Raw genomic sequence first — 72,089 nt, forward strand, 5'->3', positions numbered from 1 at the left:
CGAGCAATGTGCACTGAACAGAGGCAAAGCTAAGTGTGAGCTAAGGTGTGGAGACTTACCGTTGGATGTGGCCACTCCCTCCATTGTAGAGATTATTAGACTTCACAAGTTGTCTACAGAACTTAATTCTATTTCTGGGTTTCTTTCTGAAAAGAGAGAAAGAAAAACAACAACAGCAAATAATCTAGAATAAAGGGAAAAAAACGGCTAGGGCTGGGTGCATGGCTCAGCAGGGAGACATTGGCATGACATACACAAGACCCTGGGTTTGATCTTCAGCACTGGAAAGAGAATTTCCCTATCTGGTGGAAAATACAAGGTGTATTGAATTGTTTATAATTCTGAAAGGCCGTAACTCTTCATTACTTCTAGCATCTGGGAGACACTCACTTGACAGCCCAGACTGACATCTGGCAGACGTTGAGATGAATATGGTCTGATCTTGTTTGAACACCAAGAAATGTCAACAGCATGAGCCCAACCAGCAGGGAACAAATGGGCAGGAAGAGCTTTGAAGAAACCCAGGGACCTCTACAGCATTCTGCTGAGGTGCTGGGATGTCAAGTAGACATGGCCTTCGATGTTTCCATATATCCAGATGTTGATGGAAGTCTAGTCAGGGAAAATGGTACAACTGCAGCAGTCCAGGATGAACATAACCAGGGGCAAATGGCAGTCACCATCTGCTGGTCGATTCCACATACACTCAGGAACTGGTCAGGAGGCTTATTTCCCCCAGGGGGAAAAACAAACAAACAAACCAGAAGCAAAGGGAAGCGATGTCTGTTCAGTAGCAGGACCCAGACTGGAAGGGGTGACCATAGCAGAGGTCTGGTATCACAGCCAATCATTGCCAACTTGTCAGGATTTGGAATGACTGGGGGTGTCGGTGAGGGCATCTCCAGAAAGGTTTAACCGAGGAGAGAAATACTATCCTGAATACGGGTAGCAACATTCCATGGGGTCGGGTCTTGGATTGAATGAAAGTGGAAATGAGAAAAGGAACTGAGAACCTGCATCCTACACTTTGCTTTCTGGCTCTGGCCACAATGTGACCAGCTGTCCCATGCTCCTGACACCACAGAGCTACTCTTGCCGATGCACCTCCCCCACTTCATGGACTGAGATTCACTCTGTGAGCCCAAACAAGCTTTTCCATCCTTGGGTTACTTTTCTCAGATATGTTGTCACAGCATCGCTGGGGAAGTGGCCTCAGGGAGGTGGAGATAACTTCTAGCTGTCTGCCTGCAGCCAGATCCTGTCAGAAGCAAAGCCATCCAGGAAGATGGGTGCTAAGGGGCCTCTCACATCTCTCGGCAGCCTGGGCTTCCACAGAAGCAAGACAGCTCAGAGGGCAGCCTGAATGACAAGGCTGAGTCACACTGGGCAGTGCTGTCCCCAAGTCCCTCCCTAGTCCTGTCTCTCCAGTATCCTCCAGTTCTGCCACTTGCTGCTTGTGTGGCTTTGGACAAGGGCTTTCAACGGAGTTATGTTGTCTGTACATAACAGAGGATAGACACCATGCTCATTTCCAGGGTTTTTATGACAAATTACAGCCATGGACCTTGAACTATCAGAGTGTTGGCATCTCTTAGCTGTGGAAGCTACATGCTAACATTTGGAGCTTTGGCAGGGCTGTGCTTCCTCCAAAGGCTCAGAGGCAGATCCTTCCCTTGCTGTTTTCTAGTTTAATGTGGTTGCTGGCAATCCTTGGTACTCCTTGGCTTGTGGCAGCATCACTTCTCACCACATAAGCATGCTCTCTCTTGACATGATCCCCTTCTTTCTGTGAGTCTTTCTGTCAAAATTTCCCTCTCCCTATCAGGGTACCAGGCTCTAGAATAGCCTCATAACCGGATAAAACTCCATATTAACTAATTAATTCCATCTGCACAGACCTTGTTCTCAAATATGGTCACATTCTGAGGTTCCAGATAGACATGAATTGGAGGAATGGGAGCTTTTCCACCCAGCGCAGTTGGGACAATAGATGCACCTAGATCACATGGTTGCTTTAGAAAATGGGTTATTCTATGCCACCCACTTGGGACAGATCTCCACATATAGAAAGTTCCATCCAAGTGGTGCCAATGACTTCTCTCCAGCTGCAGCCTGAACTACCATATGGAACTTTCCTCACCTCAAAGATGCAGACCAAATAGTCCAGCCATAGACGGCACCAGTCCAGTTTTACTGCCTGTCACCCAGCTGTCCAGTTTCTCTTCCTTTATTGTTGGATAAGAGTGGACAAAGGAAGAGCTGACCCCCAGGAACCCCCTTGGTCCTCAAGCCTGCATCTGAATACTTTCCCCTCTACGGGAGATGTGTCACAGCATCCGAGAACATTCTGCTTCTTTAAAAAATCATTATGTGTGAGTGTCTGAAATATGTGTTATACACATGCATGTATAATGCATATCTGCGTGAGTCATGATGTATGCATGGAGGTCAGAGGGCAACCTTGGGCTTCAGTCCTAGCCTTCCACCTTGTTTGAACTAAGGACTCCTTGTTGCTTGCCACCATGGGCACCAGGCTAGCTGGCTGCAGAGCTTCTGGGGATGCTCTTGTCTTTGCTTCCCATCTCACCGCAGGAGCATGCCTCTGTACCCAGTTCTCAGGGGGTTCTGGGGACTCCAGCTCAGGTTCCCACCCTATCACAGCCAACACCTTATCCACTGAGCTCTCTCTCCTTGGGCCCCTCTTTGCTTCTCAAAATGCTGTTTATTCCCTCCTGAGCCTTCAGAAAATTTGAACATTCAAAAAGTCACCCTTGGCTATCTAGCTGCTTCTAACATAGTTTTGGACAAAAATAATCTAAAATCTTGATTCCCCCCCCCCTCAGCCCTCTGATGGGCTCACATCCATTGCATTTGTCCACCACACATGCATGAAGCATACGGGTGACAAATTAGAAACGATTTCTGAGTTTTTCTCTGACAGATGGTACAGCATAAAGTGGTGGCCTTCATTGGCCTACCATGAACACCTGACCTCCTTGGGATTTGTTCATGTCTGGTAAGACTCCTTTGCAAGTAAACCAACAAGAAATGAGGGGGGGGTCACAGTATTGGTCACCATGTTGTCTACTAGACTAATGGAACCAGCACAGAGAGAGAAAGAAGTGGAATGCTGCAAGAAGCAAGGTGATGGTGTAAGGAGGGGACGAATTCCAGTCCTGTTCCCAGATATCGGCACAGACAGACACCACTTATGGGGACAGGTGCTCCCTGACTCAAAGTGATCTGTAACCTCTCCCATCTCCTCAAAGCATTCTCCCCCTCTTTTGCATGACCTAGTTTTTTTTTTAAATGGGTTATAAAGACAAATATTCTTGTTAAGTTACCTGGCTCTGTGCCAATGTAGTCTCTAGGTATAGCCCCTGACTCTTGGAGTAGATCTGATGGGGCTGCAGAGGCCGGGGGGGGAGGGAAGGGGGTAGAAAGTCGAATAACTAATTCTAACTGTGGCAGAAGTCTGAGATAGAAACAGAGAGACAGAGACAGAGAGACAGAGACAGACAAGCCAAGACAGACAGAGACAGACAAACTGAAGTCTTAGCATGTGCTGTTTCCTAGAGGGAAGAAAACAAAGGCATGGGTGTCTGTGGGTCACAGACAGTGTCCCACACAGCCCGGATGAATATTCAGGAATGACTGAGCTGTTCTCACAGACAGCAGTGAGCAAGCACAGCAGGCTTGTTTCTTGGGCTTTGCCAAGTGGCAGGTCTTCTCTGTATGCAGACCTCTGGCTGGTAAAATTTTTCTAACCATCTTCCATAAGGAAGAAGATTAAATTGGGGAGATATGTGGGAGGCCCCTTCAGCTTGGAGAGGGGTGTGTGCCTGTGTGGCACTGCTATGTAATGACTGAAGTGTTGTGCACACAGTTGCACATTGACCTGACACATGGCCTCCATTCCCAGCTTCTGTTGGTGACATTCGTTTGCAGACAGAAGCACCTATCACCTTCCTGGGGCCTTTAAAAACCTTCTTATGGATGTCTCTTGCTTGTACCAAACCCTGAAGCAGGGCTGGGGCTGGGGATATGGCTTACTCGGTGAAGTTTTTTTTGCAGAGGCTTCGGGACTTGAGTTTGATTTCTGGAAACTATGTGAAATGTTGAACATGGTACCACATACTGTGGACTTATGAGACTTGGTGGCCAGCCAGCTTAGCCTAATCAGCCAGGCCCAGGTCCTAGTGAGGGACCCTGCCCATTGGAAGGTGCTGCCTAAGTTCAGATTGGTCTTCCACTTTGTCAACCCCACTGCACCCCAAGACTCACAAGTGGATTTATGCAATCCTAATATCTCTTGATCCACTCAAGTTGACCTCCAACACCATCATACCAGTGAACCTGCACTTTCCTAGATCCCATGACTGTTCATGGTGTCACAGAGAAAGTATCAGTAGATGAAGCTCGGATGAATGGATGGTAGTTAAAAAACAAAACAAAACAAAACAAATCCAGTGTCTTCTCTTGTACCTGTGGCATAGAGCCTCTCTGTAGGCTTCTTTTTGCAGAACATCACAGTAGTGAACTGTGATCTTTCTTGGACAGTGAAAACAAAGCTTATTGTGGTCTTGACAGCATCTTAAACCTTCTTAACACAGTTCTTTGTATCCAAAGTAAAACTTACTATGGTCCAAGTGTGCACAATAGTCCCTGCCTGAGAGACCCTCATGCTGAAGGTGGCTGCCATCCTGGGTGGTTCCCCTGGGGTCCTTGGTGCTGCTCGGCACTGGCCAAGTTTTCCCAACCGAGCTTCAGTGTTTAGAACTAAAACGCTTCTTTGTGAGCACTTCGTGTTCTTCTCTGACCAAAACAGCTTCTTGGCCAGGGTCAGTGGCAGAGAGCACAGGCAGTTGTTATCTTTTGCTTTTATAGACAGCGCAGCCAGTCAGGGCAGGTTTTTGCATTGCACTGCACAAACATGTCTCTTCTGCGTGTTCTGAGACTCCAACTTTGCTTTTTCCTTCTTTTCACTGTTTTCTGCCTCCAAGCCATCTATCTCTCAACGCTTCTGTTATGGCTAATTTCAACTGTCAATTTAGCAGGATTTGTAATCACCTGGAAAGAGGGTCTTCAGGAGGGACTCTCTAAATTAGGTTGACCTGTGGGCATGTCCACAAGGGACTTTCCTAATGGATTAACTGTGGTGGGAATGTGGTGTGTGTGCCACATAAATGTGGGCAGTGCCATTTTATGGTATGGGTCCTGAACTGAACATTAAGGAGGGAGAGGAAGCTGAGTACAAACATACAGAAATTGGAAAGAGAAAAGATTACTTCCCAACTATTTTTCCCAGGCTAGCACACTCCTGCTACTAAAACTAGGCAAACACATTATTAAAGGAGCAATATAAACAGACATTCTTCATGAATACAGATGCCATAGTCCTGGATGTCACATGGGCCAATAGCGTCTAACAGTTTACAAAAAGGATGATACATGTAGACAAGGTGTGATTTCTTTCAAGGAGGGCAAGACTGGCTCAACCCTCAGAACTTAATGTAAAATAGTAAAACTGAAGGAAAATTTCACACAATTGTTTCTATGGACACAGCAACTGGACTTGAGGAAGTCAACACCCATTCATCATGCCCCACCCCCTTGAATAATAGAAATTAACCTTAAAATAAGATCAACCTTAGCTTGATGAGTGTTGTTAGGACAGCTACAAATTACCTACAGCCAGACATTGTAATCCATGCTGAGGGACCAAATGCTGCCAAACATCAGCACTCCCATATCAATAGAACTCCCAAGTCAATAGAACTCCCATGTCAATAGAACTCCCATATCAATAGAACTCCCATATCAATAGAACTCCCATATCAATATAACTGGTGACTCTCCCTGTCTTTTTCTGTCTCTCTCTGTCTTTCTGTCTCTATCTATTGATCTATCTATCCATCCATCCATCCACTTCTATCTATCTATCTATCTATCTATCTATCTATCTATCTATCTATCCATCCATCCATCTATCTCCCTTCTTTCTTTTTCCATGTAGCCCAGGCTGGCCTAAAACTTGCTAAATAGACAAGGAAGACCTTGGTCTCTTGATCCCCCTACCTCCACCTCCCAAGTGCTGGATCACAAGTACACATCCCCAAACCTGGCAAATCACTCTTTCCTAGTGTGATGAAAAACAGGTTACAATGAATACTACGGTGTATAAAGAACGAAATCCAACCGTTTCTCTGAAAATGGGAGCAAAATGGAAATCTCTCCACTGTCATGTGATGTGCATGTGATTTGGCACAAGAAGCCATGGCCAGCGGCATGACCAAGGAAGCAAAACTATTGTTTTGGTTGAATTCATAGACAGCAGGATTATGTATACACAAAAACTGAAAAATTCATGAAAACATCCTACACTCAGTCACATGTGGCTTCCGTGAAGGCCCCACCTCCTTCCCCAATGCATACCAGCTGTATTTGTGTTCTCTGGCAGTGAACAAATCAAGAACTAATTTACAAGACAATGGCACAAATGCTAGCATTAAAGCATAAAATGTGCAGAGATTAAAAAGGAAACACAAGACAGAAAATGAGTGTTGCTGAAAAGGAGGTCGAGGAACACTAACAGACAAAATTCCCTGTTCAGAGACTGGAGGACTCGATGTCTTAAAAACATCTCAAATTAATCTATGGATAAATGTTATCCAGTTAAAATTCTAGGATATATGTATACATGTCCAAGAAATTTGTAAAATATATAGGAAAATTGAAAGAATGATGAAATGGAAACTTCATATCATGACATTGGTTTTTAGAAGTCTTAAGAAAGATTATTGAATTGACTTTTATGATGTACTGTGAAGGAAAATAACCGAGTCCATAGACTGATGTCAAGATGCACCAAGGAATGGAATAAAACAAAAGATAGAGCAAGTGGTAAGTACTCGGGGGTTTATCAAAGCTCCTAAAGCACCTTAATGTAGGGAGCAAAGTAGGCTCAACCCAAGCTGCTTGATAACAATATCAAATTAAAGCAATAAACCACCCTCACACCTCATACCACACAGAAGGACTAATTTGAGTGAGTCCTTTGCCCAGGTATAAAAGTTAAAGACACCAAGTTTCTAGAAGAAAACAAACTGTTTTCAGCTTGTAATGGTTTGGGAAAATGTTTCGGAGAACTCATAGAGCAGTAATCATAAAAATCTGATACTCTCGACTTCATGAATATTAATAAGTTGAGCTCATGAATATTAAAACTTTTGAATTTATGAATATTAAACACCTCCTCATCAAAACATACCATTATGAAAAGAGACAAAGGGAATAAGTAGGTAAGAGCACTGGCTGCTCTTGCAGAGGACCCAGGTCCAGTTCTCAGCACTACTCACATGGTGGCTCACAACCATTCATAATTCCAGTTCTAGGTGATCTGAAATCCTCTTCTGACCTCTGTGGGCACCAAGCATACATATACATACATACATACATACATACATACATACATACATACATACACACATACATACATACTTACATACATACAGGCAAAACACTCACACAATGGAATAAAATAAGTTTAAAACCTTTGTTTTAAAGGAATAGAAGACTGGCAAGATGGCTCAGTGGATAAAGGCAATTGCTGCATATACACAGCAGTCTGAGTTCAACACTGGAATCCATGTAAAGAAAGAGAGAATTGAATCTAGCCTCTCTATATATGCCTTGGCATGTATGCCCCACCAATCATGTGCATGCACATTTGTACACACACATGTACACACACAATCATAATTATTTAAAATAACTTTTAAAAGTAGACAATCTACAAGTTAAAAAGTATTTAGAGCTCATTTATCTAATAAATGTTTGGAATATAAATATATCTTAAAACTCTTAAAATTCAGTAGGAAAAAAGACAGTCTGGTTTACTATAGGTTGCATGGTAAAATTGCGTTGACACTTTTAAAATTGGCATTTTTTTAAAATTGAAAATGTTCTTTAATACATTATATCCTGATTGTGTTTTCTGCTTCCCCACTCACCCAAATCCACATCTTTTCTTTCTCTCATTGGGATAAAACAGGCATCTAAAGTAATAATAATGATAATAATAATAATAATAATAATAATAATTGGATAAAAACAAACAGAAGAAAAATAACAACAACGAAAACCTCAAGAAGCACATGCAGACCCAGAGATGTACACATTCTCACATAAAAACACAAAACCAGCAACCATACTATATAAGCAAAGGGTCTGTAAGGTGTGTAGGAAAAGGAAGGATGACAAAGCAATATGAGACAACGAACCCCCAAAATGCCCTTCTGTTGACCCTCTGTGCTGGGTACAGGCCTGGTCTTAAGAGTGGTTTGTATACCTAGTGAGACTCCATTGGAGAAAACTAGTTTTTCATCTGTGAGCAGTTATCAACTGGAGATAGCTTCCGTGTTAGGGATGGGCACGTGTGTCCATTTCTCCTCTCAGTACTGTGACTCTATCCGGCCCATGCCTTGTGCAGGTCTGTGCAGCTGCCACAGTCTCTATGAGTTCATATGTGCCCTGGACCTGCTGTGTTTAGAAGGCCTTGTTTCCTTGGTGTCCTCCATCCCCTCTGGATCTTACACTCCTTCTGCCTCCTCTTCCACAGGTTTCCCTGAGCCCTGGGGGAGGGAATTGTTGGAGAGTACTACAAGGTCGGCCGCTCTGCACACTGTCTGGCTGTGGGTCTCTGGGTTAGTCCCCATCTTACTGCAGAAGGAAGCTTCTCTAGCGATGGCTGAATGAGACACATCTATAAATGCAGCAGAATGTTGGTAAGAGTCGTTTTATTGCTGTGTTCTTTTAGTACAAGAGAGTATTTGGTTTTCCACCGGGTCTGCAGCCTATCTAGCCTCACGTCCTCGGTCACCTGAGCAGTGTCAGGTTCCATCTCATGGAATGGACATAAATTCAATCATTTATTGGTTGGTTACTCTCACAAGCTATGTGCCCTATCCTATGCTCTAATGCTGCTTGCAGGCAGGTTACCATTGCAGGTATGGGGTTTGTAGCCGACTTGGTATTTATCTTTCTCCTTCAAAGCAAGCAGAGTATCTTATAATATGGTGAACACTAGTCAGTAGGGGCTGAAGGCTGTAGGTAGGCACCAGCTCGACTGCTTTAAATCTACCACAAGAATGTCCATAGTAGCTTTTAGTCGGGATATTTACAAATTGGATCTGTGCAGGATATTATGTCAACCTGACACAAGTTAGAGTTATCTGAAAGGAGGGAACCTCAGTGGAGAAAATGCCTCCATAAGATCCAGTCGTATGGCATTTTCTTAATTAGTAGTTGATGGGGGAGGGCTCCGGGCTTGTGCTCCTGGATTCTATAGGAAAGCAGGCTGAGCAAGCCAGTAAGCAGCATCCCTCCACGCCCTCAGCATCAGCTCCTGCTCCCAGGTTCAGCTCTGTTTGAGTTCCTGTCCTGATTTCCTTCGATGACGAATAATTCTATAGAAGTGTAAGCCAAGTAAACCCTTTCCTCCTCGATTTGATTTTGGTCATGGTGTTTCATCACATGTAATAGTAAGCCGAAAACAGGATGTGACACAGATATCTTTCGAGATGATATTGGCTAAAACCCCATAGGTGTGTTCAGACAATAAGCAACAGAAGGAAGTGAACTTGCAAAGGATGCAGCAGGAGAGAGACACCTAAAATATATTACGCTGTGTAAAAGAAACATAATTAGCAGAACTCATGGCGTATAGTTCTGTTCAAGTAGAAAATTAACATATGATGAGTAAAGAATTGGGCGGTGGGCAGCTGGAGTGGATTGTCATGTGTTGGCTGTAAAGGGGCATAAAGGGCCTCTCTGGGGGGATAAGAATACTGACTCAGTAAATGTGTAGCTGACGTGAATGCTGGGCTTATCAAATTCATCAGATGTTGTACCCAGGACTTACCGTTTCATTACGTAAATGGAAACTTGATGAAGAAAACTCCATAATCTGCATAAGGGGAAATGCTTCTGATCTAAGAGCCACAGCATACAGAATAGGGGGATTTGATGGCCACTGCACTGACAGGTGAAGAGTGGGGACAAGAATTATGGGGTATAGAGGGAAGGCATGTCAACGCCAACCCATGAGGACACACATTTTGTGGCTCCGCCAAGTACCAAATCTTTCATCTGGCTGAGTGAGTGGGTCACTGATGTTAACAGTGTGTGAGTAAGGGACCGGGATCAGGAGAGCCCCAGTGGGCACAGCGTACTGGGTTTGTTTCTGGTTTTCCTTTTTCTTTTCTTGCCTTTTTTCCCTTCCCAAATAGAGGTTACAGGGTGTCAAAGTCACCATCATTCTTCCCCAGATTTCCAGAACAGCTGAGACCACAGGCACACCCCCCTGCATCAAGCAACATCCCTCTCACTCAGCATGGGCAAATAATTTGTTTTCCCTTTGAAGTTGCTCTCGGTATTCATGCAAATTAAGAACTATTTTTCTTACTTTCTAAATCTTGCTAAGCCTCTCAAAGAGTTGAGTCATTTAGAAAAAGACTCATGGCTGCCTTGGTTTCCCTGATCCCAAACCAGTTCCACAAGAATCCATGTCATTGGCTGGTTTGACTTCTCCCACACATACCTCCTGGAACACGCAAGCACACACGTTAGCTCTGCCTCCAGTGGACCTGCTGGCAGGCTTAGTCCTTGCATGTGCACATTGAACAGGGTCTAAAATGCATAGACCCTTCCCTGAGCTTGCTGAGGGCCAAGAGCTGAGCTCAGAGATTGTTCCCACTAGCTCACACTTGCAGAAAAGTGAATTCTCCCCCACATGTCCACCCACACGGCCCTCAAAAGCTAAAGTGGTACATGGGTTTCAGTTGCCACTGAGCAGAAGGGACTTAATTTCTACCATATGGGGAAAGAAGGTCTTTGGGGGCCTGTTTCTGGCCTTCTTTCCTCCTCTCTCCTCATCCATGCTCCTTGTGTGGCATTTTTAAACAACTTAAATTCACGGGTGAGACCACCTTGTCCACTTACCTCATTTCCAAGATAGTGAGAGAGTGAGGAGTTGTCCAAAGGTATATGGTCAAATAGGTTCAGGGACAAGACTACAATCCTGATACCCTTGGCTTCCAGAACAAAATTTTGCCAGCAACATGATGCTTCCAGACCAAGTTCACTCTTTATTGACAAGTGCTAGACAATGACATTAATGACTCTGCTCTGCTTTCCCTGACCTAGGGTGGGAACAAGTCAAGAAAAATTTTGGATGGCCACCAATAAAGGCGAGGAGGACCGTTCCTTCATTTATTCACTGGAAACATACACAAAATGCTGCAGATTCCATAAGCAGCCCCAAGAAGACAGAAGAGACATTTCAAGTCTGGTCATACATTGCACTGGTTGGGGCCCAAACTCCCTTCCCCAACTAGCTCTGGTCTTTGTGTATAGTTCCCAGCTTCTCTGAACCTCTGTTACCTCATCTGTCTGTAGCAGAAGCACCTCATATATACTGCAAAGATTAAATAAGATAAATCAAGTGTAGTGTCTGGATCCTGAAAAGACTCAGATAAATACTGCCTTGCATTCTGAATCCCATCAGACAGCACAGTCTTGCTTCTTTTTGTATATTACCAGACAAAGCTATTGGACAGTGGGATTTCTCTCCCCTCTTCCTGAGTTTATCATTTCACATAGCTGGTTTGTGTACTCTGGGGCCATCACAAAGACTTACAAATAGCAAAGGTTCATGACCCATGAGTGATCCAGTGCTCCTTTTTGATAATGAGCAAATGAGTCTGGTATGCTGATGCATGCTTATGATTCCAACATTAAGGAGGTAGAAGCAGAAGGGTCAGAAGTTCAAGGTCACCCTTAGCTGTACAGCAAGTTTGAGGCCAGCCTGGGCTAATTGAGATATTGTCCCAAAAGGCCACATGTTGTTGTTGTTGTTGTTGTTGTTGTTGTTGTTGTTGTTGTTGTTGAACTGAAACAGAGACTCTTTGGCCAGTTGAAAAAACAGAACGTGCAGTTGGTTTTGTTTACTCAGCATGAAGGATGACCAGAGTGTGTACAAACAGCCTTCTTGGAGAGAGCCCACCAGTCTTACATGTTAGTTGTAATAGGAAGAGTACTAGACATTGAGCTAGACCTTGGTCAGTATTTCAGGAGCTAGTCTGCCACTCTGACCCATAGATCTTTCTGCAAAGAGTTAACGACCTCTATAAGGTCTCAATGCCCTAATTTTGGTGATGAGACCATATCTGGTTATCCTCTAGGATACCCCAGCACTACTGTGACCACTTTAAATGCCAGTTGAGTAAATCTTTTAAAATGGAAAATAGTTGTTAGGCCCAGGTCTGAGGTTGATAGGCTGACTGGATACTCCAAGCTATGGAAGCCATCATTTCAATAGGCCTTATATTTTTGTGACTTCCATGGGGCTGGTACCTCTGTGTCTCCCATCTTCCTGAAGGTCTACTTTCTGCTACGGAGTCCCAATTCTTGAGGCTTTCTAGGTTCAGATCCATAGACATTTCCCAAGATACTTCTTTTCCTATGGAGTGTTCAGAATCTTAGCCCTCTCTCTTTAATTTATACAAAGCCAGAACCTCTGATCCTCACCCAAATAACCACCAAAGCTCCATATGCAACACTGGTGCCATTCTGGTTCTTGTTTAATTTATAAAATTTCATCACTCTCTAAGTGGAGGAGACCACAACTGTCAGTGACCTGTTAGTGTGTGTGTGTGTGTGTGTGTGTGTGTGTGTGTGTGTGTGTGTGTGTGTTATATCATGTTCATGGTATAGAGAGCAGTGCAGCAGGAAAAAATGTGGGGATTTATACCTACTAGATGTGGATCTCTAACCAATTCAACTTGATTTTGTCAACTAATGTGACTGAAAGTGACCTTGAGCAAATCGTTTACCTGCTCTGAAAGTATTTTTTCATGTGTCAGAATTCATACACTGGAGACTTCCTGCAAGGATTGACAAAGCATTCCTCTGCCCTGTGGAGTCCTGTTGTTGCGTTTCCCTAGGGGGCACAGTTACAGCATTCTATGAGTCATGTTAACACTGCCATCAACATTCCATCACTGCTGACTTCCCTCTGGCTTGAAAGAGTATGCTCTGAAGAGTCACCATGTGATTCTCTGGCAGACATACTCAGGCCCTTGCAGCCCCTGGCTGAGTGGGCTGGATTCTCAGATTCTCTTCTGGAGAATTAGCATAGGCTAGTATCAAGTCCCAGATAACCGCATTATGAGTGTGTAAGGCTATGCTAAACTTAAACTCTGGAGCCTGACCTGGCTAAAGCCAACAAGGCTGGGGACCTGGTTGCTATGGAGATCAGCCTTCGAACAATCCCACGGGGAGCAGGAAATTTTGTTTAAATAAGCAGAAGAAAATGAGCTTTGGTTCCTCTGCAAACTGAGTTATAATATTCTGAATTTCTATTCTGGCATTTTAACCTTTCAATGTTGCCCTTAGGAATTCAGAGAACAAATGATCTTCAATATGCTGTGTGTGTGAGGTGAGGTGGCTAGGAGCAGGGAGGGAGGGAGGGAGACACACACACACACACACACACACACACACACAGAGAGAGAGAGAGAGAGAGAGAGAGAGAGACAGAGAGAGAGAGACAGAGAGACAGAGAGACTGAGAGACAGAGACAGAAAGACTGAGAGAGAGGGACATAAGGAGAGAGAGAGAGCAAGAGAGAGAGAGAGAGAAAGAGAGAGAGAGAGAGAGAGAGAGAGAGAGAGAGAGAGAGAGAGAAAGAGAGAACTGAAATATTGATTTCTTACTGTTGGCCTAGTTACCTGGTTATCAACATCATTTGATACTGAGAAGTCGCAGCTCTTTCTAGTTATAGAACAAAGGCATCTCACTAAAAAGGTGACAGAGGAGCTCTGGAGCTCACAATAAAAGTCAGCCTTCAGAGCTGGGCATGCTGGCTTCATCTCTCAGCAATTCTGTCGCTTAATGTCTCTGTCTGTACTCTGCTGTCTTTATCTCTGAAATACCAGCTGTAGTTAACTCTTTCTCTTGTCATTCTTGCAAGAATTAAATCAGATGTGATGTTTGGACAGGTTTTGACAACTTGTATGCTACAAATATATTGGTTAATATTTTGTAGTCTGTCCTTCCTACAAACACTGGTGGTCCTTTTGAGAGGCCAGAGCACCAGGCCACTGTTGGAGGATATGACCGGGGCATGATTAGGCACTATCTATCTAGCCTGACCACTTCTGATTATCATTTGTAGAGCTAGTAAAGGAGGCAAATCTCAGACTCTCTGACTTTGAAACTGTGGGAGCAGGTGACCCCAGGGATCTGAACTTAGCCAGCACATAAAGTGATTCTGTAGAACACTAAAGTGTAAGAGAATCAAGGATCTACTGGTGTGTCCCAGAACATACTGGTTTACTCCAAAAGCAGTCCCTAAACACCTGTCTCATCCCTGGGAGAGGCTTGTCAAAGTAGGTCTGTGGAAGCAGGGAGACACACAGGTGAACAGCCCACGTTGTTGTCTCAACCAAGCAGGAGATGAAGGTGCACAGCCAACCTGAATTCTGTAGGCCACATGAGGAAGCCAAGGGCTGAGAAGGTTGCAGTATTCTGCTTGCATTTTTATTCCCTGAGAGGCAAAACCACTTCCACACAGTATCAACACAGCTCTGAAAAACAGATATAAGGAAGCCGAGACTCAGGGAAGATGGGTGCTTTGTGAGGTCAGTGAGTGGTGTGCTGGTAAATGCTATGAGACTATGGTCTCAGATTCGGGGTGGGGTGGGTGGGGCTGAGCTGTGGCATTTGCTTGTTTCTGTGGTATAAATGCCCCTAGAGTGTCAGGTTTCAATTATCAACATGCTGCCTCTTAAGGGAGGTTGCAGAAGAGCTCCCAGGCACCCTTGTAAGCTGGTAAGAAGTGGCCCCAGCCCCAGGCACTCTGCTGTGTATAGTTGTCATCCATTGCAGTGATGGTTAATGAGCATCTGTCAAGGTGCACAGAAGAGAGTCCATTGTTCTCCCTGACTTTCTGGTACTTTATATTAGCCCCCTTCATACTTGAATCTATGTGAGGGAAGATAGGGTGATGGGTGAGACAAAATAGTTCCCTTAGGGAAACTGTATATAATTGGCTTCTTTCAAACTGAGGTCTAGGTTTGAGCAATCATCACTGACCATCTCACCAGGTTCCGAGATATGGCATAGGTAGTCACTGGAGGAGGTAGCATCCCACAGAAAGGCAAGAGACTGAGGAAGCCCTGAAAGCTGTCACCTGTTTGTCCACCAAGCACCTTTGAAACTACAGAGTCTGGACTAGGGACAGAAGAGACACAGTCCCCACATGCTTGCCTGAGGAAAGTCTGAGACCATTTATGTCCCAAGCTCTCATGATCTGGATCAAATAGATCCACCAACATCCTCCCGTTCTCTGAACAGCTCGTCCACATGCCTAATAAGCTTACAGTCCCAGTCTCACCCAGAATGGGCAGGACAGCAGCTGGCACAGGACATCATGAGTGTCCAGCACCAGCCACACCAGGGCTACTTCTGATGAGTAAGGGCAGATATAGTGTGCTCTTGACTGATAGCATGCCCGAGGGATGTCCCAGTGAGCCTCAAGTGACCTCCTATCAGGTCTGAGAATGTAGCTGAGTGACAAGAGAGTGAAAAAAATGAAGCTCCGAGGACTCGGTGTCCAGCAGTACAGCAACTCTCTGCAGACAGATGGGAGGAGATCTCAGGAGATACCTGGTCCTAATGCAAGATAGAACTGTGAATTCCATCCCGGCTCAGCAGAAGCCTAGCCAAGCTCCCCGGTTCATCTTAGACAGCAGCAGCAACCCTAGATGCTGGGCAGCTGTGGTGGTGCAGGTAGGCTTGGTCAAGGTCTGGTCAGCTAGGCAGGGACAAGGAGCACTGAGACACGAGGGTGCCCAGGCATTCTCTTTCTTTAGATTTCTTGACTCAGCCTGTCTCCAGCTCATGTAGGGGAGGACAGAAAGGAAGGGAAGGAGGAGGGGAGCAACTGGGAGCCAGCCATTCTGCAAGGGAGCCGGGAGGGCTCCTTCCCTCCAAGGGTGTGTGTGTGTGTGTGTGTGTGTGTGTGTGTGAGAGAGAGAGAGAGAGAGAGAGAGAGAGAGAGAGAGAGAGAGAATCGGTGGGATTTCCTCCTCAGAAGCAGTCAGTTTCCTAAGAGAAAGAAGAGAGAAAGGAGAAAGAAAGGGAGGAGAAAATTGGAGGTGGGAGAGACAGAAGGGGGAGGGGGCAGAAAGTGAGAGCACACTGGAGATTGAGCACAGAGGCAGAGAGAGGGAGACAGAGAGAAAGCCACAGAGCAGGAGGGTGTGCAGAGCAGAGCCAGAGCTTAGAGGGACCCAGTGAGGGCGGGTGCAGGCAGAGGCAAAACCAGGGACCGCAGGCGCCTGCGACCCTGGATTCCAGGGCACTACAGGAGTTCAGAGGAGAACCGGGATACTGGCCAAGAGGTGGCGCGGGGCTAGGGGTGAGCACTCGCCCAGGTGCTCGCCGGTGAGGTGACCCCAGACTCCGAGTGTTTCGTGCCCGGGTGCTCGCCTGGGAGGTGGCGCGGGGTTCCGGGTGGCTGCGTGCCTAGGCGCTGGCCCAGGGGCTGGCGCAGGGTTCTGGGTTGCTGGATACCCTCTCCGTAGCCATGGCGACAGGGTCCAGGGGTCGCTGGGCTGCCGCGTCGCCGAGGGGCTGAGTCGGCAGCGGGCTGCGCCATGGCGGCGCGGGGTTGCGGGCCCTGAGCGCCAGCAGCGGGCGCGCACCATGAACTCGTGGGACGCGGGCCTGGCGGGGCTGCTGGTGGGCACAATCGGCGTGTCGCTGCTGTCCAACGGGCTGGTGCTGCTCTGCCTCCTGCACAGCGCTGACATCCGCCGCCAGGCGCCGGCGCTCTTCACTCTCAACCTCACGTGTGGCAACCTGCTGTGTACCGTGGTCAACATGCCACTAACACTGGCCGGCGTCGTGGCACAACGGCAGCCGGCCGGGGACCGCCTGTGCCGCCTGGCCGCCTTCCTCGACACCTTTCTGGCCGCCAACTCCATGCTCAGTATGGCCGCGCTCAGCATCGACCGCTGGGTGGCTGTGGTCTTCCCGCTGAGCTACCGTGCCAAGATGCGCCTCCGAGATGCCGCCTTCATGGTGGCCTACACGTGGCTGCACGCGCTCACCTTCCCGGCCACCGCGCTCGCCCTGTCCTGGCTCGGCTTCCACCAGCTGTATGCCTCGTGCACGCTGTGCAGCCGGCGGCCCGACGAGCGCCTGCGCTTTGCTGTCTTCACCAGCGCCTTCCATGCGCTTAGCTTCCTGCTCTCCTTCATCGTGCTCTGCTTCACGTACCTCAAGGTGCTCAAGGTGGCCCGTTTCCACTGCAAGCGCATCGACGTGATCACCATGCAGACGCTCGTGCTGTTAGTGGACATCCATCCCAGGTGAGCGGCCTCACCCAGGGCTCTGGGCACTGAGTATTGGGTTGGGAAGGTCCCAGCATCCAGGGTAGAGTTTGAGGAGGTCTCCGTTCTGCATCAACTGCATTAAGCATGGGTGGAAAGGCGGCTGTTGTCTAAATGAGTGCGTAGAGCTTCACTTTCTGAAACATGAGACTGAAACCCTAGCCAGAACTTCGTATCCTTATACTCATCCTGAGCAGTGAACTCTGTTCACTGCAAAACTTGAAAAAGGTTTGGATCTGAGAGGGGATCTAGAGGCTTGGAAAACCCTTAAGAACTCTTCAGATGGTGGGTGTTATTCCTCTGGGTCTTTGCCATCCTGGGTGTGGTACCACCTGAATCTCCTCTCCCTGTATGTGTGCTTGAGTCCTCATCAAACACAGCACCTTCTCCCAGTGATGGACTCTGAGGTCCCGGGTTCTTCCTGCCAACCTAGAAGGCTCCGTCTATTGTTTTCTAGACTTGGTGCTTTAAGGTCCTTTCAAGAATTTGTATCTCGGGCTCCTGAAACCAAGCCTGCCTACTCACTTCTAGTCTCTTGACTTGCTAGTTCTTGGGAGAAGAAGGGGGGAGGCAATTGGAAGAATCGGCTAGGAACCTCCGTGGTCCTTAATGTTCCTTAGGGAGAGGAGGAGGAAACTGTCAATCAGGCTGTCCTGAGCTCACCTCATCCTTCCTCTTGAGACCAGGACATCAAGTGGGAGGTTGCCTCTGTGGCCTCTGCCAATCTATATACATTAAAAGCAGGCTCACTCTCTGTTGCCTGGAACTCTAGACAAGGGCTTAGGAGTCCACTTGACACAGAAGACACAGCACAAGAGGAGTACTAGTGATGGAAGATTAGGCTTCTGTGTGTGAGCAGAGCCCCAGGATGCAGGGAGCCTTGGGGGACAGAGTGTAGACTCCAATGTATGTTCATTCTCCAAGGCACAGTGGACAGACTGAGCAAAGGCCTTTGTGAGGTTTCCCTGCCTTGAGCAATGTCGCTATGCTGAATGTCACTCTACCTGTATATCAGAAGGGCATGGCTGAGTGTCTACTGCTGCCCCTGAGTGCTCATTCCAGATGACGGGCTGGTCCAGTCTTCCCCAAATGACATCTTCCCCACAGAGGCTTAAACCAAATGTGCTTATATCAGCTCTCTCAGCCACGGCCTTTGCAGTTTACTCATTTCAGGAGTCTGAAGCCACACTTGCAGAAACATTCTTGTCCGTCACCCTTTACTTTAGAAAGGGCTGTCTCTGGGGCTGGGGCTGTGGTTGAAGCTGGAGCTGGAGCTTGGGCTGGGGCTGGGGTTGGGGCTGTTTGTGAAGATGCATGGAAATGTTAACTCTTGCAGACTCGAACGAGCCCTAGAAAGCCCACTCAGGCCTCGCCTCCCAGTGGAGGGAAAGAGAAACTGAGCCAGGAGAGGAGCCCATTGTATTTAGAGCAATGTGAAGTCGGACCCCAGCTCTCCATCTGTGTCTGCCAGAGAGGAGGATAGAGTCCACTTTGCATTCTATCTAGGAACAAGGACTTCCTCTGCTCCTGCCAGTCTCTCTGACTTCAGGTCAGAACTATAGTGAGTTATTTAGGGGTCTCATAAGCAGGGACAGATACTGAGCAGGAATCCAGGTCTTTGTCAGCTCTGCAGAGAACCTTGACTCTAGGTGGCAGGCTGTTAGGAGGAGTCCCTGCTTCTAGGCTCTCCGCCCCCACCTCAGGAAGCTCCATTAGGTCACAGAGCCATGGACTCCTTGGTGAGCACAAACTGTCCTTCTCAGAGGTCTTAAGCAGGAGTGGAGGGAGGGGGCATGGACTCCACAGAACAGGATAGCCAGTCCACAGGGGATTCCATGACACCTGATCTTCTGGCTGCCACTTTGGTGGTACTGGTGAGAAGACATGATCCTATCTCTGAGGGCTGCAGTGGAGTCCTACCCCGCCTCAGTTCTGGATATCCTTTGGTGCCAAGAAACTGTTAGGCTATGTCATCTGTGAGTGTTAGTCCCAGGACAGTAGTCTCTGGACAGTCAGAGCAGCGAGTAGAGTCTTAGCTCACTGGAAGTCATCCCAACTACCACACTTACCTCAGGACTTAGCTGAAAGAGATGTGGTTTGTGTTGCCTGCACTCTGGGTACCATTTGTTAGGGTGGCAGAGGTTGCTGAGTTCCCTACAGGCTGAGTAGCAGCAAACTTTACCCCTTCATTACAATCGACCCCTAAACAGCAGGGGCGTTCTAAATCTGAGATCCAGAGTGGCATCTTTCATTTCTGTTGTTTTAAGGTTTCCCAAGTCACTTCCTTTAGGAGGCAGGTGGCACTTTGCCTGGTCCACATCCAACTCTCAACCCACCCAGTGAAGCCAAAGCTCTGGGTAAGGTCTAGTTGCAACCTGTGGCTTGCAACCTCTTTGGGAGGGGGGGGTCTAACAATTCTTTCACAGAAGTCATCTAAGACCATCAGAAAACACAGATATTTACATTTTGATTCATGACAGTAGCAAAATTACCATTATGAAGTGGTAACAAAAATAATTGGTTGGTGGTGGTCACCACAATACGAGGAACTGTATTAAAGGGTCACAGCATTTGAAAAGTTGAGAACCACTGCTCCAGTTAGACCTCTTCTGAAGCTTCCAGGGACAGCCAAGCAGATCAGGCTCAGTGGCCAAGCTGTAGTGCCTTCTCTTTCCAGCCCAGCCCAGAATCACTATCTCAGGCAGATGGCTTCCCCGAGATAAGCTGTTGCTGACAGTCTCTCTTCCAAGCTGAATGGGAACTTCCTCCCAGTGTTATGGGGTTCTCTCTCTACCATCTCCACTTCCTGTGAAACACGGCCACAGGGATTGGCTGAGGGCTGGCTCTGCCTCTGCCGGATGTCAGAGGTTGGCTAAGGGGGCAGAATCCCACTGCGCCCTTGGCTTTACAGAGACAGAAGTTGCTCCAGAAACAGACACCCTTGATGAGCCCTAAAATGTAGCTCACACCCAAGTCTGTCCGTGAGATTTATAGATGGAGAAACCAGGCAGATAGAGTCTCACAAACTGTCTGTGTATGTGCTTAGAAGTTCTAAATTTAGCTTACGGACTGTTATGTGAAATGCATGCTAATCCCCCTGTCTTGGTAGATCTACCTCCTAAAAGTGGGGCTCAAATTTGGGGTTTTAGGCTCCTTGGAGGCTAGTCTGATCTGACCAAGTGTCTGCTTTACTTTTCCATCCCTGAATCCACACAGCACCGCAAGTGCCTTCCTTGGGCCATGTGCACAGTGCAAGTCACACAGTCATGTTCCACGGACATGTGATGCTCCCGGGACCTTCAGATGGGCACATCTACCCTACAGCTTACCTTTGGGCATGGCACCAGGGGTCTGCATGAATTTTGGAAGCAGAATCAAGGCACTTGGACAAGGCTTCTTTGCTCTAGTCTAGAATGAATGGTGTAACTCCAGCTCTAATGTACAGGGTCCCGAGCAGGGACTGCTCTTGTTAGCTCTAAGAGGGGAATTGCTAGTGTGTGCATCCTAACTGCAAACTCAGGGCTCTTTCTCATCACCTGCCATCTCGCCTCATGTCTTAAAAGCAAGAAAACCAACATGGACCAGCAGGTGAGGGTTCCAAGTATGGGTTGAGGAAGGACAGTAGTCATCTCAGATCACTGACGACTCAGAGCCACCTCTCTGCACCATAGGCTCTGAGTCCAAGGACTCCAAGTTGCCACCACCAGACCAGGGGTGTCAGTAGGGTTAAGGGGGAAGACTTCAGAGTCTGTGGGCAGACAACTTGAGATGAGACTTGGTTCTGTATGTTCTTGGGCATGTCCTAAACTGTCCCCAGTATCCTTGTCTGAGAATAAGCATGATAGCAGCTCGCGGGGCAGCAAGGTTTCCAGGAAGTTGGCATCGATGGCAAAGCTATGGTGAGGGAAACGACAGCAAGTGGTTCTGTGATCCTATCATTTTGAGAGCTCAGTCTCGCACCTGACTAAGGGATAAGGATGCTAAGCTGATGCTCATGCTGCTTCCCTGAGCATGGAGTCTCCTGACCTTACTCACCTTCTGTGGTCACTGCACCCAGGAAACAGCAGAGTCCGGGCAGGGATGGCAGAGCTGGCTTCATTCAGGGAAGGAGTGCCATGCTCCTAACCGGAAGCACTAGGTTTGCGGCCAGTGCCCCTGTGTTTGAAATTCTATTGGTATCTGACTTTCATGCCAGGCAGGTCCTTCATTCTTTTAAGCCTCAGTTTCCCCATCCCTATGCTTGGATAGGCATATTGCTGCAGAGTCTACGGTCTGTTCCAGCAGGGACATGACCGCGGGGCAGAGTGCCCTCGGCAGATACTCATCACATTAGAATCTGGTGCCCCTGTGAGCCTCGAGTGGTTGCATGGTGCTAGTCCACAGCACCCCTGGCACAGTCTCTAAGCACAGCTGCCTCTCACCAGTAGACACAGCATGGGACAAGAAGGACTTTTAAAGACCTAGGAAACTCCAGTGGCTTGGTGGTGCTCAGATTTGAATCTGGAAGTCTAACTCTGACTCTTCACACGTAACCACCAGGCTATTAGCCAAGAAGCAAAGTCCAAAGAAGAGATTGTTGCAAAGTACCTTCCCCTTGAACTGTCCTCAAGGAAATAACACAGCAGATTTCTGAAGATCTGCGCAGTCTGAGGGAGTTACAGTCTCATCCTTTCCTTCCTTCCGTCATTCAAGGGTCTGTCTCTCAGAAGTCCCCCAGAGTTGTCCAGGCTTTGGCAAGGAAGGACCACAATCTCTCAACAGAACCCTGACTTCTTGGGAAGCATAAGGAAGTTCCCCATCTCTCAGTGCCCCTCTATCCAGTGAGTTTCATCTTCAAGTCAAATGGATGTAATTCAGAGCTGTCTTTACTCACTTGTCCCCCTCTTCACAGAGTACCTCATCACCCATCTAAAACAGAGAAGATATCTTAGTTCCTTTTCCCATTGCTATGGTAAAATACTCTGATAAGAGCACGTTGAGGGAGGAAACTTCTTCCCCTTCACAGGTCAAGGGACGGCCCATCACGGCAGGGCAGTCGAGGCAGCAGGGGCTTGAGGCAGCTGCTCTCATCACACGTACAACCAGGAAGCAGACAGTACTAAATGCCAGTGTTCAGCTCCCTTCTCCCATTCCATACAGCCCAGGATCCCAGCTCAGGAACTGCACGTGCCCACAACTAAGATGGGTCTTTCTGTATCGATGAATGTAACCGGATACTCTCCAGTAGGTAAGCAGAGGCCCATCTCCCAGGTGATTCTAGATTTTTGTCAAGTTGACAATTAGCACAGACTAGCAAAGTAGGCTAGCCCCACAGGAAATAGCCGCTGAAGGTCTGAGGATGGCAAAGGTCAGAATAAAAGACAACATGCAGATTGCACCTTCAGGATCATGCAGGGGAATCAGTGATTGATATCAGCGGTAATGAGTTCCTGTCTGTTTGTACTCACTGTGTAATACCAATACTAATTGTATTATACTATCTAAATTTATAATACTCACTGTGTTATTCATCCCTACACTGGATACATTTTACAGAAAGTGTGTGTGTGTGTGTGTGTGTGTGTGAGAGAGAGAGAGAGAGAGAGAGAGAGAGAGAGAGAGAGAGAGAGAGAGAGAGAGAGATGGCTGGTTTTAAATGTTAACTTGCCACAGCCTGGAATTACCTGGGAGGAGCCTTTCATCTGAGGGATGATTTAGACCAGGTAGACCCGTGGCATGTCTGCAGGGGAGTGTCTCGATTCTTCATTGACATAAGGGTGGTACCATTCCCTAGCACAGGGTTCTGAACAGGAGGCATGGAAAGCTAGTAGCATAAGCAAGCGGGCAGCGTGGTTTTGTTTGCTTCTCTCTTCTCTAGATTGTAGATGTTATGTGACTGGCTGCTTGAATTCCTGCCTTCCGCCAAACAATAGGCTGCAGCATGGAGTGTGAACCGGAAAAGCCCTTTCCCTCTCCTGTGCTGCTTTTGGTCAGGATGTCTTAGCACAGAAACGGAAAGGAGACTGGAACACTATACATTATGCATTTAATTCTTTAGCATTATGTTGAGTTGTCTATAAGAAAGCACAACATGAAACTGTGGTATATGATACTACACTATGATAACGATCTTGACAATGACACACAGATTGCCCAGGGGCACAAGCTTGGGGCCTCAGGTCTCTGGCTTCATAGCCACATGCCTCAAAGCCATGGCTCATGTTGACGAGTAGCACCTCCCTGTGCCTTGGCCAGGCCACAGCATGAGTTACCTTCTCCTCTCTGCCCTGCACAGTGTGAGGGAACGATGTCTGGAGGAACAGAAGCGGAGGCGGCAGCGTGCCACCAAGAAGATCAGCACCTTCATAGGGACCTTCCTCGTGTGCTTTGCACCCTATGTGATTACCAGGTAAGCTGACCTGAGGGTGGGGGCAGGGCTTGGAGCACCAGGGTGGAACCCTTCTGGGCCACATGTCTTTCCTGAAAGCATGGAAGAAGGAGCCTAGACACTTTGTAGGCTTCTCTCCAGCCTCTGACTCTCCCTTATTACTAATTAGCATTTTAATTATGTGTATGTGTATGGGTATTATACATACCGAGTGCAGGTGTCTGTAGAGGCCAGCAAAGGATTCTGGGTCTCCTGGAGCTGGAATTGCAAGCAGTTGTGAGCGGCTAACATGGGTGCTGGGAACTAAACTCAGATCCTCTTCAATAGCAGTCTGAGCACCTTGTAGCCACTGAGCAATCTCTTTAGCTCCTTAATTAGCATTTTGATTACAGGCAGTCACGAGTGCCCTGGACAATTCATGTATACAACAGGTACTAACCAAGTCGGGGAAGTCAACATGCCCAGCTCCTTTAACAACACTAACAATTTTGATCAGCTCATAATGACTGCACACGCCTGTGAAGCCCTGTGTGAAATTATACTACACTACACTACACACACACACACACACACACACACACACATACACATACACACACACACACACACACACACACACACACACACACACACACACACACACACAAAACAGGTGCTGGTAAAATTACTCAATTGTTTCAGTCTCCTTGCTATGATCCTGTCTTTGGAGCCTCCAAGCTCCTCTCTGTTCACTCTTTCTAACATAAGTAACTAGTCGCTGTGGAATGCAGCCCCTGCCAGAGTAGAATTTCTCCAGCCTGTTTTAAAGCCCATTACACACCTGCCTTCTGTTACTCCCTTTCTTTTGTCCCAGCTTCTGGGAGTCACTCTGTACATCCTGCTGGGCTTTTTAGGGTGTGTGCTGTGGGAGAGCAGGTGGCACATGTCTGAGTTATTCTGTTATGCCTTCTTGTTCTATCCTCTTTGTCCAAATGATAGTCCGTTGTGTATCTATTCCACATTTTCTTTGTGTCCATTGTGGCCCCAAGGTTGGTTTCGCTATGAACAGTGCTGAAGTAAATACAGTCATACAGGTATCATATATATACCCAGAGGTGGACCGGCTATTTCAAATGGTGGGTTTATTGGGTTTGGGGGAGAACCTCCATATTACTCTCCATAGGCCTTGGATTCTTATGTGTTAAACTCAGTACCCCACAGCAGAAAGGTTCTTCACTCAATCTCCAGATAATTTCATCCCAACTTGTCACCCCACATGTATACTCCAGGAGATGCTGACAGGAAGAAACGGAGAGAAGGCAGAGGGGAGTGTAGCACAGTACAGGGTGCCACTGCCCACTGTGTGCTGGGTAGCCAGCTCCCCCCGCAACAGTTTATTTGAGGATACTTTCCACCTGAACAAAAGCAGATATTGCTCTCTGTGCCCTGCCATGCAGGCCACCTCTCCTGTGGCTGAACTGTTGGGCCAATGACTGTGAGGTTTTCCGTCTTCCTGGAGGACCAAGAGCTAGGCAGGGCTGCCAGTTACTGGAACCGGGGACCAGTATTCCTCAGACCAGCCTAGACCAGCCTGCTCCAGCTGTGACTGTTCCCCATGCCAATTTCAGTCAGAGAAGGAAGAAAGAAAAGGACTACCTCCCCTCCCACCTCTCTCTCCCAAGATGCTTTGTGGACTGGTTGGGGGAAATTCTCCAGCTTTGTATCCCAAGTATGATCTGCAAAGTTGGAGCTCACAAAGGACAAGGTTCCTATTAGGAGGTGGAGTGGGAGCTTTGATTGAGTCTGGGAAATGGTTTCCTCTGTGTATGAATGTGTCAGGGCTAAGGGAGAAAGAAAGGGAGAGAGACGAAGAGAACATAGCTAGTACCAGTGCGGAAGTGCATATGGCCGTTCCCTTCACTGTCACCCAGTCTCCTCTTCCCTATGAGGGTGAGCTAACTGTGACTACCCTCTCTCTTCTCCCCACTTGTCCTTACACAGAGCCCAGCCTGGTTGCTAATTTCAGTCCTGGCTGCCAATTCTTTCTTCTGGCCAAGAGATAGCCCTTTGCCCACAGGACCCACAGGAACACAGACAATGCATACGGGAGCCTTGCTCACCTCTCTCCCCTCTCCCCTTCCTTGGACAGCCCAAGTACAGTGCCATCCCAATGCCTTCCATGGTATTCCTTGGTGTTTCCTTGTGGGAAGCCAGACTCAGCCTATTCCTCTCTTTGGACACAGGACTTGGAGCTATGTGTGTGTGTGTGTGTGTGTGTGTGTGTGTGTGTGTGTGTGTGTGTCCCTGGATGGTCCAAACACAGGACAGGACAGATTCATCATTTGTTTTTCTTCTGCATCTGTTCACTGGACCTCAGCACTATTGCTGCTGTGTTATATATGGATGACTCTTGGGAGAGAGGCTACCCTATGCATTGTATGATGTATCATGGGCTCCTTGGTCTAACCAACTAGGTACCAGGAACACCTCTATTCTTCCCCAACGTCCCCAGTTTGATAACCATGTCTCCAGATATTTCCAAGTGTTCCCTTGGGACCAGAGTCACTTTGATTGAGAAATTGTGGCCTAGACTCATATTGCAACCAGGAAGCCAAGTGTACCTTAGATCAGGACTCTGCATGAGATATTACAGCCACAGAGAGAGGGGCCTCCCTAAGGCCAAACTTAGCTGTACCTTTCTGCTATGCAACTCTGGGACAGAGCACTCACCTCTCTGGGCCTCCAGAAGACAGTGTGGTATCCTGGGGTTAAAAGATGTGGAACAAAGAAGTATGCGACACAGGCATGCCTGTGTGGATTCTTGGCCAGCATCCCCCCTACCCATGATACCAGAGACTGAAGGAGATCTAGACAGTCACAGAAAATGGGTGGGAAAGAAAGTATACAGAGACCATTCCTAGACCTCAGAGAAAGGGGAGGTTGTTGAGTAAGTTAACTAGAACCCTCAGGGAATAAGTAACATGACCCCCCCCCACTTTATATTTTCTCTCTCTCTCTCTCTCTGTCTCTCTGTCTCTGTCTCTGTCTCTGTCTCTGTCTCTCTCTCTCTCTCTCTCTCTCTTTCTCTCTGTCATTCCCTACCCCCACCCCCATTATAGCCTATTTCCTTTTAATAGTGCCCAGGCAAAATAATGTTTCAGTCAAACTGCTAGCAGATTCATAGCTCAATACATTACATCCAAATGGATGGAGTTAATGTGATTGAGTTTAAAAAATATTCATAAAACTGTGCATCATGCATGAGAATAAGCAGCATTTTCAAGGGGAGAAAGGCCTTGCCCACTCTGGTATAAATGTGGATCATCAGGAGATACCAGCCCACTGCATCACCTCCTCAATACAGAACCTAGATGTGGGGAAAACACCCCCATCACCTCTTCCCAGCACCTTCTTCGTGTATATGCTACCCCAAGCTAAGGTCTCAAGAGGCTCACATCACATCAGTGTGATGGGAATCACATTGTCACACATGTCTCCAGCATCTTCCCTGTGCAGACTATAACGGTTCCCCTGAAGATTAAGGATGAATTGAAGAGAGCCCCAGGAGTCTCCTGGTAGGAATTCTGGCCCTACAAAGAGAGCTTGAAGTCAAGACAAAGCCATTGCATCGGGTAGGCCCAGAACCCAGGACTCTGAGGTAGGGTGGGGCGTCCTGGCTAGGTCTCATGGGCAAAGACTGTGAATTGGGTATGGCCAGGTAGGGCTGAAGAAAAGTGATAATTGAAGCAGAAGAGAGAGAGAGAGAGAGAGAGAGAGAGAGAGAGAGAGAGAGAGAGAGAGAGAGAGGAGGGAGGGAGGGAGAGAGAGAGAGAAAGAGAGAGAGAGAGAGAGAGAGAGAGAGAATGAAAGCATGAAGGGGGTCTAGAGTGGTGTGCTCTAGTATGAGAGCCACCAGACATGGGTGGCTGTTGTTGAGCACTTGAAATGTGACCTTTCCAAATTGAGATGCACCTACTTCAGGTTTATGACTTCCAATATTTAGCATGATCAAAAAATAATACAATCAATACTTCTAACAATTCCCTAGTGGGACAATAAGTTAAATAGACAAATTCATCTGCTGTGTGCATGTGTGGGTATGTGTGTGTGCCTGTGTGTGTGTATGTGCAATGTGTGTGTATGTGTATATGTGTGTGTGTGCATGTGTGGGTATGTATGTGTGCCTGTGTGTGTATGTGCATATGTGTTTGTATGTGTATATGTGTGTGTGTGCATGTGTGGGTATGTGTGTGTGCCTGTGTGTGTGTATGTGCATATGTGTGTGTATGTGTATATGTGTGTGTGCATGTGTGTATATGTGTGTGTGCGTGCGTGCATGTGTGTATATGTGTGTGTGCGTGTGTGCGTGCATGTGTGTATGTGTATGTGTGTGTGTGTGTGCATGTGTGTGTGTTTGTGTGTGTACACATGTGGAGGCCAGGCCTTAGGTGTTGCTCAGGCTCTGTCACCTTTGTTTTCCTGTGGGATCTCTTACAGAGCCCTGACATATCTCTGTTTCACAGTCAAGTTCCTCCTCTGAGCTCTGGGTTAGGTAGTCTGTTCCTGAAGTGACCAGGCAGGGCCTTCAGGGCCACTGAAGATTTCTACCCACAGGCTCTTGGGAAATACTTTCTGAATTAATGTTCGTATGTCTTCAAGCGATTGTAAGCCTATCGTCTGTGCAGCAATCTAGACTTACAAATAATTACAGCCGTCATAAATCATCAGGATCAGGTTTGGAGGCATTTGCGGATCTGATGGCCCCATTATTGTCGCTTTCCAGAGTAATGGAATGATGGAGAGGGGAATGGGGTTAATGTGCAGGTGGCTCCTGACTGTTAACCCTCTATTAATAAATGACTCTTCTGTGGCTAATGTCTCATGAAAGCTTAAAGCATCCACTTAGAGCTCACAGGTCTTCGCATATGCAGATCGAGTCTCCAGAAGCCTTGGGGATAATCAGGCTGTTTCCCCAAGCAATCTTCTGTGACTCAGATAGTATTTTATGCACACTGTGGGTTTGTGTCTGTGTCTGTATGTCTATGTGTGTGTGTATGTGTCTATGCCTCTGTGTGTGTGTGTGTGTCTGTGTGTGTGGGTGTGTCTGTACCTCTGTGTGTGTGTGTGTGTGTGTGTGTGTGTGTGTATGTGTCTGTGCCTCTGTGCCTCTCTGTGGGTGTGTCTTTGTGTGTGTGTGTCTGTCTGTACCTCTGTGTGTGGGTGTGTGTCTGTACCTCTGTGTGTGTGTGTGTCTGTACCTCTGTGTGTGTGTGTGTGTCTGTCTGTCTGTCTCTCTGTGTGGTGTGTTACAAGGAGAGACACACAAAGAAAGGGCAAAGACGAGAGGAGCAGTATGGGCAGAGGAAGTATGAAGAGAAGGCTCTAATGGGCTACTGTAAATTCGGTATTTGAAGGCAAAGGTATCAGGTGCAGAGTGGAACTGGAAACAGTGCAGGAGACTGCGAGGCAGCCTAACATCAGAAAGCACGAGGTCTCTGGTACTCAAAGCCTAGAGTTTAACTTATGCCTCTTCTACATTTGGACCATGTGACTAACAGAGAATTGCCTTGGTTTCTTCCCCATGTGTTAGGGAGGATGATACAAGGATGGGGAGCTGAGGTGCTGTTGGTGAAGCAGTGAGAGGCTGAGCCCCAGGGTACTGAGCTAGTGTTGAGCAGCTCTGCAACTCTTACCACGAGCCTCTCTCCTTGGGGACTCTCACTGGGGGCAGGTCAGGATATTAGTTCCTCCAGGATTCACAAAATTCCTCAGAATTCAAACAAGTGTTTCTCCTCCTCTCCTCTCCCCCTCCCCTTCCTCATCCACCTCCTTTCGTTCCTTCTCCTCCTTCTCAAAGGACCATGGTGGCTCAGGCTGCTGGTTAGCATGAAAATCCCCTATAGGTAAGGGCAAAGGTGGGCTGCTTCCTGTCTTGTCAGCCCTTTTCTGTGGCAGCCACTTCACATGGCTTCCAGCAAGCAGCATCAGTGGCAGTCTGTATCAAAAGAGGGCCACAGTTCAGAGAAGTCTACTATACATAGAGACATGGGCAAGCACACAGAATTCAGGGGTGCAGTCTGTGACCCTGGTTCTCTGTGTCTACCTTCCTGAATTCAACAAGGTCTGAATCTTGAAGCACTTTATACTTCTCAACAAACATATATGCACATAGACAAGATAGATATATTTACACAACACACACATGGTACATATGCATGCAGTTGTACATGACCTACATATAACACTCGTGGGCATACACATACATAACAGATACACTCACATGGCAAACATGCATACACATGTAGAAATGTATATACAATGTATATATGCACACAACACAAAGCACACATGCATATATATACATATGACCCACATATGCCCATATACAAAATACATATATACACATTTACATACTATAAATTCATTTGGCACACATGGACATACATGCATAGCATACACATACCCCATGTGCACATATCCATACATCCACATGACACAATGTACACACATGCACATAACAAATGCATGCATATATAGATAAATATACACATATACATACATATACACAACACATGGCACACATGCATGCACAGCACTCAAGCATATACATTCATATGATACATGGGTACACACAACACACACATGTGCACAACATATACATGCACACTCATGCACACAACCTGAGTGCATAAATCACATGCACACATACACACAACACATGTACACAGATACAAACACAGATGCAGGTCAGGTGACTACTCAGACTTCTATAAATGGTTCCACTGCCTTCCTCAGGATGGCCTGTAGTGTCTCATCCCCTCATGCATGCTGCTATACCCTGGCTTGATGACTGGTGTGGGCTCTCCTGAGGGGATAAGATTGGAAATAGGAGGGTGAGCAGGACTGGTCTCCATGTGTTTTGAGCATACAAGCATAAGTGTCACTATGACTGGAGCCTTAGGGCAAGTAGAGGTTTTTCTAGCTCACATCCCAAGAAGTGCATAGAAAACCTCTTGTGCTTAGTGAAAGGTGAGGACACAGGGCAGGAGATGTGCTTTGTGGGACGAGCTTGTTTGTTGGGGAGTAGGGAGGGCCATGCGACTCCAGAGGTGCCAAAGCTGTGGAAGTTCCAGAGTTACCTTGGCTTATATTGGGTCTGGGGACAGGGTGGGGATCTGGTTCCATTGCAGTGTTGTTACAGCCAGGGACCCCAGAGCACCAGAGCAGCTGAACAGCCCCTGCATATCCCTGTGGAGTTCTTTTGGAGTATATTGGAGTACTAAGGCTATGTACCACACTGAGCAGTATAAACAGCAAGAAGGTATCCTAGCATCTCCTTAGCCAGGATTTTGTGGAGCCAAATCTGGACTATGTTCATTTGAAGTTCATCTTTGTATGGGCCCTGCCAAGGCCAGACCTGATTTTGAAAGCAGAACTTGTCACAGGTTTTTTTGGGGGGGGGGTGCAGACAAGAGACAAAGGTTTAGCATAGCAAATCATGACCTCACAGAAAGGGCCTCTTGGGGCAGAAAGGGGTCTGAAAGCTCATCTTGTCACCCTACAATGCCAAGATTCATGTCCTAGCATGACCTTTACCCAGACTTAGAGGGGAGAGACTTGTACTTCTCTGGCAGGAGACCCTGGCCTGCTGCTCTACCACTCTGGGCTTCAATGATCTCATGTGTAAGGTGGGAATGAGACACATTCTGAGGGATCATTGTGAGATGAAAGAGTGTACAGAGTGAGGCCCTGGTCCAAAGGAAACACAAATGGGAAAATATTGGAGGGGGTTCAAACATCAAATAGAATCTTTGGGAAGAAAATGCCATAATTTTGTCCTACAGAGCCTCCAAATACTACTTTTGATCTTACTGGATGGTTTGGTAATTAAGTCTGTTTTTTTGTTTTTTTGTTTTTTAATCCCTATGGGGAGGTTGGAGGGATAGCTCAAACAGCATTGTGCTTGACACGAAAGCATACAGAATGAGTTCAGAACCCCAGACCCATGTCAAAAGCTGGGTAGAGCAGCATATGCCTGTAACCCCAGCAAGGACAAAATGGGTGGCAGAGTCAGACAGATCCCTGCAAAGTTGCTAGTCAGTTAGCCTAGCCAACTTGTTGAGGTTCTAGCCCAAAGAGATACACTTCTGTTTTAAATAAAATATGGAAAGTGTCTGAGGAAGGGACACACCAAGGTTATTCTCTGATCACAGATATATTCACACACACACACACACACACACACACACACACACATCTTATCTTTTGGGAGAAGCTAGGACCAACCAACAATACAGGACATTGGGCAGCATGATGTGGCATCATCATATGCTGTGCTGGCCACTTTTTTGTCAAATTGATACAAGCTAAAATTATCTGAAAGGAGATAACTTCAGTTAAGAAAATGCCTCCATAACATCCAACTGTGGGTAGGCTTGTAAGACATTTTCTTAATTAGTGATTGATTAGGGAGAGCCCAGACCATTGTGGGTGATGCCATCCTTGGGCAGGTTGTCCTGGGTTCTATAAGAAAGCAAGCTTAACAAGAGATGGGAATAAATCCAGTAAGCAGCACCCTTCCATGGCCTCTGCATCAGCTCCTGCCCCCAAGTTCCTGCCTTGTTTGAGTTCCTGTCCTGACCTCCTTTGGTGTTGAACAGTGATATGGAAGAGTAAGTCAAATAAACCCCTTCCTTCCCACTTTTCTTTTTGATCATGGTGTTTCATTGCTGTAATAGAAACCCTAACTAAGACACATGGCGACAGTGTGCTAGCATTTGGATATTTCATTGTTATTAAGTGTGAATTCTAAATTTGGAGCTCTGTCTCTTTTAGTTCACCACTTCTAAAACATAGATCTGCCAAAAAGTGAGTCTTTCCCTAATGCAGTTCAGTTAGCTCCTGTTCCTCAGCTCCTCACTGAATCTGACAATGAAATGAGGAGAAAGGTAGCCCTGGTTCTCACGGGGTTAAAGGACAGGGGTAGAGAGTGATGCTGAGGTGATGAAACAAAGATGGCAGCCTCAGGATGGACTCACTAGAGATCCATTCAACACAGGGGAGTTTTGGTGGGGAATAGTTTACAGCAAATGTCCTTTCCTTCCACCAACTCTAGGATCCACAACCCAACCTCAACCCAAAGAAGGCTCTAGGAAAACTAACCAAAGCGGGAATAGAGTGTTTTGGAATCTCTGAGCTCTCCAAGCTTTGTGGGTCTTTTTGACCTTGTGCTAATGCTGGCTACTTCTCCAAGTCCGGCTAATAGATCTAGGAACACTTGGGAGAGAGTAACCATGCTTAGAGGTAGGAATACCTCTAACCCATGAACTCCTACTGCCCTTGAAACCTGGAGTTTGCACCACTCCGTGAGTTGCATGGCCACCAGGAGAACTCTAAGAACCAAACTCTTGAGCACACGGGATGTATCTTTCCTTGTCCTCCCTCAGTAGATGAAGATCACTTTCAGGTTTCCTAACTGCTGCTATTGTCAAAGGCAACCAGAACCCTAGTCCTAGGAAGAGCCCCTCTTCACTTGCAGCTGTTCTACAGGAGCAGGGTATGTCTGGAGCTTTGCAGAATGTTTGCCGAGCTTTTGCTCAGCCCTCCCTCCCACATAGACTCCTCAGAGAGGCAGAACTGGGTTTGAGGCAGAGCCAAACCTGACTCTTATGGATTAAAAGATCATAGAAACAAGCCCATCCAACTTCCTTATTCTACAGGTAAGACATCCAGGCCCAAGGAGTGTGAAGACTTGTCCAAGGTCAGAAGCTGAGTTGGAGCTGAACTCGGGAGGCTATTAGCTATCCACTCACTTCATCATTAAGCTTGGGATGCAGAATAGGTCTGGTTCTAAGAGCTGCCTTTAGAGTTGACTGTCCTTATGAGGAGCTTGGGCGTATGAGGTAGTCGTGTCTTTCAGCGTCTCTACAGTAACGCAGGTGCCATGGCACTTGGAATAACGCCATCCTTGCTACGTTCATTGCTTTCATGCAATATTAATCATAGGAGCATGTAACTAACCACAGCCCCAACACATGCCCACAGTACCCTCAAGTAACTACGCATCCCCATCTCTCCACAGGCTGGTGGAACTCTTCTCCACAGCACCCATTGACTCACACTGGGGTGTGCTGTCCAAGTGCTTGGCCTACAGCAAGGCTGCTTCTGACCCCTTCGTGTACTCCTTGCTGCGACACCAGTACCGCAGGAGCTGCAAGGAGCTTCTGAACAGGATCTTCAACAGACGCTCCATTCACTCTGTGGGCCTCACAGGTGACTCTCACAGCCAGAACATTCTGCCAGTGTCGGAATGAAGGACAGCTCTCCTGTTGGGGAGTTCAGAATGAGGTGGCCAGAGCAGAGGGAGGTGGTCTGGGACTCCTGGGTGGACAGGAACTGCCACCATTGTCCAGCGATTGACATAATGCTGATGTCTGAACAAGATCTGGGGCCTGCTTCTTGGGTCTTCCAGGGTAAGATCTCGGACTGTCCCTATTTGTCACCAAAGGATGGCCATAGGCCACACCCTGGCCTTTCTTTCTGAGGGTGTGTTTTGAGTGCTTAGACTCACCAAAGGCCTCCCAGAGGATGGTAGGCCAGTTTGTGTCAAGGACACAGAGTGCTGGTGGCAGGTGTGGGGCATGATACCCACCTGCTTGCTAACTACTGGTCATGGGGTTCTATGCTCCAAGGGACATTTTTGTGATGCTGAAAGTGAGGCTGTCTGTGGCCTTCTGGCCCGAGATCTAATATGGCATCTCTTTTCCCCTTGGTAGTGTTTGCTGCTGTAACCCAAATATTATCCAGCTGGTGCCAACTACATTATGGTCAGCTGATACCCTTGGGCCCTGCACTAAATGGGAACATGTTTAACAGATGGTTTGCTGCCTACCAGTCATCTTCAGAATGATAAATTGGAATCAACTTTTGTCCCTCTTTCATCAAACTGTTTGCGTGTATTGACAATCTTAGCATGAAAGTGGTCTCAATAGACAGGTCATAGATAATGTTAGAGTCCATGAAATCTGAGCAGGAAGTCACCTCCTTCTGATTTGCATGCTGTAGGTAAGGGAGGCAGGAAGACGGTGGCTGGTCTGTCCTACCTCCCCATCTGGGATCTGAATTGATAGGGAGTAAGTACTTCCTCTTGTCTTAGACATCTTGCCCATCGAATCCTAGGAGCTGACTTGAGCAGGGATGCAGTCTTAGTTCTCAGATACTGGGTTCCATTATCCTGGTGGTTCATTACCCTCATTCTGCAATTTTGCCCTGAGAAAGCAGGGGCTATCCAAGGTCACCACGAAAGTGCTGTGTGCCACAAATGAGTGCAGTTACTATAGGATGTTGTTCCTGTAATATACATGCCAATCCATTGGGAGCCATAGTCTTAGCCACATTAAAAACTAAGATAAGGATGGGAGAAATAGCTTAGCCAGTAAAATGCTTATGGTTCAAACATAAAGACCTGATTCTAATCCCAAGAACCCATATTGAAAGCAAACTGGGCATGGTGGCGTGCACCTGTAATCCTATCACTGGAGAATTGAGAGAGGTGACTCCACAGAACTCACCGGTCAGCCAAGGCTTAGCTGAATGGGTTACAAGCTAGTGCCTGATCTCAGAAAAGAAAAGAACAGTGTAGCTTAGAGACAACACCTGAGGCTGACCTCTGTCCTCCGCATACCTGCGTGAGTGAGTGCACACACACACACACACACACACACACACAAACACACACACAAACACACACACACACACGCACACACAAGTACACATGGTCCATGCTGCCTCACTGCCTCATTATCATTTCAGACTCACTTGAGAATGCTTAGAGCAGTTGTGTCTGAGCCCTGTAAGTGACTCCTATGGTTAGGAAGGGTGGAGAGCCATAAAATCACAAGTGTCACTCTCTCCTTATAGCTCCTCACATCCTAGTTTCAGAAGTGTATCCTCCAGAGACCAACCCAAAGAATGTTGATTTTCCATGCCAGGCAGCCCCAGTAGTTAAAGGCAGACAAATGTCTGCCTGTCTCTTTGAAAAGATAGCCTATCATTAACTCTTGGCAATTCATTTAGAAAACAATTCCATCAGGCCTAGTGTTGTCAGGCTTCAGAGCTTCCATAGAGACCAGAATGGCGATAGTTGTAACATCTAAGGAGGTTTTAATATCCTCCCATTGCAGGGAGAGGTATGTTTGAGGAAAAGAACCTGGGCACCAGAGGGGACTGGCCAGGACACTTGTTTAGACTTTGTCCCCAGCTTTCCCCAGCTAGTCTTCTGGGGGATCTGATGAGGTACACCACTCTCTCCTGTGACAAGGGATGTTACACCAGTGGCTTAAAGTTAACCATGGTGAAAGTTTTTACACACTCAGAATAGCTAAGTGTTATAAATCAGGCCTTCTCCCCAGAGAGCTTGTCATCATCCAATCTACCAGCACAACACTGCCACGCATTTGTTTCTGGAACAAAACTCTTCTGGTTCAGAGTCCATTTGGTCCCTTCTTTCCTAAATCACAATGCTCACTTCTATAGTTTTCCTAGTAATAAGCAGTTGCCTATGTTCTGTTGTCCCAACACTCAAAGTGCAGGGAAGTTCAAATCAAGCAGGAGGCTAAAGACGGCATGCACAAAATAATTCCCCTTCTCACACAAATACTGCTAAAGTTGGGCAAAGGATGAATGGGGACCCAGGGAGTGGGATCAGTAGACAAGCATGACATCCACTTCCCTCGTGTTGCTTTGGAAGGAGAGTAGCCCTGCAAACCCTTCTCTGCTTGCTCTGTATAGGCAACATATTGTACCCTGAGTTGAATTGAGATCTCCTTGTCCCTTCCTTAGCCCAGAAGCAGGATCTGCCACCCACAGCACCACATATCCGGAAGGATGTACACTGTAATTTTCACTATGCTTCTAAAACTGCTTACCATCTATTAAAATCCATTACACTGGCATTGTGCCACCGACAAGAACCCAGATACGCCCGTTGATGGAGAGTTTTCATTATCACTTAGACACAGGCTTGGAAACCCAAGGGAAGCGAGGAGAAAGTGGCACCGTCGACAATGGGCACTAGCCAATACTGCGACAATTGCCTTCCCATAAATGTTTATAGTCAGGTCTGCACACCTCTGAAGCATGCCCCCTGTGGTCACTGTTCCCACTTGAACAATCTACCTCATTCTGGCAATCTAGTTAATCCAACAATGTGTGGTTTTTCTCAGGTATGAGGCATAAGAACAACAACAACAACAATAACAACAACAGCAAAGACTCCATTCCCCAAGGCAAAGGACCCCATTGACTGGCTTGACTCCCTCTAGATTACAGAGTCACATTCAGTGCACTTGAGAGGCACTGGGCTGGTGAGAACATTTTGGGATGCTTGAGAGTAGTGCCTATAGAGGACAGGACTTCCAGATCTCAAATCCACTCAGAGGGTTCAGTCCTGGTCTTATACACACCATTTGCCTTTTATGATCTCTTTGCCCCAAATCTATATTTTCCTTGGATCCTTTCTAGGGGACCAGGATCTCAGAAACCTAGGGCCCCTAGGAACATAGGATGCTTGTTGAATGGCAAAGCAGTGCAGTCTGGGTGTTGCATGGCTAGCTCACCTCCCATAGACGTTTGTCTGTGTTCACCGAGCATGGTTCAGTGGCCTCCTTAACTGTCTCCCGTCTTCTCTTTCCAGACTCAGCTCAGGCCCCATCACTCTGAGCAATAGACCTCTCACTTTGTGTTTGTGAGGCTTTTTTTTTATTGTGTGTCTTTCTCCTTGAGAGAAGGTAGACAGAGATGAGCAACCTTGTTGGGGGAGGGTGGAAGGGCACACCATCTCCATCCAGTCTGCTCTTGCAGGTTCAGCAGAGAATGCTATGTGGGAGGAACCTGCTTTATAAATTCCCCACCTCCCCTACAGCTCCCATTTCTTCCCAAGGTCAAGCAATCTGTTGTCGCCTAGGGAGCTCCCTTGCTTTCTGTCTTTGCTCCTCAACTGATCTAAGGGAGGTAGCAGGAAACACAGGCCTTTTCTGCCTCTCTTCAGAAGTTTCTGTGGTCTTACAGGCCTCTTCAGCACCTATCCCAAGCACAGAATAAAGAATAAAAGATGAGTACTTTAGGCAGTCAACTTCCAGGAGGGAGGAGCCATGGGACCTAAGGAATGGAATTGTGAAACTTTAGTGATCCAGCACAGAGAGGGGACACAGTTGGAGCTTTAAACTGTGTCTATCAACCTGACCCACATAGCACAAGTCAAGGGCTGTGGTGTCCTAGAATGGTCCAAAGAATGGGCTTCTGCAATCACATGCCGAGTGGCAGATGGCAAAAAGTGGATTTGACCAAGAACTATGGCATTCTCATCTGTCACCCCATAGTTCTGTAAGCCAGAGCCTCCTATGTCAGGCCCCAGGGGAGATGAGTGTCTCAGTGGGACTAGGTTAAGGAGTGTTGTTCAGGGCTGTTCAAGGCTGTTTCAGGAGCCCCTGAAAGACTTTACAGAGGCGGTGTGCTTTGGGCCAGAACTGCTGGTACAGCCTGCAGTGAGACATAGATGTGGACCAGCCTGGGAAGGGTCCAGTCGAGTGGAGCTTAGTGTGCATCCAGGAACACTGACCAATGGGTGCTCAGAAGCAGGCAGTATCCCCCAAGATGTGAATGCCATCCGTGGCTAATGGGGTTGATGTTTGTAAAGCCAGAACAAAATTAGGAAAAGACAGGGAGAAAAATCCACATGTATTTATCTGTCCAAAAAGAGAAGAAAGAAAAGTAGGAGGAAAGAAAAGAAAAGTAAGGAGAGAGGGGGAAGCAAAGAGAATCACATTCACTTTGAGGGGATTAACAAGTACTCATTATTTTTAAAAAATTGAATATTTTGTTTACTCAGCAGCTAGCCGTTCCTTCCAGTTCTTTCCCTCCATCTCCTGACACAAGCTCTCCCTCCCAACTTTATGTACTTTTAAAAACAAACTGAGTTCAGTTGGTGTTGCTGGTAGGTGTGAGGGTACAGGGCTATCTATCGGAGCATGGGAGATACACCCAGGGCCAGACCTCAGAGGAAAACTGATTCTCCTTCTCCAGCAGCCATCACTACCATGGGCAGATTTACATATAGCACCAAGCATGTGTTTCCTCCTGTGTAGTAGGCCTTACATCCAATCAGAAAATAATCAACGACCCCATAACATTGGTGAACTATTGTACCCATGGACAAATTTTGCTATCAAGAGTCAAAGTTGGCTAAGACTGTTAATGGCATTTCCCTGGCACCCTGCAGAGCACATTTCAGTACTGTGAGAGTTAGCCAGCAAGAGAGAGGACCGCCTGGTCAGTTGTGATCTTACCACATCCTGTGGCTGATGTGTATGGTATCTTCAGCAATAGGATCATCTCGTCAAGTTTAGGTGTACGACGAAGCCAACACTTATTATCAATGGCAGTGTTTATTTATTTATTTATTTATTATTTATTTATTTATTTATTTGCTTACTGACTTACTCACAGGTTGTCCCAGCTGACCTTTAATTTCCCATATAGCCCACGTTGGCCTCAACCTTGCAGCAGACCTCGTAGTGATAAGCAATCCCCCTGCCTCAGCATTCTGGGTGCTAGTACTGCAGGCAGGCATGAGCCACCACACATAGCTACAATTCAGTTCCATGAAACCAAGCCCAGCCACATTTCCCCAGGGTACCTCTTTCTAATGAGACCCTGAGTGGGAACAGATGTCATGTCTCTGTTTTGTATATGCGAGCGTTACAAGGTTAGCATCCACAGGTGCCTGAGGGGCACCGCTACCCATCCCCAGGAACAAATGGAAGAATTAGCACAGCAGGGGCAGCCATGGTACAAAGGCTGTCCTCACACTTCTTAGGCATTCCACATCCTCCCTTGGTGGGCTGGGGGGATGGTGCGCAGTTCACTCTTGCAGCGTGTCACATAAATGCGCAGTTCACATTTAAAGGCCAGGTGTGAATCAAATCGTTAACGGCAGAGCCCTGCTTTATCATGTTCACCCACATTTAAGGGTTTTTAAAACAATTGATGTTTTAGAGTCAAAGACCTGTGTGTGCACCTTGGATGTATCTGTTCTTAGGAACACTGACACATGGTATTTCCCATATCCCCTCACACAGTCCCAATAGGTCTCCATAGCTACCATTATACTCCCCAGCGTAGAAGTAGAGCTCATGATTTGATGGCTTCAAAGGGCCTAGACTCTCTCTTTGGAGACAGGCAGTCTCAGGCTTAGGCCACACTCCATAATACCCAAAGAGAATACCCCATAATAGGGCAGAAAGCACATCGGGGGCCATCACAATGGCATTCCTGCCGTGTGTCTGGGTGAATGGAACCAGGTCATAGTAATTGCTCAGGGCTGGCTAAAACCCCCAACACCCCGTCTGCAAACGCCCTGATCTCCTTGGTCTTCCTTCAGCCCCTCTGTTGCCAAACCTTTGCTTGAATTATTAACAGTAACCAACCCGCCCTGTTCAAGAGAGCTTCGAATGTCAAGTTTCTTTGCAGTCCTGTTTCACAAGCAATGTGTAGACACAATCAATTCCTCATGCAGCACAGAGGCATTCATGTGATCCTGGGCCCCGCCAGGCTCATCAGGGTCTCCTGCAGGAAACCCAGTTGCACTGAGTTGCAAACAGTAATCAAAAGGTACCTTGTCTTGCCCTCTCTGCCACCCAGGGCAGTTAACTTGCTGTTGGATGGTTCACGTTCTGTGCTAAGGCACTTCTAAGGAGAAGGAATTAGAACCTCGCCATAGGAAAGTGGTCTCCTCATGTGGTGAGGATGCTCTTGGGTAGATAAGAACCTTCCTCTGCTGTTTTGTCCAGTGTGGTGGGTGACAGCAGACACTTATCAACCAGGTTCATGCTCCATCCCTCACTGAGGAAGCGCAGTGAATTTACCTTGCCCGGTACCCAGTAGAAGAAGCATCACTTCCTGTAGGTGAAAGGGAAGTTGGTTGAAGGTCACCTAGCATGTCATCCTGGAGGCTCCAGGTTCCTAGGGCCCCAACAACCAACACTTTAGATTCCTGTATCTTTGTATATTGCCTTTGTTTTTGCTGTCTGCAAAGGAAGGTGAGCAGAGTCATGCCATCCATTGCTGGAGGCATCCAGAAATGGTCAGTAGAAGACATAGAGGTCCTCCACAGCAAGGACACATCAAGTGTGTCCAGCAGGGCTGGGATTCTATGAGGAAATGGACTTTATTATATCGTAACATTTCAAGAAAAACCAAGATTTCGGAAAAATGAAAGGTATTTCTGACGACACTTGGTTGGTTTTGACAGTGCCACAGTTCCCGATAGCAGATTCTTAGGAAAATGAACAGAAATACATGTGGAGTCAGGGAGTTTCCCATCCATGTGCATGCTCAAGAATGCACACTACGTAAGGCAAACATTCAGCACAAACAGCTGAACACCAGGCACCAAAGGAAGCAGAGGCTACTGTCTCATGTCATTGTAGATTTTACTTCGCTTTTTAATTTAACCAACAGAACTATGGCTCCATTTACTCTTAAATAAAATATCACTAGTAGATCTCCCAACAAGGCAACATCGCCTTCCCTGGGACACACTCGCCAGCAGCTGTACGCTGATGAAACAGGACTCAAGAGACTTGAATCCAAGGCCAGTGCTGCCTGCTCTGTTTACAATGGCTTATGTTTTGTGAATATATCTCAAATGTTGTAATATATTTTTATGATAGAATTGATGGTTAACACAAGGGAAATATATTGTGATTCCGTCCAATAAAGATTCCTGTTATAAAAGTTCACCCATACCTGGCTGACCTAGCATGGACACAGTTTTGTGTATTAGCAAATTGTCAGAGATGCGGCCTTTTGTAATTCCACAGTGGCACCAAAGTTTGTCTTTCTTTTCTCTCTCACCTTCTGAGACTATATTCTCATTTCAGTACCCTGTTCACTGCCTCTGGCCTCACACGCTGCTCTGACTTTGAGGTGTTCATCCTATGGGGCTCTCTCTTAATTTGTGCAAACTCACAGTAGCCACACAAACACACCAAAAGACACCTGCCATGGGAGAGATTCCAAGTACCATGTATTTTAAATCGCTCTGTGCTGCTGTAACCGACCTCTTGAAACTGGGTAGCGTATAAAGAACAGCTCTGAACACAGGGAAGTACAAGACGGAGGGGCTGGGGTGTGGCATGGTGGAAGGCATCGAATGGCAAGACAGAGAATGTAAGAAACCTAAGTTGAACTTGGGGCTTCCACATTCCCTCGTGGTTGATTTTAATCTAGGCCTGAAGGTGGAGCCTCATTGCTCAAGTGCCTTTTACTAGATCCCACCTCCTTTGTCTCCTCCATAGGAGACAAAGCTTGGATCACTTGCTTTTGTGGGACAGATTCAAAGTGCAGCACCTTGCAACTTTTATCCTTCGGACAGGATCGCTGGGCTTTGCCAGGTGATCTGTGAGCTGGATTCCAGGACAGAGTTCTGGGAGGGGAAGAAGCCACCCTCTTGCTGCCATGTCTTTGGTATTGTTCTGGGGTCTCAGCCAGGTCCTCTTCCTAAGAGCTTCCGCTGTACGATTGTCCCCTGTCACGCTGCAGAGACTGCACTCAGAGAGATGAAGTGGCTTGGGACCAGAAGGATAAATCAGGAAGGAGTCCGTGCTCTCGTCAACAGTGGTTGTCCTCACCACCAAGGGTCAGCCCTGGAGCCACTTCAGGAGCAAGGGGCTGAGTGAGGGTGTGAACCACCACAGTCACCTGAGTACCTTGTGTGTCCCTGATGATGTGTGACACATGCCACCAGCATTGCCTGTGTAACCCTGCACTCGTTGCTCAAAGATGTCAATATTCCCCACCCCTATCTTTCTGTGGAGAGCCTGCAGGTATGGAACAACATGGGCAAGGTGACAGAAGTACTGCATGAAGACTTTGGCTGGCCACCCTCCAGGCAGGCTGGTGGGTTCCTTAGCACCCACATTCCCACTATTCTTTATGTTTGGGGTCTCCCCTTAACCTTGGTTTTCTTTTCCAGGTTTTTAGTTACCTCTGGCCAGCCACAGTCCAAAAGTATTAAAGGGAAAATTCCAGAGCTAAATAATTCACACGTTTTTAAGTGCATGTGGCTCTAAGAATAATGAAATGTCATCATGCCAGCCTGCTCTGTCCCATTGCGTTGTGACTCAGACCTTCGCATACACCCTGCCCCTCATTGCCCACATGCTATCTGCTCAACGGCTGCTTAGAAGCCTTGAGGACTGTCACAGTCCCTCCAAGTGCTTATGCTCAGGTGATCCCTGTTACTTAGCACCGACTCCAAAGCACAAGAATAGTGATGCTGGCCATATGAATATGACTAAAAATGTCCATAAAGTGCCTTACTTAAGAAAATAAATTCTCAACATAAGGGAAGAAAAAAGGCATTTGCTGACATTGCTAAGATCTAGGAAGGAATCTCTTCTTGGTGAAACACTGAAGAAGGAAAAAGAAAATGCCTACTAATTGTGCTCCTGAGTATAAAACTTCATAAATGGTAGGTCTGGTATAGATTAAAAAACCCCTTAACCTCTCTGTATTCTCTGTGGCTTGGGTACCACCCACTGGGGGGTTAGCCTTGGAACAGACTCCCCGATAAGGATAGACCCCTGTCTTTTTAATTTTTCTAACCTCTGGTAAGCCTTTTTTTTTTTTTTGCAATTTTAAACTCCTTGGCAATTTCATACATGCATAGAAAGCATTTAGATCATATCCACCCCCAACTCCCCTCCTCCGAGATGCATACTTAGAAGGGCCATGTTCTAGCCTGGCTTCTGACTTATTTTATCTGCCTTTGTACAAGACTCTTCTGTCTCTCAGCTCTAGTTTTCCATCTTTAAAAATAAAGCTGCAGTGAAATTTTAGACATGGAAATCAATTTAAAAAAAAAAAAGAATAGCATTCAGAAATAGACCAACACTTAGATGGTCCGTGGTTCCACAAAGGTGCTAAGCCAATCCAGTGAGGCATGGTCAGTCTTCTTCAAATGGTGCTAAGGCAGCTGCATATCCATGCAACCAAATCAGCAAGCCTTGACCCAGCCTCTCCCGAATACTAACTTCTCTTGAAACTCTCACAGACACAAATGGAAAGCTAAAGATCTAAACTTTGCAGAAGAAAACACTGGAGGAGACCTCTACAACTTTGGGGCATGCAAAACATGCCTTTGCAAAAAAATAAATGATCCTTAGGTGATGGACTGGATTTCATCAAAGTGGGAAAAGCCCGCTCCTGAAACATCATTAAGGAAATCAAAAGGGCAAGGGCAAAATGGGGCATTTGCAATTCCCATGACTGGCAAAGGAATCGCATCCATAATATATAGGAGAGATATCCTCACAGCAACAGACAGAAGAAACAAGCATCACCAAAGACAGGTATGCAAATGGCCAATGGCATACAGGAAGGTCGGTATCAAGAGCCATCGGACGAATGGAAATTAAAGCTGCAGTGAGCTACCACCCAAACACACACCTCTGGGACAACTCAGTCAAGAGTGTGGGATGATTATAAGTCACACATTGTGTTTGGGGATATGAACTGATATGGTATTTGCATGCATGTGGCTGGGGGTGCACGTGTGGTTGTGGTGCATGTGTGGCTAGAGGTACACACAGGGCTGTGGGTGCACAGAAGGCTGCGATACACATGTAGTTGGGGTACACATGTGGCTGTGGGGTACACATGTGGCTGTGGGTGCACATGTGGTTGTGGGTGCACGCATGGCTGTGGTGCACATGTAGTTCAGGTACACATGTGGGGTTCACATGTGGCTGGGGTGCACATGTGTCTGGGGTTACCTGTGTGGTTAGGAGTGCACATGTAGCCAGGGTACACGTGTGGCTGGGAATGCACATGTGGTGGGGAATTCGTATGTGATTGTTAAAACCAAAAGCTAGAAATAGCCCAAACATTCAACAGCTAAGTAAACACTTGTGATGGAGTCTCTCTCTCCCTCCCTCCCTCCCTCCCTCCCTCCCTCCCTCCCTCCCTCCCTCCCTCCCTCCTTTCCCCCCCTCTCTATTTACATGAAAATAGTGGTCGTGTGTATTTGGGGTGATAGACATCTTAGAGGCACATGCAATATTTGGAGACTCAGTACTGTTAACAGCATTGTTGCTTGTGTGGTGTGGGACATCTGCCCAAGCCCATCCAATCACAATTAGGATGGCTCTGTCCATCCAATCACAGTTAGGATGGCTCTGTCCATCCAATCACAGTTAGGATGGCTCTGTCCATCCAATCACAGTTAGGATGGCTTTTATCACTCATAGACGCATTTCTACTGAACAGATCATCCCATGAGGGAAGCTGCCTGTCTCAAAAATTTCTTTCAGCTCCAGAAATCTTGACAAATTCTCAGAATTAGCTTCTCTCATAAAAAAAATACTAAAAATTTCCCCCGAATATGGAATCCTTCATGCTAACAATTCTTCCTTTGGGGTAGGGATGGGGATGGGGTGAGGAAGTGGGGTTGGAGTGGAGAGGGCATCTGTAGCCTTGTATAGGCCATGGGGCTGTTAGCAGCCTATAATACCAATGGATTCCTCCAGATAATTTTTTTTGAAAGTAAAATACTTCAAAATTCAAAGAGAACCAAATCATGTTAAAATATACTTGCTAAAACATTCTTGAAGGCTGCAGTAGAGTGATAGTTGCAGTAAATGACAAGATCCAGGGACAATATAAACACTGTCATGACCTTAAGCTACATTTCAAATATCTGCAGGAGTAGCAAGATGACACAGAACAGCTGTGGTTTCCACTGATATTAAGGTCGAGCTGAGCTAATATCCTGATAGTATAACTGAGGGTAATGCCAAATCTCTGTCAAAGGTGAGTGAAATGAAGATGTGACCTTCCATCTGACCTCACAGACTGAGCTAAGTCTCTGGAATCCTGTTAGAAACACATTCATTAACTGTGTCACTTGCCCTGCACACCTCATGTGAAGTACTAAGGCAGGCTTCTCCAACTTCACCCTGATACTGGCCCCTCACCCACTTGAAGGTGGTGAATAAAGGTAAAGCTTGGAGCTGGAGGTCGCCATAGCGGACAAGAGGGTGCCAAGAGCCAGTCCTTCTGGAAAAATGAACCCTCCAATACATGTGCACGAGGACAGGAGGATCCACTTGGAAAAGTCTTCAGGACCAATGGAGTTTCTTTCCCTTCTAGACATCTCTATAGATGGGGTTCACAGAATGGTGTTTTCTGGGTTCCTAAGACTGGAGGGCTAGGTCTACGGTTGAGAGAGACAGGAGTAGGTGTGTTGGCAGAGTTGGTCTGGGCATGAACTTGTCCTGACTGGGCAGCCCCAGGCTCAGGCTGGGCACAACAAGGTAGACTCTCCCATTTCCAGTATCACAACCCTGAGCATGTGAGCATGTTGCATGGGGATGGCAGTGTAGGAAGCCAGCCTCTAAAGTCCCCATGAGTGGCCCCATCAGGCAAATGGTCAAAACAACAGTGAGTTGCCACTGTACACCATTGAAACAGCTAATAGAAGCATATGGAACAACAGGAAACCTCTAGTATGGGATGCACACTTATTCATATTTTAGAAAGTTCAGGTGGGGGGGTGGAGATGAGGAGAGGGAGAGGGAGAAGGAGAGGGAGAGGGAGAGGGAGAGGGAGAGGGAGAGGGAGAGGGAGAGGGAGAGGGAGAGGGAGAGGGAGAGGGAGAGGGAGAGGGAGAGGGAGAGGGAGAGGGAGAGGGAGAGAGGTTGACACTGGTTCGAGAGAAGCCTTACTGCCAGAGTCCCTGGTTTCTTGTCTGAGTGCTTTGCTCTTTGGCCTGCCAAAATCCACTAGGGAAGGAGACACAGAGGGTGGCTATAGGATAGAGTTGTGCTGAGGAGAAGTTATAGAAGGGAGAAGGGGCTGTCGCCCAGAAGAGTGGCTCTTCTTCCATCAGACCAGCTCAGTGGTGGCCGTCCATGAAACCTGAGGTTTTAATAGTAGCAGCAGAGCTTCCCATCCACCCCCAAGCTAGGACATCAGATACCCTTCTTTTTTCCGTCCCATTTGCTCTTTTCTCTTCTCATGTAGCCCAGGCTAGCCTTAAACTGGATGTGTAGCCAAGTATGACCATAAACTTAAAATCCTCCTGTTTCTACCTCTTGGATTACATGTCATACACACACACACACACACACACACACACACACACACACACACACACACATGTAGAGAGAGAGAGAGCTTATGCAGTACTAGGGGTCAAACCCAAGACTTATTACTTGCTAAGCAAGTACTGTACCATTTAAACCATATCCCCAGACTCAAACTTACTTTAATAGGCAGAAAAATGTGGCCCAGACAAAATAATGGGCTCTGGACATTAACTCAAGCTGGTAGATGGTGGGACCGTATACCAGCTCTGTGGAGAGCAGTTCCCGTACTGACCTTACTCAGTGTTTATGTTCTGAGTGCAATGGCTGCCAGTGTTGGGTAGGTCTATATATGTTTGTGAATGGCACTGGTGAGGAGTGAGGTGTGAGCCGCTGCCTGTGGGGGAGGTCTGGGAGTGCCATCTGGGCTGATGAAGGATGTGGGATCAGACAGTGAGAGCCACCTAGACAGCACATTCAAACAGGGTCTCTTCACACTTCTCTATGCCTTTGAGATCAGTGTTGGGGCCCAGCATCTGCATGGCGGATAAACAACTTAAGAGACCAGTTCTCATATATGTCTCAGGAAGAGGTTGGATAGGGACCTCAGGCACATCCCTGGACTCTAATTTGTGATTGAATGGGAAAGGGACAATCAGAAATCAGGCAGAATATTTGCTTTGCAGAGATTATAAATCTACCTTCCACTCTTTTTGTTGGTTCCATCTGGAAAGGGGGATGGGAAATGGGAGCTGGGGAGGGGAGAAGAGTCTTAACTGAGCTGGGGTCAAGTCAAAGGTAACCTACAAATTGCCACAAGCCAGGGGCAGGGGTGGGAGGTAGGGGTGTGAGAGTTTGGGGTTATGAGAGAACTTCCTATTTCCCTCTGAGTGTCTGCACCATTGATGCCCAGGTGGCCAAAGCTCAGTGCTGGGCTCCCAGATTAATGACCTCAGGCCTCAACCAACACATAAGCTGGGTGTGGTGTTCTCCCGAATCACTCTGCTCTCTGACTCAGTCATGCTGGACTCTGCTCTCAACATTCGCAGAGATCGTTATGCCTGTACCTTTCAACCCCTCCTACTCCTCACCTTGGTATTGACCTTCCAGAAAAAAAGAGGATATAGTTACTGGGGGAAGAGGCTTGCCCTGTGAGGGGCTACTTCACTCCAGGAAGAGTCATTCTGAGAGTCTTGGAGAGTGGGGGGGCATGACTCATGGCTGACTGACAGTTGGCATCCATCGTTGTCTGATATACCTTGGAACACAGTCTGGTCCTTATCTGTTTCCCCATTATTGTATCCTGTTGTTTTCCTTCTGCACCGTCCTATGCAGAGGCTCCTGTATTTACCTGTATCCATGGTTCTCAACCTGTGTGGGTCATGACTCCTTTTGGAGGCAGCATATCAGATGTCCTGCATATCAGATATTTTCATGAAGATTCATAACACTGATAAAATTATAGTTATGAAATAGCAACAAAACAATTTTATGGTTGGGGGGGGGTCAGTGGAACAAGGGAAACTGTATTACAGGATTGCAGCATGAGGAAGGTTGAGAACCACTACCACTGACTTACATTCTTACATGCACCTTCTTCTGTGTTCTCTCCCACCCCCATAATCCTCCCCAGGTCCTAAGTACCCGGCACAGTACTCAGCAGGTACTCTCAGCAAATTCCTCTTAATAACAACACCATGGGAACGGCACTTTGATCATAGATTTTCCTGTCAGTTCTCAAGTTCCTGTAGACGTTAGGCATCACAGAGAATGCTGTTTTCCGAGTCAAAATATTCATTATGATCCACGCTGTTTGCAATTTGCTCAGTCTGAGTCACTACCCTGTAGTAATGTGTGTCGGGAGGAAGTCAGTCCTCTCCCGGGAGTGCCATGGTGTGGTGACTGAGGTCAGGGCCCTGATGTACCCTCGGTGACCTTGGTGGTCTCTGCTGATCCCAAACAAGAAGCTTTCCAGGACTGTAAGAACAGCTGGGCTCACCAGCCTGCATGACATCAAGATGGGTGGAAGACGCTGCAGGACTCCAGAGAGATAATCCCCCAGGGTGGGCTGCATCAAATGGTTAGGAAGGCTAGGTACCCTTCAGGCACACAAGCGACAGAAACAAGCCAGAGATCTCCCTGTTTGACATTACCCCCGTTTATCCCATTAAAACCAAATAGCTGTGCGGTGCTGAAGTTTGTTCCTGGACTCATTAGGTGCCTCCTCGTAATTATGGGTTTGAAAGCAAACTCAAGGCAAAGCCTCTCAGGGAAATTAAGCTCAAAGAGCAAGAGAACAAGAAAATGCGTAGGAGCTGGATAATTGCACGCCCGTGTCTCTAGCAGTGGGCCTGGGCACGCAGAGCAGCATATGGGATCTGGGGTGAAGGGAAGAACTAAATGAAGCTTGGCTCAGACAAATGGTGAGCAAACGAAGACAGGGTGACGTCTGTGGACAATCCTCTAGCTGGTTATTCGTTTGGCCACTTTATCTAATAATTGGCTTCATTTCTCCCCCAGTCCCTGACAGCACTCACCTGCGTTCCCCTCCTCTTTGTGGGAAAGAAATGTTTGCAACTGCTACCTGGGATGTAGGTCAGTGGACACCAACCAGTAGACAGCTTCGCCCCAGCCCCCAGCCCCGTCTTCCCACAAGCTTCATAGACTGATCAAGCCATCTGCAAACCTGTCCTAGACACATGGGGCTCTTAATGTGACATTGTTCTTTGGAATGAGAAGGATGTTTAATGAAGACTGGAGGTGGGGTGCATAATAGGGACTTCCTAAACATGTCTTGCAGCCCTATCACATATGCCAGGGCAGAGGACTTTGCAGGTATAATTAAGTTAATCAACTAAAGATAGGTGTGTGTCCTGTATGGTGTAATTATCACAAGAATTCTTGAAGGCGGAATTGGGTGGGTGGGTAGTATGGCTCAGCTGGTAGAGCTGCAAGCCAGGACCCTACATGATAGAAAGGAGAGAATCAACTCCCACAAGACACCCTCTGACCTCCATTTATGGACGTGTATGTGTGTGTCACAAAAACAATGAAATAAAGGTATTTTAAAAAGAAGGACAGACAGAGGAGGATAGTCCAGAAGAGAGATGACAACATGAGCTAGTCAGAAGGGACCTGATGGTGCTGACTGCTGGCTTTGCCATAGAGGAGGGCAAGAAGCCAAGGACATAAGCAGTTTGTATAAGTTGCTAAGGGCAGTGAGTGGACCCCACCCTCTGAGGCACCTAAGGAATACAACCTCAGCATGGCTGAGGTAAAATGGAAGGTTCAGAACTGGGGTTCTTATGAGAGATAAAATAACTAGGGTAAGAGAGCGGCCCTGGAGTCACCAGGTCACACAGAAATTACTAGTGTACTCCAGTGCTAAGATATCCCAGGAGAGTGACATACACTGTTCTGTGTCCTAGTCGGGGTGAGAGAAGAAGACACAGATTCACTGGGCTGAACACACACTGTAAGCTGGCACCACCTCATTGGATGCAAATTATCAATGGGGCTCAAAACTTGCAAGGTTTCTGCCCAGGCTGCACTGCACCAAATCATAATCAGAACCCAAGCAAAATGGTGTGAGCCACACAAGGAGCCCATGCCTGTCTTGGTCATCATGGTAAATGTTTGGGAATTCTAGGGGACTTCTGGAACACACAGTGGTACAGCTGGGCAATCAAAGGCCATGAAGCATTTTAAAGGGCCAGGTAGGGGTCTGATTGCCTAATAAGAATTATTTTCTAGAGTTTATGGACAGTTTTTTTTTTAAACAAAATAAAAAGTGTGGGCATGGGGGCTGGAGAGGTGGGTAAAGTGCTTGCTGTGAAAGAATAAGGACTGAGTTCTACTTGCCTGTAAAAAGCTAGGCATGGTGGTGTATGTTTATGATCTCAGTGCTGGGGATGGAGACAGGCAGATTCTGGGGTAAACTGGTCAGCCAGCCTAGTCCAATTGCTGAGTCCCCGCTTCCTCCTCCTTCCCTTCCTCCCTTCCTCCCTCTCCCCTTCCTCCTCATCCTTAACCTCCTCCTTTAAAATATCACTTTATTCTAATTATCTCACCAATCAAACACCTCACGGCTAGTTTAATGAGAGCCCTCACACACTTGTTCATTTCTGAACGCTGGCCATCTTAGCAGACTTCTCTGAAGTGGGAAGAAACATTCCAAAGCCGTGGGTCTTTGTTTAGAGTTCTATACTCTCCCTACCAATTGTATTTTTATGCAATTAGCTACCACAAAAGGAAATAAATATGAACTAGAAAAAGGATAGCTTTATATCCCCTTGCATGACTCATGACTCCTCCTGTTTGCATTCAGTCCTTCTTAATCAACTGATATTAATTACCCTGTCTTGGTCCTTTCGAGACACTAATGCCTTTCTCCATGTGTACATGAATACATTGTAGGCTAAGATCCAAAGATGAAGGAGAACATACAAGTTTTTTTCCCGAGTTTGGGTTGTCTTGCTTAATGTTATACTTTCCAAGTCCATCTATCTGTTGTCATTCAAATTTCTGGTTCAATATTTCTTTATGGCTGAATAATATTCCATTTTATATATGGAGCACATTTTCGTTATCAGTCATCTATTGATAGATATCTTGATTGATTCCATTCCTGCACTATTTTAAATACAGCAGCACACGACCATGGACGAGCAAATATCTACATGGATATGGGGTTCTATGAGTATGTGCCCACGAGATTATCTGGAGACCCTCCCTTATAAAGTGCTTGGCATAAGGAGACAGGGCCATTAGGGATGAGTAGACCACAAGGGTGGATTTCTTGTGGGTGGTGTTAGCATCTTTGTAAAAGATATATTACAGAGAGCTCCCTTTCCTCTTCCAACAGCTGAGGACACAGGAGATGGCCACTGATGAACCAGAAAGTAGCCTTCAACAGATACAATATCTGCCAACAAGGCCTCGGACTTCTCAGGCCCCAGTCTGAGAAGAGTTTCTGTGCTTTCCAGGTGACAGAAGTACAAATGGTCATCCTAGCGGCTTACCTATCTCCGGGGACACATTGGAAGCACCCTGACACACTCATTGTGCATCTTGATGGTTCCTGCCTATGGCTTGTTTTCTTTCACTTGAAACACGGGTTACTTATTGCAGGTGTCATCTAGGTTCCAGGAAGTCCACTGTCCATCACAGAAGTGTATATACTATACTCAGAACAATGATTATGCTTCAGAGAGAGGCCACTTCACTCATTTGAGCATTCATGAAAATCATTTACACACTATTGGTTGGGCATGAGGGCCCAGAGAGATGCTTGGCAGTTAAGAACACGTGTGCTATTTGCAAAGGACTTGTGTTTGGTCCTCAGTACCCACATTGCACGACTCAAAATCATGTATAGCTCCAGTTTCAAGGGATTTGACACCATTTCTGACACCTCTGACACTGGATACATACAGAGCACATACATACCTTGAGCAGCACTGAGATTGACCTGTGAATGCTGGTAACACTGGCCTAGCAAAGTTGACACACAAACTATCATGCACAGTAAACGATGCAAATGACTGCTGTTCTGCTCAAGTTGGACAAGTGGGCAGGCTGTTGTGTCTGATGAAATACAGTTAGTAAGCAACCATAAAACATGAATCCTACCCTGTGGGGATTTGAACATGCTTGGTCTGTGGGAAGTAGCACTTTTAGGAGGGGTGGCCTTGTTGGAGTAGATGTGACCTTGTTGGAGCTGAGAGTCAGGTGTGATGTCCTATTCTTAAGCCCCACTCAGCGTGAATGGAAATCCCCTCTTGACTGCCTTTGGATCAAGATGTAGAACTCTCAGCTCCTTCCTCAGTACCATGCCTGCCTGCACGCTGCCGTGCCTCCTACTATAATGATAATAGACTGAATCTCTGAAAGTGTACACCAGCCCTTTATAAAGAATTGCTTTGGTCGTGGTGTCTCTTCACAACAATGAAACCCTAAGACACACACCCTGAACTCAAATAAAAAAAAATGCTGGGTGTGGGGACATGTGTTCCTGATTCCAGTGCTAGGGAGGCAGACACAAGCAGATTCTTGGGGCTCAGTGGCAGGCTAGTGAATGAGTGGGCAGTGCCTACAGAACAGCTGATATTAATGTGCATGTGTGCGTGCACGCACGTACGCATGCGCATGCACACACACACACACACACACACACACACACACACACACACACACACACACAATTGAACTTGGGAGACCTCCTTGCTCCTCAGTAAGTCAGGAAGAAGCAGGGGAGGTACAGTAGCCTCAGTTCTCAGATCTTTCAGCTCCCTAGGAATTCACCCCATTTGGCCTATAAATAGCTTCCGAAGAAGTGTCGTATTATTTATCTAACAGTTGTAGTCTCAGAGTGACTTTCTCCACAACATGTTAGCAAGCAGGCACCTTTTCCATGTCAAACAGCCAAGGAGCTCATAAAGTGCTCCCTCCCACACTCGGTTCTTAGGGTGTATTTAAACAGAACTAAATTGGTCCAGGCTGCTAGGGTACCCTCTACCTTAGCAGCTGAAACAGATGTTTCTCCAGGGCCACACCTCAGTCAGCACAATCAGTCCAAGGGAAAGGCTGCTGAGTCAACTCTGAAAGATGCTCTTCTTCCCAACTGACTACAGAGGCCTGACTGCCTGCTGTGAAATGTCCGCTGCAGATCAGGACTGAGGGGCTGGAGAGGGGAAGAAGTATCTTGGGAGTGGGCTTCCTAGCCCAGTTCCCCATAGCTCTGAATTGTTACCCAGCTTTTAAAAGTTATAGATTCATGGTGACCCGTGTCTAAAGAGAGTGGGCTTGTGGCTCCACCTGGGATATGGTCCCAGCTACTGAACTAAAGTGGTTAGACTATGCGACATGGGAAATTGACTAACCATGGGCAGCCTAGGGCTCCTTCCCCTTATTCTGACAGCTGATGGGTGGACCTAATTCACCTGCTTCATCCTGTTTTGTTTTAAGTGGGAAGTGGCTCACTGGATATGGGCTGGCCTTGAACTTACAACCCTCCTGCTGTGGCGCCTATGAGTGTTGGGATAACAAACCTGCATCACACAAGTCTAGCTATGTCTACTCCTTCATTTGTATACTCTCATCCCACTGTCAAGATCAAAGCCATGGGTCCTGCTGAAAAAAAAAGCGGGGGAGGTTTGTACTTTTTGAGAGGAAAGACCAGGGTTCTCCTAGGGGACACTACAACGATAGTGAATTAATTTGGATGCTCCTTTGTCTCCATCGACTTCTGAAAGTTAACATTCCTGCCATAGTTAACATAGGTGATGCTTCAAAGCAGTATCAGCAGCACTGTGACAGTCACCACTAGTAATCAGGTATTTGGGAATCAGGTTGCAGTTGCAGAATTCTAAATATAGCGTCTCTGCTCATTGCCGGCTCGAAAGACGTTGCTGTGAGTCAGCTGCTAGAGTTTGCATTTAATGCACTGATAATGAGGCCTATTCATGACTGGATCATGTATTTCGTTTCTTAACATGTTTTCACTGTTATCAAGACATTTTGAAGTAATAGATTTCCTTCACAATCTTACTCCCCTCCTCTTCTGTGGGGAAGTAAGTGATGCTGAGGAATCCATGACAGAGAAGAGATTCTGAACCTCTGCACTGCATCAATGCTTTGCAAATTGTGGGAATGATCCAGGTAGCCTTGGGGGTCACAAAATCAATTGAACAGATTGTGAGTGCTTTAAGGAAAAACGAGTACAATGGGAAACAGAGCAGCCTGTCTGCTGTGCTGCATGTACATTAAACTTGTAGGGCTGTGTGATCTGTGAACATTGGTTCTTGGGTGTGGGGGAGAGGACCCATTTCTCAGGGTGTTTCTTTTGAGATGGTTAGAGTCACAGTCCTGGGTATCCAAGGAATAGAAACCCTGTCTGTATTTGTCTTTTCTCTCTAATATGTGAGCAGTGTTTGAAGTTAATAAGCGACCATCAAATATACCTGTATAATAGAGAAAAGAAAAGCAGAGGGCAAGGATCATCCAAGTGATACATACCCCCACTGAAGATGATTATAAAGGTATGCAGAAAGCTCAGGTGAGTGCTCATCCAAGGCTCCAGAATGTACCTGATGGAATTTAAAAAACCAGTTGACCTTGCAGAAGTTCTCGGTCTAATGAATAAATAATGAGTAAGATGTTAAGCACAGATTTTCTGGGCGCATGATCCTTTCACAGACCCTGGGGAAAATTAGAAGACAAACTCAACGTGATCTTTGCCATGGGGAGCTCACTAGACTCGGTAGAAGTACCAAGCTGATGCAGGATAGAGTGTGTCACAAGTCACCAAGGTGTACACAGTGGTCACTGGTCACAGGGAAGCTTCCCTGACCTGGTAAATCAGGATGAACACTTCGAGAAATCCCTGCTGTGATGGAAGCTCCTCCCATCTCACCTGCTCCTAGCATCTGGATGCATGACCTCATCTTTTTCTATATTGTAAGCCTGCCTGGCTCTCCAGACATCTAAAGTATCTAGACTCACCTGGGAGTTTTCTATTTGGTTAATTCATCATTTTGGGTTTTTTTTTTAAATCTACCATTTTTTATGGAGCCATTTCCTTTCTTCTTGAGATCCATCTGGCATGAACACTCTCTTAAGGATGGACCTGCCTTTGGCTATCAGAACAGTGAGAAGAGTGATGCATTGGAGTTTGATGGAGGTGGCCTTGGCGAGAGCGCTAAGTGGCCAGCTCAACATGGATGTCCTTGAGTCTCAGAGTCCTGTGCTCCAGTTCCTGGACTAAATGTCCACCTTCCCCATGGACTGTCACAATGCAAAAGGCACAGTATCTTCTTTCTTTCTTTTTTTTTTTCAGAGCTGGGGACCGAACCCAGGGCCTTGAGCTTGCTAGGCAAGCGCTCTACCCCTGAGCTAAATCCCCAACCCCCAAAGGCACAATATCTTAAGCAGCAGCATATACAACTACGACAGGCAGGTCTCATCTAAAACCTTCATAAACAATAGAATAATTACTACATATACAAATACTTGCACACTTTCTTCTCCTCCTCCTCCTCTTCTAACAACAAGAGGAATCCAGCACAAGAATACCTCCTGTCCCCAAGTGTCCACAGTCATAGCTGCTTCCTTGACCTTTGTGGCAGGCCTGGTCCTTGCACTTGACTCATTTGCAATTAGATGACTGAAAATGCTGCATGTGTGACCTCTGAGATTGTCTATCAGTTCCTGACAGCCACCAAGTGACCCAGTCAGCTTTGCAGCAAAACCCTGTTCATGGGAGTCCCATGACAGGCAATCTAGTGGCACCCAAACTGTCTGGGGTTTGCTTTTATACAGATATGTTTGGTGACTTTTCTTGGTTTCCAGGGGTAAGTTGTCTCCCATCAGAGAGGATGAGCCTGCAGATGTGTATGTACAATGCCAAGCTTTTAACATGCATGCACGTGTGTGCATGTATACACACACACACACATACACACACACACACAGTGATGGAGGGAGGGAGGGAGGGAGGGAGAGTGAGAAAGAGAGAGAGAGAGAGAGAGAGAGAGAGAGAGAGAGAGAGAGAGAGATCTCACAGAAGAGCCTCTCACTACCCAACTGCAAGGGAAAGTGTGGAGGCTTTGAAAGCTGCATCTGTCTTCATCCAGGTCTCCATGGAAACCTTGAAATCAGACATGAAGCCCAGCTGAGTTATTTGTCTCCTCAATGAACAGTCACAAAAGAACCAAGTCCCCAGGGCTATGAGTTAATAAGACAAGGACTTTTCAAATAGACATGTACAGCACTTCTCTGCCAAAAACTGTGCCCAGTTACACCAGGAATATTCCCTTCATATGGCCAAATGTACTTATTACTTAGTGCTGGGGCTAACTATGGGACAATGTCTGCAGAGGGAGGACTATGTATGAATTCTGCAAGCTATGCTCTGATAATAATGATGATAATGATGAAATAGCAATGGCCACCATTAGTTGAATACTTACCTTGAAACTGGGTTTTCTTCCAATCACCCCTATAATGTGCAGAACCTACTAATACTTTTGTAGGGATGTAAACAACCTGAGCTTCCCGAACTCACTCGGTTCTTTTGATGGACAGACAGTCCTCTGTGTCAGTTGCCCCATAGCATCTGCTCTGACCTACTGTGTCCACACTCCTTTGCCCTTTCCTGGCTAATGAGATCCCATTCCCCTTTCCATTCAGTGTGGGTAGTATTCTATGGAGCCCCAGTGGGAAACGGGTGGCCCAGGTGCTCCTTGGTGCCCTCTTTCTCCATAGTCATTCTATCTTACAGATGGTACATGGACCAAGTTAGTCCTGTGCAGAGCAACCCCAGAGCACCAGCATAAACAGGCAGAGTATTACACCAGAGTTGGGAAGTAGGATGGCAGGGGTTTTGTTTGTTTGTTTGGTTGGTTGGTTTTTGTTTTTGTTTTTTTTTTGTTGTTGTTGTTGTTGTTTTTTTTGCCTGTTCACTCTGAGAAATGGTGTATCATATGGTGTGTCACTACTGCTGTCCACCTCACGAGCTTACGAGAACATCCTGCCTCTGCCTCCTGAGTAGCTGGGACTCTAGGCATATGTAGGCATATCTGACTCAGGATGTAGTTTCTAGACTGTCAGTTACTCACTGGCCAATTGCTCTGTAATTAGCCTCTCCAGGACATGGTATCTTAAAACAAGAACAATGTCTTGATCTCTCTCTCTCTCTCTCTCTCTCTCTCTCTCTCTCTCTCTCTCTCTCTTGCATTGGTGCTTTGCCTGCATGTATGTCTATGTGAGGTTATCAGATCCCCTGGAACTAGAGTTACAGACATCCATGAGCTGCTAAATGGGTGCTGGGAATTGAACTCAGGTCCTCTGGAAGCACAGCCTGTGCTCCTAACCACTGAGTAATCACCCCTGCCCTGTCATGATTTCTCATGACTTGTATGCTTTAACTGGGACCAACCAGGACACTCCCTGCTTCCTGTGATAATGCTGGGGCTACATCCCAGCCCAACAGAACCAGCATCTGATGCTGGATGCTGACTGGGCAACTGGCAAGATCTTTGCCTTCTATAGGACTTCTCAAATGTGACCAGTGAGTTCTAAAACGGAGTCTTAGCAAGCCCTCTGCTTGTCAGCCAGAAACGTTATACAAACAATACCATATGTTGTTTGGCTATATCACTCACGTGACTCTGAGAGTCCCCTAGCACATGTGTATAAACTCAGTTCATTCTGTTCTGTCACTACATAGTATTCCATGGTATGGATGCACCCCTCTTTTTAAAATTAACTTTAACTGATGCCTGAAAGTATTAAAAATGTACATACATACGACGTGTTTACTGCAGTGTTTTTAAAATCCATCTACTTGTTGGTGAGCATTCAGTTCTTTTCCAGTTGGGTTGTGCTACAAACAAAGCTTCCATGAGCAAAACCCCTGTAGTGTAACCTCATGAGCAAACGTGCTGTTTACTGCTTTGGCGTAACCCATGTGCTAGGCTATTTAGTGAGCCTGCATTTTACTATTGAAGAACTGCCACACTGTTTTCTAAATTTATTGAGCACTTTGCCTTCCCATAAGCTATACATGAGAATCATTCTCCTCCATATTATGGCTGATTGTGGTTGTCGATTTGGCCTGATCTGGAATCAACACAAGGCACTGAACACTCTTAATCAGAGCTTTGATTTTTGCCTGCTTACCCTCACTCTTGCTGACAAGTTCATCTACCTTTTTGTTGTTGTTGTTGTTGTTGTTGTTGTTGTTGTTGTTGTTGTCGTTGTTGTTCTTTTGTTGATATTGCAATCAACTTCTTTGAGATTTCGGTGTGGATAGACCAGCAGCTCTCCCAGAATCCTCTAGACTGTCAGCACCAGATTGGAACAGCTAAGCAACTACTGAATCCTCAGCGTCTCTAATGTAAAGCAGTCATTGTCCAACTACCCAGCCCCTATCATGTTGGCCAATCTATTAAATTCCCCTGTTAACATACATGAACACACAGAATTAGATAGATAGATAGATAGATAGATAGATAGATAGATAGATAGATAGATGATTGATAAAATCAGTTTTATTCTCCTGGAGAACACTAATATAGAACTATAACACAACACTTCAAGATTCAATGGCTAAAAACAATATCAAATTCCAAATCACACGCCTATAAACAGCCTCACTCTAATGTTTCCTACAGTGTTCTGAGACCCAATCTTCCTGTCAGAAAGTAGGAACAGGAGAGCTGGAGAGCTGGCTCAGTGGTCAAGAACACTCTTTGCTCCTGCAGAGAATCCAGATTCAGTTTCCAGCACATACATGGTGACTCACAGTTGCCTGTAACTCCAGTTGCAAGGGACCCATTGCCCTCTTCAGTCCTCCAAGGACACCAGACACACATGTGGACATAACATTATACACAGGAAATAATAGTAAATAAATGACAGAGACCAGCTCTGGAGCTCTGATTTTCTCTTGAAGGGGAGAGAGCATTGTGGGTGGAGGGGAGTGGGGAGACATGGTCTTGCAAGACATTAAGATTGCTTTCCATAATACTGGTTATCTATCTTGATTTTAACTTACTCTGAGGCCAGAAGCTGCAGGCCTTGGGGCAAATTAACATCACTGCCTAACCACAGGCGATTAAGTAAAGAAGTCCTTTGTTCTTTTCTTCATAAGTCCTCTCTTCCTGTGCCCAGAGACTGTGTCAGTTAGGGAAAGTCTCTTCAGAAAAAAAAAAGAGACACTTATAAAATGAATTCTAATCTTTATTTCTAAGGAAAAGTAAAAGGGGGAAAGCCTACCAGACTATATGCTTTCTTAATTTAATTTCTAAGGTATTCTACTACCCTGTTCTTTTTGTTGTTCTCAGTTCTTTATACATTTTCTCAGAACACATGATCACATGGTATTCCAACAATCAAAAAGCTCACTACAAGTTTAAACATAAATTCAAAACATATATTGAATAAGTATACAACAGAGATGTTTACATGTGTTCTCATTAGGACTAGTTATCTAGCTAGACATGCATTATCTGCCACTAACTCCACAGGTTCATTGAGAATCTAAAACTATAATTTTTGTGTCTAAATTAGCATTGAAGTTTTATATAGATAATTTTACCTTCTGTTCTTGCACCTACAATAAATCGTTGTGGGGTTTTTTTGTTTTTTTTTTTTTTAATGACCTTTGGTTAATTGTTTTACAACTCTAAGGAAATGCCTGCTTTCTATCTCAGAAGCAATTAACTCATGACACTTGAAGATTGACAGAGTTCTAAGCTCAGTATTTATATCACAGAGGGCCTTAATTGCAGTCCTATTATAAAGGGCTTTATAATTATTGGTATAATTTTTGGAATCGTCATTAGGAATTAAGAAATGGTCTGTTTGTCTGCATCACTACAACACAGTACATCTTTGTTGAACTGCAGAAAATCTGCCCAATAGGGTGGGGTAATGCCCAGGGATTATTTGATTCAATAATGACAGGAAAGGCATATCAATAACAGGAATCAGATCCTCAGATTTGTCCCTCAGGCCTTGTCTCCAAGAGCACATTCATTATAATTCCACAGTGAAACATCTCTGGAAGATCACCTGCTCACCTTTAGCCTCTCCTAGATGGCTCCTGGCAAATCTTTAAAAAAAAAAAAAAGAAATAGAAGCCATCTGTTGATGCAGCTCCAGTAATGCTGAGAGTAGAATGCTCTGAAGTGTTTCTGAAACCCAGAAGGGATAGAAAAAGGAGACACAACTTCAACACTAAGAACTCCACTGGTCTGCTCAAAAGTATGTTACAATGAGAATAAAGATATCATAAGAGTATGTTTTTATTTTAATCCCAGGTGTGGGGATATGGGGCTGGTTCATGGTTCACACTGTCTGCAGCAGCTGACTATGATTTGCCTCTTGCTCTGCGGAGGCCTGGTTTTGCCAGCTGCAGAGAGCTTCTGCAATTGTGTGACCTTTGAAATCCTGGGAACTTTTCAGAAGGTACATAAATGCTAGGGCCCCCTAGAAGCAGGCTTGGTGGTTGCTGGTCATTTAGGGAGGTTGGCTGTGGTTTGTTTGAGTGTGTTTGTGTTTGAGTCCTGCTCAAAGAAGAAACAAAAGAGAAGAAATTAGATGGGGAATCCCCCCCCTCTCTCTCCCTCCCTCCCTCCCTCCCTCTATTTTTCTTTCTCTCCTATCTAGTGTTAGGAGGAGAAATGGGGGGTGGGGGAAAAAAGAACCCACAAAGTAGCAAAGACAAGCTACAGTTTGTCATTTGAAGTCTATGAAGAATACCCCACCTCTGAAAAGGAAATGAGGATAGGTTCTGTTTGGAGAAATGTTCCTAGCAGAACCTTCAAAAGAAAGTTCTTCCTCCCCAGCCACCTAAGCTTTGCCATGTCAGCTGTTGGGGATGCTAAAGCACCAGCCTATAAACACCATCAGGTAAGACTTGGTGGGATAGAATTTGCTCATGTGGAAGCAAGTCAAGATTGCCAGGACTGGTGTTTGGGGAAATCAACACCATTTCCCCATGCATTTCCTTAACTCTAACTCCTCAGAAAGGAGCCATCAGAATCCTAGCTGTATAAATTACCCCTTTTCAATGTCCGAATTTTCTGCTCTGGGCTGAGGTCAAGGCAGGCTGAATGGGGTATGAACTTGAGAACCAGTGAAGGAGATCAATACAGTCTTGAAACCAGGTCAGGTCAGTGGGTCTCCTCTGTCCATTTGCTGGCCTCTCTATTCAGAGCCCAAGATCATCTGGGGTACACTGACCATGAAATCTCTGCTCTAGGAATTTCTGAATCTTCTGAAGGGACTGCGAGAAGGGTGTTATCAGTTTCAGATACAGAGCTCACATTTGGTCAGGACAAGGTTCAGGAACTTCTGTTAGGTCACCATCCATGTCTGCAGGTTAGTCACTGGAGAGGCAAGCTGATCAGAAACCTTAAAGTGTACTCTACCCATGAGGCTTTTCACACAGCTGCTGTACAGAGAGAGAGAAGGGAGGAAAGGAGGAGTAAATGGGGAAGAAGGAGGGGGAGAAGGAATAGAGGAAGAGGATTGGAGGAGGGGGAAGATGGTAAGAGAAGACGAGTAGGGGGAGAAGAGTAGGAATGGAGGAAGAGAAAGGGTAGAATGGAAAAGAGGCTGGTAAGATAAAGGTTAGTTTAGCACTAAGGATTCTGAAAGGGAAGGGGAAGCAATTGGGGATCTCATGGGAGAAGGTGGAAGAAGAGAAGAAAAATCAAATATTGTCTGGAAACTTGAGATGCCACAGATACATGGAAGTACAATAGTCATTAAGGGTGTGAGAGAGCCATTAATTTCCACTCCCCTGCCTTCATGGACCACAGAGATTGAAATGACTGTTGCACTAGCTCTGTTAAACTTCCTGTAGATGTGCTTTTCACAGGAAATAATTCACAGCAGTTAATAAGCGTTTTGCATGTCAAGCCCTTTGCAAACACTGTCACATTTAACACTGTAACATCCCTGGAGTGCAGTAATATTCCCTCCTGTTGAAAAATGAAAACATTTAGGTTCCTGGGGCTTGGGACTGCAGGCTAACTAAGTGTTGAGTCCAGATTCAAATTAAACCATCCCATGCACCATAGGGAGGTTTAGAAATTAGGGGAAATGTGGCTGGTACACACCCATTGGTCTCCAAGGTCCTGTATGCACAGCTCTAGCTAGCACTGAGAGAAGGTACCGCTGGGTATGGGGAGACCAGAGAAGGATGGAAGAGAATGGAGGGGAGGGATACAGGAAAGGGGTATGATGCCTGGGTGTTGGTGGAGAAGAGATTCAGGCATACAGCTTTTGGGGAGTTCCAGTCCCTGGTTGTACTGTGGGCATCTCTTTTAGGAGGTTGGTGGTAGTGGATGCCCCTTGCCTGAAGGCCATCCTAAGCCATGGAGTTCACATATGTGCTCAGCAACAGGTCTACCCTGTTGCTTAGGAATGCTCAGGGCATGCCCTTCAGAGTAAATCAGTGAGCCTGTACTACAGGCTTCCTCTTAACAAGATTCCCTTGACTTCAACAAATGTGGTGGCTCAGACTGCTTTTCATCACCAAAACTGTCAGCCAGGACACAGTGGATCTAAAGGAGAAGGAGCAGCAGATCTCCTTGCCCCAAATTTCCCAATATGTTCAAGAAACCATGAGGAGTATGTCTCCAGTGCATAGCTGGGAAGCCATGTTTGATCTGAATCAAAGTCAGGAGAGACAGGGGAGTACTACTGACCTGCTTTGCTTTTAGGACCATGCTACTTTTCTTACTAGAATCCTATGCTCAAGCTCATTCAGACCCAAATAAATAATCAGTTTTCTCAATGCACTCAGGCTGAGGTAGAGTCATCTTGACATTGCAAAGTATGGTTTTACCGAGAGATTCCTAATTAAGCAAGAAAATCCACAGCCTGCCTTCTGAGGGCAGACCCACATTGCTACACATTCAAGGGTCACTTTGTGTCCTCTCATTTTTGCAGACTTGAAAGAGGCACTAAGCCAACAACACAGAGGGTCTTGAAGTGATTTGCAAAATAAATGCTGATAAAACATACCCACAGACTGAAGTCACATTTGCAATATCTGTGTTCTCTGAATATGTTTCGTTCACACATGAGTCCCCAAGGCCCTGTTCCCCTTTCCCCACTCACCATAACATTTCCTTTGAGGCCATGCAATATCAAATATTAAATGATCTTTCTGAGGATCACAGGAGTCAATAGAGATGAGCAGGATCTATCTGATCCCAGGATGTTCTATTTCAGAGTACTCTCTGAAAACTCTCTGAACTAGAATAGCAGCCCCAGACAAAGGACAGACATGGGGTACTCCCATCAGGTTGGGTGATTCATCTCCTCCAGGGCTTGAGGGTCAAATTCACCAGACTGAGACAGTGTGAAGTGACATAGAGGTGTCTAATGTACTGTAGTTTTATCTAGTCAGCTTACAAGAGTTTGATGCATCTGTGTCCAGATCACAGTATTCCTACTCCTGATGAAGCACACACCCATTTAACCATATGCTACCAGCGAAACAACGGTCAGTTAAACAGCAAGAATCCAGTCTTCTCAGAGCCTAATGCTGATCTGTATCCCAGCATTCTCCTGGGAGAAACTCAACTCTCCCTGGGATTATTATTCTTTCTCATTTGGGGTGTGTGTGTGTGTGTGTGTGTGTGTGTGTGTGTGTGTGTTGCATGTATAGAGGTCAGAAGTCCATGTCAGATGTCTTCTTCAATGCTCTCCACATTAGGTTTTGGGGCAGGGTCTCCCCTAAACCTGAGCTTACCAGTTCGGCTCTCCTGGTTTGCCACTGGGAATCCACTTCACTCTGCCTCTCCAATACTGGGAGGGGCTCAGGTCTTCATGATTGTAGAGCAAGCACTTTCCCAGTGGAGACACTTCCTAAGCTCCCACGCTCTTCGGATGGAATCTATCTCCTTCACTTGTCCCTGACCCAGGACCCAGACCTGGCTAGGTGGAGAACTGTAATGTTTGCAATAAATGAACTGTGTTAGAGATGAATATCCAACCCAAAGGCTTTCTGTGAGACTATTAGGTAGAGGTATTCTTGCCTCCCACCCCCATAACAGTGTTAAGATCATGAGATGAATGTCTGATCAGTATGGCCCATCTAGGACCTATCTATAATGTCTGAGAACACTCCTGCTATGAAGCCACCTACAAGAGTCAAGATTTGGAGAGATGTTCCTGATTAACATCATCTGCTACTATGTCCAGCCATACCTGATGTGTGCTTATTCTTTGAAGTTTCATCAGCCATTGAATGCCTGTGGCAGAGGCTGGTTTAAGTTGCTTTCCTGTCAGTGGGGAGAAGGTTAACCTCAGGTGAGTTTTCTATAGTTCCTTCACAGCTGTCCTTCATAGTCAAGTCAAGGAACAAATCAAACCCCTCCCATCCACAGAACATGTTTTTCATGCTTCCTCAGTGCCACTTACAACCATTAGCATTTTCCCTTCCTCACAGGCATCTCACTCCTGCTTTCAGTATCCCAAGTCTCTCTGCTCTGTCAGCCCATCTGTCTAGGGGTTTCTCTTGCTGCGATTAAACACCATAGCCAAAAAGAAAGCTGGGAAGGAAAGGGTTTGCTTGGCTTACACTTCCATACTGTAGTCCATTTTTGAAGGAAGCCAGAACAGACACTAAGACACAGGGAATCGGGAGCTAATACAGAAGCCAGGGAGGGGTGTGTCACGTATTGGCTTGTTTCTCATAGTTTCTTCAACCTGATTTCTTGTAGAACCCAGAACCACCAGTCCAGGCTCCACCCACAATGGGCTCAGCCCTCTCCCATCAATGACTAATTAAGAAAATGCCTCACAGGCTTGTCTACAACCCAGTATTATGGAGGCGTTTTCTCAACTGAGGCTCCCTCCTCTCAGATGATTTTAACTTATGTCAAGTTGATATAAAAGCAGCCAGTACAACTGACCCCTTGTCAACTTGACACACAAACATAGCACTTTTCAACTAAAGCCTTTCCTTCCCCATTCATTCCCAAGATCTCGCATTAAAAACATAAATAACCTTAGAAATCCCATAGTCTTTACACATTCAAACACCTTTAAATTCAGTCTCTTTTTAAAATGCAAAGTCTCTTTTAAAACCTACAGTCTCTTTTAAAATTCAATCTTTCAACTCTGGGTTCCTATCAAGACAAAAATAAATACTTTCTTACTTCAAGGGGGAAGAACCAGGGCACAGACAAAATCAAATCAATGCAAAACCAAATTCCAACTGAATAAACAACACATTGTCCAATAGCTGAGATCCACTCATGATTTTCTTGGCTCTTCCAAAGGGTCTGGGTCACTTCTCAGACCCCACTATCTCTGCATATACAGTTTGTCTCCCTGGCTCAGGACAGACCCTCTCCACATATGCTGATGCTGTTCTTGGTGGTCATCCCATGGTACTGGCATCTCCAGAATGCTGATGTCTTGTGCTGCAACTGGTTTGCCCTTTCACCAATAGCCTCTCCTAGGCTTTCTTCTTGGTGCCAAGGCTCAACTTCTCTCCATGACCCCTTTATTCCTGGGCCTTCAATTGCTACTGAGGCTACACCCATACCAATGGACTTTCCTGGCTTCTCACAGTGCCAAACCTCAGCCGCTCTCCATGGCACCTTTATTCTTTCAAAACCATTCCCACTTGGATGACTTACACATGATGAAGTTCAGCTGTCAGCTTGATGTGCAATATGGACCACCCCTAGAACACAGCTTCTGTATGCTGACTCTCAGGAAACACTTTCCAGAAGATTTTACCTCAAATCTTTCTAATCACTAACTTCTCAACTCCAGCTGACCACCTTCCATTGTCCCAGTAAAACAAAGGTTTCACTTTAATGGTTCTGGTCTTTTGATAATCACAGCTGATTCTTCAGCTCCACCAACCAGAATCCCAGTATCTTAATTCAAAATAACAAATGTCCCTGATAATCTTTAAACTTTCCTCTGAAACTTCTCAAGCCTGGCCTCCATTGTCTGCATTGCCCTTAACAGTCTTATCTTCCAAGCTCCTACAGAAAAGCTCTCTTGAGCTCTCAACACTCAATAGCTCTTCTAGCCCAAAGTTCCAAAGTTCTTCTATAATCCTCCCAAAAACACGGTCAGATTTGTCACAGCAGAACCCTACTCCTGGTACCATCTTGTCTTAAGGTTTCTATTGCAATAATGAAACACCATGACCAAAAACAGATTTGGGGAGAAAAGAGTTTTTTGGCTTACATTCCTTCATTTCTTCATTGAATGAAGTCAGGACAGGAACTCAAACATGGCAGGAATCTGGAGGCAGGAGCTGATGCAGAGGCCATGGAGGAGTGCTGCTTACTGGCTTGATCAGCCTACTTTTTTGTAAAACCCAGGACCACCATCCAAAGAATGGCATTCCCCTCAGTGAGCTCCCCCTCAATCACTAATTAAGAAAGTGCCCTACAGTCCTGCCTACAGCCAGATCTTATAGAGGCATTTTGTTTTCAATTGAAGCTGCCTCCTCTTAGATCCTAGCTTGTGCCAAGTTGATATAAAACTAGCCAGTGCATCATCTGAGTAGCTATCTCCATCTGTGTGCCCTTCTTCCTCAGAATCATTTTTGGTGCCAGGTACAGCAGCTTTTGAAAAGTCTTCCTTCTTTCTTCTTGAGCCCAAGGGATGCTCAACCCAGTGGCATCCCTGCTAGGAGAGAAGAATCAGAATAAAGGAGTCTCTTATCAGAGGTTGTGTTCTACCCTCCCTTTTATTGAGATGAAGAAAAAAGAACTCCTCATATGCAGAATACCATTTTTCTTATTCAGGATCAGTAAACAGCAGGGGTAATGAACAAGGGTGAGCATAATGAGACTGTATTTGAATTACTTTGAGACAAATGTGACTTATTCCTCCAAAGGTTAATTTAAGATGTTATATTAAGAGTAGGCCTGGCTCTAATCCCCTAGTGCTCCTATTTCTCTGTGCTGATATGTGGGGGGTGCTGGCTCAGGCAGCCACAGGGTTACAATGCTTTGGAAAAGAATCTATCAGATTCCAGATGTTTAAACAATGACTCCTCCTCCCAACCCCCACACCTCAGAGTTTCTGATGTGGCTACATGTGTGTTCTAATGGTGGGGAGGAGAAAAGTAAAGGGTTGAAGCATTAGCAGAGCTGAAGTCACAGAGCCATGTTCACAATCCAGACAGATATTATTTTAATTCAAATTAGTGCCTTACAAATCTTGGGGGATAGCTTTTCTGGTGAACTCAGCTGACTCTGGCACTGTGTTGTGAGTTTGTTTTGCTAGACATCCAGAGTGAAAGTACAAGGAGCTAATGAGATCTAGGTGTGAGTATGTATTCTTGACATGAGCACAGCCATTTCTAAGGACCCCAATACTTCAGACCCAAGGGAACTGGCAAAGCCTTCTCCGCGGCTCAGGCTCAGGGAAGTTGCAAAGCCTTCCTCTTGCCCCTGTATGAATGTTGACAGTGTGCACAGAGAGCATTGACCACAGGTTCCTTCTGGATGTTTACAGCCTGATGCTGCTACCCTCAGAAACCTGCTACTGAGGCTAGCGAAACTGCTGTACATAATAAACAGACGTGCAGAGGTCCTGGCTTGTTGCAGGCAGTGGTACTCCATCAGAGCCAGCACGGTCCACTGGGTCTCAGCCTTTCTGTGCCTGTGTCTGTTCTTCCGTTATCCCCTTGTTATCTCAGTCAGGTCAAGTTCAAAGCCATACAGACATGGTGCAGAGGGCTGGTTTGTGTCTTTCCCCAATATCAGAAATTATTTAATAACAGCCCTTCCACAGCCTACATCAGTTTCCTTGACTGGTATTTGCCAAGTAGTTCCAATTTCCATCATTGCCAGGAAGCTTACCAGTGGGGGCAGCTTAGCAGTAAGTCTGTGGAGGGTACAGAAATGTGACAGGCAATCCTAGACCTAAAGGGATACCCATGTAATGCTGGGTACCAGACGGTGATGGGGAAGGAGTATGTTGACTTTCTCCCTTTTCCAGTCCAGGACCCCAGCCATATTCAAGGCAGGTCTTTTCTCTTGGGTTAAACCTCTACTGGAAAAGCACTCTTCATAATGAATGTTTTTTAATCCAAGCACACAATGGAGGAAATTAACATCACAAGTTGGGGCTTGAGAGCTGCTAAGCAGGTAGGTGCTGCTAAGGAATGGCACCTCTGCAGGGACCTTAGTGTCTCCTCCTGACAACTGTATCTCCTGGTAAATGTTAAATACAGAATTCATGTTGAGAGGAAGAATATAGATCAGCCTCTGGCACATATGCCGAGGGATGATTGACAGTTCTTAAATGTGTAATCTGATCCTGTTAATTTTTCAGGAGATTGACATATCTCCACACACTTTCCTCACAGAACACAGATACAGTCAACAACATTTCTCCCCCAACAGAAAGTGCATTTCTGCTGTGGAAAAATAGCAGTTCGTCTGTGTGGGAGACATGACACTATGCATGAGGCTGAACAGGAGAGGACTGCAAAGCTCGGCTAATTATGTTCTATGGGTTGTTCAGCAACATAGGACAAAACCCGCTGTGCTTCTGGTACTAGGAGGCATCGCTCAGAAAAGTTAGAATACCTTCAAATCCTCCTCCAACATATAGGAAAATAGCACGCTCATCTGCAAGAGGTCTAAGCAGTTAATGAAACGAAAGCATATGTCTCCGTGGTGGTAATGATGATGATGACGTCTGTTCATAGGCTCAGCGTGAGGAGGAGGCAGGATGGATGTTGCTGATAACTTTTGTGAGAGTGGAGGGAAACCTTGTCTGAAGATGAGATTCTGCCATGCGGAAGCAGCACCTTGGTTTGTCTGGTTAAAGCTCAAAGAGATGCAGCCTCAGGTAAGAGTGAGATGACCCGTGGCAGCTCATTCATTTCTGGGCTTTTAAGCATCCTGACCTTGACCTGAGTCCTGTTGATAAGAGGCAGGAAGATCTGGTGGAAAGCACTGAGTCTGCAGCCAGCTTTCATATTATGTAAGTACTGACTGGGGGAGTTAAACACGTTTAACCCAAGACTCAGCACCTCCACAGAAACCCATAGCATGGAGTCCTCACGAGCAAGTTACAATAGGATGCTTCATTGAGCCTATGGCCCTGTCTAGGCCTGCATCATCAAATCTCAGCTGCACTGGTCCCTCCAGTAGTCCCTCCTTGCCTCGGTCTTTCTCAGGCCTATTCTATTACTCCTGCTACACTAAAGTCTCTTTCTTCAAATGTGGAACAAACAAATACCTTCGAATCCTGGGTTTAGTAGCACCCTGGGTGATCAGCCACACCTGTGTGTTTGCAGAAGTTAATTCAGCTAAGTGGCACTTACGGACTTGTGAATAGTGGATCCTGCCCAGCTTAGCCAAAAGCAAAGGGGTGTACTTGCCTCCCTCCCCCCACATCTCATTCCCCTTCATTGAGATGACCCCTCACCTCCCTGATCCAATTCTCTTCCAGGCCATTGTGAACGCTTGAGGTGCATCCACTGCCTCTTATCTCCCTTGTGAAAGCCACTTTTTCAAGCTTCCTCCACACTTAGTGACTTGCCGTTCTCGTTCTCATTTACCACTACCCCCAGCCTAGATGCCCCTGCAGGAAGACAAGATTGATGGGGCAGATACTAATTAGACTCAGAGTTTCCAGAACAGCCGAACCCAGACATCCACACAGTGATGGAAAGAATGCAGGATATAATAATGAGGGAACCATGGAAAACTTAAGTCTTCACGATGTGGCTAATGGACTGATCAGAGGGGCAAGACTGAGCTTTGGAATGGCTGACCACTTTTGTTTAATCCTCACCCCTTCTCCATGAATAATCTCTCTTGTCTGGAGGTGGGGTGTAAAGTAACTTTTAGGGTGTCAAGTCTCAGCGTGCTCGGACAGCTAGATCTCTGAACAAATCACAACACAGGTCCCATTTCTGAGTCTGCTCATTGGCCCTGTGGTGATGGTCAGCATTGACTCCAGAATCCTGTGTTTAGGGCAACTTTGGGACTCACAGAACTCGTTTATAGAATTCAAAGGCTTCCTAGACATGGGGATGCTGGAATTTGGGCTGGAAAATCCCCAAGCAACTGACACTCATGCCTAATACATTGAATGACTATAACTCCTGATTTAGTTCCTAAACTAAGACTTGTTTATCCTCAGTTCTGCTTGGCTCTGCTTCCTGAGCAGTGTGCTTTCAGAATTAAAGATGCTTTCTTACTTTGTTCTGTTCTGTCTGATTTGTCTCAGAGTTCCAGCTTTTAGAATGGGTGTCATTCTAATTCCTTTGGTCTGACAAAGTTGCACCTCTATGGAAAGAAAAAGTACTGGTTTTCTATCCTGTCTAGTTCCTTGGGGCAGTGGGTACCTTTTGTATCCAAAAACTGATTTCAGAGTTAGCATTCAAGGACTGCCAGCCCTGTGTCTGTTCTCTCTTTTGTGCCTTTGCCTATACTAAAAGGTTTTCTATCCAAGGTCACTAGAACCTTTGTTATCTTGGTTAGATTTTGCTAGAATATAATGTTCTGTAACTCCTCAAGACTTTTGTGAGACACAGGAAGAAATATGTAAAATTGCCTTTTAAAAAAATTCCAAGTGTCCATAAAGTCTGCCTGGGCCTCTCACAAAACATTTCTGGTTTGCCAGTGTTGACAGCTGATCTTAATTCACCATATTATGTTGTAACTGTAATCTGGGCTCAGTTCTCTCTCTCTCTCTCTCTCTCTCTCTCTCTCTCTCTCTCTCTCTCTAAGTAGATAGAAGTTTTTGCCTGTTGCTCTGCCTCATGATATTAGGGAAAGATGTAAAGTAAAAAGAAACTAACATGTGGAGAGAGAGAGAGAGAGAGAGAGAGATAAAAATGATATAAATACAAGGAGCTGTTTTATAAGGGAAGTTAATGAGGAAGGAGAAATTGTTTTTATATGGAGAGATGTCTGTGTAATAACATAAGGTTTGTGGTAATAGTTAAGGACTAGATTTTTCCAAAGTGGGAAAGAAAAACTGAGGGCAAACCCAGGAAGCACAAGTACACTGCAGAATGTATATGTCACAGAGAGTTTGTAGAAGACAAAATCTATCAGTAGCATACACATCATATTGGAACATTATTAAAACTCTTAAGGTCAAAATTTAGTGTACTGATAGGAAGCTAGAATCTACTTCTCTGTTTAAAACAGAGTCTATCTTACAATATTGATTTACTTTTGGTAACATTTACAAAAAAGTTTCAAATATAAGTTTAAGATGATTATGTAGTTTTCTGCTAAGTTGTCAGGATTCTTAACTGCTCATCATATCAAGGGTCCATTGAAGTATATACTTACGTAAAGGTCGAATGCTAGGCTGTCTACAAAGCCCTAAGTATGGTTATTCTAAGTCTCTGTTATCCATGGTTTGGGTCCTTCCTTAAAGAATCTATGGTCCTGTTGATAGTGTTTCATATCTTCCTTATAGAACACTGTTACCTGCTGACATTTTGGATAGCTCTTAGTTGCCTAAAACTGAACAGAAAGCATTTAACTGGCACTCACTCTAACCATTTGTCAGTCACTCCCGCAGCAGCGGAATCAGATCAAGCTGACCTGGACAGATCTTACCTGATCAACCAGGAATAACCAAGACAGAATCAACAATGTCTTC

At 46.1% G+C, this 72,089-nt stretch overlaps 1 protein-coding gene across 2 annotated transcripts; it reads left to right on the top strand.

Annotated features, from left to right (window-relative positions):
* Nucleotides 1–15,679: 15,679 nt before the first annotated feature.
* Nucleotides 15,680–55,116, top strand: Gpr26 (G protein-coupled receptor 26). Of its 2 annotated transcripts, XM_039092262.2 has the most exons (4): nucleotides 15,680–17,438; nucleotides 23,734–23,847; nucleotides 33,887–34,077; nucleotides 51,814–55,116. In XM_039092262.2, exons 1-4 carry the CDS (start codon nucleotides 16,771–16,773, stop codon nucleotides 51,837–51,839), a joined length of 999 nt encoding a protein of 332 aa, XP_038948190.1. In that variant the 5' UTR covers nucleotides 15,680–16,770; the 3' UTR covers nucleotides 51,840–55,116.
* The last annotated feature ends 16,973 nt before the right edge of the window (nucleotides 55,117–72,089 follow it).

Source organism: Rattus norvegicus, chromosome 1 (genome assembly GCF_036323735.1).
Source record: "Rattus norvegicus strain BN/NHsdMcwi chromosome 1, GRCr8, whole genome shotgun sequence".
NCBI lineage: Eukaryota > Metazoa > Chordata > Mammalia > Rodentia > Muridae > Rattus > Rattus norvegicus.

What these genes read in the sequence shown, in the direction of transcription:
- Gpr26 (XM_039092262.2), top strand. Translation starts at nt 16,771, where the DNA reads ATGAACTCGTGGGACGCGGGCCTGGCGGGGCTGCTGGTGGGCACAATC. An exon ending in GCACCCTATGTGATTACCAG is followed by an intron (nt 23,848 to 33,886) that starts GTAAGCTGACCT and finishes ATCTCTCCACAG; the next exon opens with GCTGGTGGAACTCTTCTCCA. An exon ending in TCACTCTGTGGGCCTCACAG is followed by an intron (nt 34,078 to 51,813) that starts GTGACTCTCACA and finishes CTCTTCCAACAG; the next exon opens with CTGAGGACACAGGAGATGGC.